General features: G+C 37.0%; 2 protein-coding genes, 1 long non-coding RNA gene and 1 pseudogene across 6 annotated transcripts in view; 1 reads left to right on the top strand and 3 right to left on the bottom strand.

Moving 5' to 3' along the window:
• The window catches only part of PHF14 (PHD finger protein 14), a 209,249-nt gene extending 204,942 nt beyond the window's left edge, over window positions 1-4,307 (bottom strand). For 3 of the 4 annotated variants that reach the window (XR_007460008.1, XM_049641549.1, XM_049641550.1), the window contains exons 1-2: window positions 3,856-4,307; window positions 3,253-3,363 (exon numbers count right to left, since the gene is read on the bottom strand). Coding sequence is in view for 3 of the 4 variants with exons in the window: in XM_049641549.1 (XP_049497506.1) it covers window positions 3,253-3,363; window position 3,856 (112 nt within the window). In the remaining variant the exon portion in view is untranslated. The remainder of the gene's footprint in view (window positions 1-3,252; window positions 3,364-3,855) is intronic. The other variant, XM_049641548.1, reaches the window with a different exon arrangement.
• A 2,396-nt stretch (window positions 4,308-6,703) lies between these two features.
• Window positions 6,704-7,527, bottom strand: LOC125930995 (40S ribosomal protein S3-like; annotated as a pseudogene).
• Window positions 7,528-22,784: 15,257 nt separating this feature from the next.
• On the bottom strand, window positions 22,785-31,871 carry LOC125929946 (uncharacterized). The gene is made up of 3 exons (XR_007460007.1): window positions 31,794-31,871; window positions 23,868-23,974; window positions 22,785-23,009 (listed from the first exon to the last, which is right to left on the bottom strand). It is a non-coding gene; the product is annotated as an uncharacterized LOC125929946 (long non-coding RNA).
• A 353-nt stretch (window positions 31,872-32,224) lies between these two features.
• Window positions 32,225-38,408, top strand: NDUFA4 (NDUFA4 mitochondrial complex associated). The gene is made up of 4 exons (XM_049641547.1): window positions 32,225-32,365; window positions 33,464-33,552; window positions 34,440-34,500; window positions 38,192-38,408. The coding sequence occupies exons 1-4, from the start codon at window positions 32,324-32,326 to the stop codon at window positions 38,246-38,248; spliced, it is 249 nt and encodes an 82-aa protein (XP_049497504.1). The 5' UTR covers window positions 32,225-32,323; the 3' UTR covers window positions 38,249-38,408.
• The last annotated feature ends 33,681 nt before the right edge of the window (window positions 38,409-72,089 follow it).

The following is a 72,089-nucleotide window of genomic DNA, read 5'->3' as shown; positions in this document are numbered from 1 at the left end:
TGTTTTATTTAGAAGGAATACAAGCACTCATCTTCAAAAACATTCCACTTATACATCAGATTACTAAATGTAATCTCTCCTAACCCCAATCCTAGGATCAAGTCTCAAATATAACCAGTCTAACTAGGTTAAATGATAAAACTACCAATAATCTAAAATGGTAATTTTATGTGGTTCAGTTTAACATGTCTACATATGGTTCTTCTGGTGGTTATCACCATAATTCTAATGTTTTAAAACTTATTAATTTTACAATTTATTTACTGACTGCCCTCAACCAAAAATGAGAAATTTAGCTCTAATGTGACTCTTGATCTTGGGGTCGTGAGTTTGAGCCCCATGTTGGATGTATAGATTACTTAAAAACAAAGTATTTAAAAAAAAGAAATTCAGCTCTAATTTCACATTAAAGAAAAAACAAAAGATGATCTATTTTCAGTTTGTACTTTTCTAAAGGACTTATGGCCATTAACATTACTTGCCAATCTTATTGGTAGGTCAGTTTTTGATCAATATTTACCTTTTTGTATTTTATCACTGAGAACTACATGAATAAAATTATGTTTACCTGCAAAGGTATTGAATATAATCTTTCAGAATTGTCTATATTCTCAAAGCCAAACAGAAATATGAAGTTTTTTAGCCAGAATTTCTGAATTCAAAATGAAGAGCAAAAGAAATTGATGCACAGAATCCCATTAATAAAAATGGAGGCCAACCAATCTAATCATTTTAATATTAAGTTCTAAGGGAGTCAGTAGTTCATTCACCAAGTCATTTCTAGACATTGCTTTTAAAAGCTTTGACCAGACAGATGGTAAGCTATTTCTCCACCTCAGTTTCATCTACTCATACATAGGATTGGGATCCCACAACTCTAACACGACTGAAAACCAACGAAGAATCTATGTCTTATTTCTTGTAAGAGTTCAACTACCTCAGGCAAAGAAAGGATACAAACAGGAAACACTAGTAATCTAGAGTAAGCCACCACCTCAGCTATGGGGGACACGAATGCACCTTAACCAAAAATGGAAAATAAGATTCAATTGCTATTAACCACTTTAAACAAAATCATTTTCTACTATAATCTCCTTTACAATAGCATAAGAACTGCACAGGGGCCAAAGAAGTAAATCACAAATAGAACAGACTAGGTATGATACAAGAGGGAACAGAATGTGTATATATTTTTAGTGTTTTTAAGAGATTTTTAAAAAAATTATCAGCCTAACAACTCATCCTCCCATTTTTCACACATAAGTGATAATTCCCATCAACTCTGATTAAGATTTACAAGATCAGGGGCGCCTGGGTGGCTCAGTCGGTTAGGCGGCCGACTTTGGTTCAGGTCATGATCTTGCGGTCTGTGAGTTCTAGCCCCGCGTCGGGCTCTGTGCTGACAGCTTAGAGCCTGGAGCCTGCTTCATATTCTGTGTTTCCCTCTCTCTGACCCTCCCCTGTTCATGCTCTGTCTCTCCCTGTCTCAAAAATAAATAAAAACGTTAAAAAAAAAAAAAAAAGATTTACAAGATCAGGAATCTATACTTAGCTTGATACCAAAAATTATCTTGAGAAAGTAGTTTGTATCATTAGATTGTTTTAACCTTTGTAAAGACAAGTGATAGTGATACCTGAAATGACTACATCTCAATAAAACAAAAAAACCTACCAAGTGAGGATTTATTGTCACAGAAACAATTATGGAACACTTAAAGATTTGGCTTTAGAGTTTTTTCATAATTGGTGTTCAAATAACTCATAACTTCTGAGACCCAACGGCTGTTGTCACAGTTAACAACCTTGACCAAAACTACACTCTAACCAAAAATATTCTTATCTACCAAGGTTCTCACCAAGAGAACATAAATAGTTTTGGATTTTACCTCCCGTCCCTTTTTTTCCCCTTCTTTGGAAGGACCAAACATCAGTGAATTGACTAAATGAGAAAGAAAGTAGCTGAGAAGCAAAGATTAAAAGGCAAGATAAACTTAATTTTTGATTGTTGGGAGTGACCTCAATTAGTCATAACATCCAGGTAGCTTCAGTTTAAAATCACATCTATTTACTTTTAGGATCAAAGCAGTGAAAAGATTATTAAATTTTGGAGTCAAAATATATCCATTATGGCCTAAGTGACCTCATGCAAGTTCTTTGAATTCAGGCCTGTTTTCTGTAAAATAGTATCTCCTTCATTAAGTTATTATAAAAGTTAAATGAGATTATGGAAATAAAATGTTCTCAGTAAATAACAATGCAAATTCTCCTTGCTGATGCTATTGAAAGTAATATCAGAAACACAACACAACCTAATTTCATCTCCTACCATCCCGAGCAGGAGAAAAAAGAAAAAGAAAAACCAGAGGAAAGGAGAGAGAAAGGACTAAGTATAGAAAGCTCTCCGGAAGAATATATTAAAAGTACTAAAGGAATGAAATTGAAAAGGCTTTAACTTCTCATTTTATTTAAATCTCCAATATAAGGGGACAGATTTAAAATAATTTTTATTGTTCATGTGTATTAGTATTTTTCACATAAAATAAACACAATTTGTATGCATTTCTCAGATTCCTGCAATTAAAACTATATACATGAAGCACAATAAACAGAAGATACCATGGAAAACCGTATTTTTCTGTTTTCCATTTAGTATGTGAATATATGACCTTTTTAAAAAGTTTACTGTTTTTAGAATCACAAAGTATAATGAGCAAACATGTATCTTTATACTTCAGAGTTGTTTGGAAGGCCCAATCCACAAGGTCCAACACCTACCACGAAGTACAACTTTTCACACTGGCTAATTTTATTCTGGTAAGGGAGCTAACAGACAAACAGCAAAACTCCCCTCAGAGGGTGTCAAGTGATTTGAAAAGAACCCTGCTCATGGGCTGTATATGGCTCACGATATACTCCCAGGGTATTTATTGATTTCGCAATACTTCTCGATTTTTTTCCCCTCTATCCAAAAAATAAGCATAAATACATTTTTGAGTAAAGAGTAGAGAAAATGCTTTCGAATCAATGGAATAAGTTTTTTTCTGCCTGCTAATTATCTGAGTATCAACATAAACAGAAGCAACGGCAGGTTCTAGTAAAAGAACCTTAGGGAAATCACATGGACAAAATAAATGAAGTTTATGTGCTTTAACTTTAAATTGGCACTTAAATCAAAACCGATTTTTAATAGGCTCTGAAAATAAGCCCAATTCCAGGAAGCTGAGAAAAGGGAAGAGAGAAGGAAACATTTACCTGAGGCATCTCCAACTTTAAAATCACTGTCATCTGAACTATCATAATCGAGAGCTTCTAGCAGAGAAGCTGCCAAAGGCTTCACCTGCCTCCTCTTGGAGCTGCGATCCACTGTTAAGAGAAAAGCATTACATCGTCATTAATAATCACACCAAGGACAGAAGACACCTGTGATGCTGAGGGAAGACACAGATGACCTCGTGCAGGGAATCTTTGTCTAATTCAGTTCTCAGCAAATGGTGTAAGAAGCCCGCGGTGGGTACGCGGGCTGGGGAGGGCTGGGCAGCAACACCTACAGCTCCAGCCTGGGGTACGGCCAAGGCGAACCCAGGCCGGCCAAAAGCGAAGCTGACCCTCTTGCACATTGTTATGTTTCTGCCACTTGTTCGTAATCCCTCACTTAGATATGGTAACAGTCAATACAAAGAAACCGCAAAGCCCAGGTAATAAAAGAAGCCTTGTTCATTCCCGTGTACGTGGAAGGTCCAAAAAAGGTCCAGTTTCCCGCAGGAATCTGCCACCCCCACCCTGCTCCCACAGGCCCTGACTTCTAGAAGGGCTGAAATGCACCTTTCTCCCGCCGGAGGCCTCCGACACACTTACTAAGGAATCCGTGAGGTGGTCGTTTGGAGGAGACCTAGGGAGAGGCTTCGAGAGCCCAGGCAGCGCCGAGGTCGGGACTGATACCGCGGCAACAAATCCGAAAGATGCTACTTAAAATCGGTGCAGCCACCGGACCCGGGCGCCTCTAGAGCGGCCCCGGTCCCCTCCCGCCCCCCACCCCGCCCCCTAGTCCTCGCCGAACCGGCCCCTGCAGCTCGCGCCCCTTCCCACGGCTCCCCTGTCAGAGGCGCCCTCAGGCCCCAGCAGCCCCGGGCAGTAAATTTCCTCCGTCAAAACTGTTAGAAAAAAAATAAAAGAAAAGAAAGAAAAACTTTATTAGCCTGCACCAGATGCAACAAAAGACCCAGAATTCGCAAAGTCCGAGGCCGTTTGCCTGAGACAATAGAGAAAGCAACGACCCGGATACAGCTCTCAAGAGAAGGAAGTGAAAATACACGGCAAAGCACGGCCCTAAAAGCAGCCACAGACGTGAACGCATGCGCCGAACTTGCCGCCGCTCTCCTTGCCTCTCTCTGTCTCTATCTCTCGCTCTCCCTCCCCAACCCCCCGCCCCGTGGGAGGAGGGGCCGAACAGAGCCGAGCAAGAACCGAGAGGAAACCGAGACGAGCCGAGTAGTGACGAGAGGGAGCCGAGAGCCCTCCCGGACCCTGCGCGGCTCTTCCCACACAAATCCCTGAGGTTTCACCCCCAGCCCAAATCCTTGGGAGGCAATTTTTGTTTCTGGCTTTTGTCGTGTAAGGAGTTAACTCAGAGTACACTGGACGTAAAAAGAGACGTTGCTAACTTAAGTTACTACTAAAGAAACGTAAATAATACCGAGAGCCACACTCTACCTACTGCTTCTGTAAATTGCATCGCTTTAAATATCTTGGAACTTGAGAAAATTTTATTTTCCCTAAGAGGGAAGTGAGGTGTGAGAATTGTATTAGACTTTGCTGCCTTGAAAATCACAAATGTAACAAGGGGGGAAAAGCATTGATTTAGTTATATTAATATTACAACGAGTGTACTGTGGACAGTTATTTTCACATAAATAGTTTAATTTTACTAAGAGAAAGAATACATCTAGCGGGAAATATTCCATTTCACAAGTATATCATGTATTACCTAGGGATGTGTGTCCATATGAACGTGACATAATGCCTTGCATCTGCCTAGGGAATTTATTTTTTGAGACGAATTTTTAAACCCATAAGAACAGCTCAACATGTACAAACGGATTTGGTATTTCTTCAACAGTTTCAAATGCCATATTACATACAGGTTAAATACTTTTTAAATGATACTAAAATGTTAGAATCTGAATAGTATTAATATTTTTCAATGGTTATATATCAAGGGCAGAGAAAGATTGGATGAAGTTAAATTCAGTTCATTAGTTTATTCCACACATAAACATGGAGTGGCAGTGTTTGTAACATGGGGAAGCAAATGTGTAGGAGTCAAATCATTAGTAGTGGAACTTACTCTTTAAAGAAACATGTTGAATTATTTTGTAAACTGGAATTGAATTTTATAATATTAAACTTGAAAAAAAAATTGTATTCACTATAAAGACGTGTAATTTATGGTATGATTACATAGGGGCTGGACCTTCTACAAGACAGTTGTCTTTTCTCTTCCAGAACTTAACTCGCTGTGTATGGTGAGAAAGGCTACCAGGGAAAAAGTACACATGCTAAAAGGAGAGAAAGCACTCAGGGAAGGCTTCCTGGAGTAAGTTATAGATCCAAACATAGCCTGAACTGGCCTGAGAAAGGGAGAAAAGGAGATGGAGGTGTTCCAGACCAAGGAAAAGTCATACGCAAATGTGAGGGCTAGGAAAGCATGGCTAGTTAAATTTACCAAAAGCTGGACTACTTCTAATACCCCAGGACATTCCACCATAACAGTAGTTGTACAAATTATATTGCAACCTCATCTTTCTGTGTTGTTCATCCCCGCTAAAAGTGTAAACTTGTCCAATCTCTAAGAATCTCTTGTGCCCTGCCCCAAACTACCACGGCTATGTGCCCCCTCAAATGTTTCCACAGTGCTTTACAAACTAAATTCGAAAATTTTAAAACCTACAAAGTAATCCCTCTTCCTTTTCAAGGATCATTTATGCACTTCCTTGTCTAAAATGGGAAATAACCCTGCAGCCCTCTCAGCTGGAGGCCACTCAACCTCCCACACTTCATGTTCTCCAGATCCAGAGGTAGCATTGTATCCTTCATATTCCCCATTGGCCTTCAGACCTGTTACTCCTCGAGTTAAAAGCCTAGGAACTTAATTATTTAACCAGCTCTACTCTGGGAACTTAATTTCCATTCTACTTCAAATATCAACCATACGGAGGTGCCTGGATGGCTCAGTCAGTTAAGTGTCTGACTCTAGGTTTCAGCTCAGGTCATGTCTCAAGGTTCATGATATTGAGCCCTGCATCGGGCTCTATGCTGACAGCTTGGAGCCTGCTTAGGACTCTCTCTCTCTCTCTCTCTCTCTCTCTCTCTCTCTCTCTTCCTCTCTCCCTCTCTCTCTGCCTCTCCCTCACTTGTAGTTGCATGCTCTCTAAATAAATAAATAAATAAATAAATAAATAAATGTTTATTTTATAATAAGTTACTTTATAAAAAAATAAGGATTGTTTTAACTCTGAAGTTAGAAAACCAAACATTCCACTCTCTAACAACCTCCTAGATTCATTGGGAGGAATTATGCCGAATTATCTAAGAAGGGAAAGACACTCCAAAAGCTAGCATTCAAGTTTCTATAAGAGGAATTCCAAGAAATAGATTGTCGTTTTTTTTTTTTTTTTCTTTTTCAAAGGTTTTATTAAAGGTCTTTACAGAGCAAAATCCAGATTCCAGATCCACCTGCCAAGGAAACCTTGTTATGCTGTGGGTACTGTCTGCAGCATGGCAGGCCTTTCTGGCCTCCCACCCTTTTGTTCTGAGACGCGGGTGGTAGGCAGTATCTCATCTTTGGGTTCTACAATGCTCACATGATCAGGCAGGGGCTCCTTAGGGCCAGCTTCTTAGGGCCAATCTCACCATCTGGGTCCCAAGGAATCATGAACTTCACTTTGATACCCAGTACACCCTGTCTGAGCAGCACATAGTACACAGCAGTGTCAATGTAGTAGTTAACAGGATCCCCACTGTGAATCATTAGGCCATCCACAAACATCATGGATTTAGCCCTATGTCCTTCAAGTGTCCCAGACACTACGACCTCACAGCCTTTGGCCCCAGTCTTCATGATGAACCACAGCACACCATAGCAGGCCCTCTGCACAGCAAGGCCTCCTAGTAATGTGTGAAGCAGAGACTGCCTGGACACTGGGACACAGATCTCTTGCGGCCACCTTTTCAGCATAAAGCTCTACACTGCCCTCAGGGAAATCAAACCTCTTCTGAACCAAGGGGTCAATTCCCAGATCCACCAGCACTTCTCACCAGAAACACTTTGAGTCCTGATGGCCAAGACAATGATTTCTGTCCTGGTTAATGTAACTCAGACCTCAACCCCAGAGTAGCCATGTTCAGCCAGCTCCTGAGTGAGAAACTCATTCAGTTCAGCTTTAAAGATGCCATCTGCCATAGACTTCCTCTTCTTGGAAATGTGCATCACCATCTTGCCACCGTGCACTGCTGATAGAAATAGATTTTCTGAATAAAAAAATATAAACACATTCATATTTAATAAACAATGCTTAATTGCTCTCTAAAAACAGGCTGTAATATATATTACCACCAGGAGTGCATAAGAATTCTTTCCAAACCCCTGACAATTGAGTATTAGCAATCTTTTTTTTTCACTTTTTATTTTAGTTTTTTTAAATGTTTTATTATTTATTTTTGAGAGAGAGAGAGAGAGAGAGAGAGAGAGGCAGAGCTTGAGGAGGGGAGGGGCAGAAAGAAAGGGAGACACAAGATCTGAAGCAGGCTCCAGGCTCTGAGCTGTCAGCACAGAGCCCAAGATGGGGCTCGAACTCACAAACTGTGAGATCATGACCTGAGCCAAAGTTGGACGCTTAACTGACTGAGCCACCCAGGCACCCCTAACTTTTTATTTTTAAGTAATTTTAGATTTATGAAAGAATGCAACAATAATACTGAGTTTGTGTATACTTCTCATCCTGTTTTCACTAATGTCAACATCTTGCATCACCATGTTATATATCTATAAAACTAAGAAATTAACATTAGTACAATGTTATTAATTAACTGCAAAATGTATTTGGATTTTACTAGCGTTACTACTAATGTCCTCTTTTGTTCCAAGATCCCACCCAGAGGACCATACTACTTTATTTTTTAAGTTTATTTATTTATTTGGGAGTGGGGAGCTTGAGCAGGGGAGGGGCAGAGAGAGAGAGAAAGAGACAGAGAAGTCCAAGCAAGCTTCATGCTGTCAGCACAGAGCCCAACTTGGGGCTACATCTCATGAACCATGAGATCATGACCTGAGCCAAAATCAAGAGTTGGATGCTTAACCAACTGAGCCACCCAGGTTCTCCCACATTGCACTTAAATTAGCAATCTTTTTAACCTGTGCAACCCATGTGATAAAAGAAAAAAAAAAAAAAAGACAAGGAAGAAAAGGAAAGAAACAGAGAAAGAAAAAAATTTAAATAGCAAATTGCTTTTTCGATTTGCATTTAATAAATGTGAAAGAAACTGTTACTTGTTTTCCAATACCTATTAACCTTTCTTCAAAAATAAAAGCCCCAAATTTTGACCAGACACAAGTTTTTCAAGAATAGATACTACATTACCTAACTTTCTCAAAGTTATATGTGGTTACATAATTAAGTTCTGCCAATGGGATGCTAGCAGAAAAGGTATGTGCAACTTCCAGGAAATTACATGAAATAAATTATTTCTTCTTTTCATGCCTTCTTTTTTTTCTTGCCTAATTTTAGGGCTGAATAGAACCTCCAGTACACTGTTGAATAAAGGTAGTGAGGGTGTGGGGCACCTGGGTGGTTCAGTCAGTTAAGCGTCTGACTTCAGCTCAGGTCATGATCTCACGGTTCATGGGTTTGAGCCCTGCATCGGGCTCTGTGCTGACAACTCAGAGCCTGGAGCCTACTTCAGATTCTGTGTCTCCCTCTGTCTCTACCCCTCCCCTGCTCAGGCTCTGTCTGTCTCTCTCTCTCTCAAAAATAAACATCAAAAAAAATTTTTTTTAATTAGTGAGAGTGCACTTCTGTGTCTTGTTCTTGATCTTAGGAAGAAAGCTTTTAGTCTTTCACTATTGAGTCTGATGTTAGCTGTGGGTTTTCATAGATGCCCTTTATCACATGGAAGAACTTCTTTTCTGTTACTAGTTTACTGATTGTTTTCATTTTGAAAGAGTTTTGAGTTTTTTTAATGCTTTCTCTGTATCTATTGAAACAATCATGTGTTTTTTATACTTTTGTAATTTTATCAGTATGGCATAGTACATTGATTGATTTTCATATGTGGAACCAACCTTACATTACTGGCATAAATTCCATTTAGTCATGGTGTATATGTTACTGGATTCAGTTTTGCTAGTATTTTGTTGAGTATTTTTGTATTATGTTCACAAGGGATATTGCTTTGCTATTATTTTTTTGTACATAAAGAATCTTTATTGTTTATGAGCTGCTATATTAACATCTATAATATTTTTCTCTATGTCTTAAAGGCACACATTGTAAATTACTGTTGGCCTTAACTCTAACAAATTTGAATCTTCACATGATATGCCATCTTGTTAAAATACCTGTGTTACATAATCCATCATGTTTTGCATTTTGTTCTATGTTCAATTTGAGATATTCATGCATTAGTATGCATATTATAAGAATAATTATTTCATAATAGTTACAATCACAGACAGCCTTAATGTAGCATTTTGTCAAAGCATATTCTTAATGTTCACAATGATCTTCAACTAATCAAGCTGAACATGACTGTATAAGTGCCATCAACAATAATTATATAAAGCAGATTTATATGTAAAAATGGTCCTTCAAACTACTCCTACAAAAGGTGGTGAAGTAAGCAGCAAAGTGTTATGTGACACTTGCTATATGAAAGAGGAACAAACAGGAAAACAAAAGACAGCAAACAGCAAATATGGAGACCTGAATTTCAGTCCAAGCTTTGCCACTGAATTTCTGTGTTACCTTTAAAAAGTCAACTTGATCTCTTTGAACTTCTAATTTTTTCTTTTTTTAATTATTTTTTTATTTTTTTAGTGTTTATTTTTGAGAGAGAGAGAGAGACACAGAGAGACAGAGAGCAAGGAAGGGAGGGGCAGAGAGAGAAAGGGAGGCACAGAGTCCGAAACAGGCTCCAGGCTCTGATCTGTCAGCACAGAGCCCAACGCAGGGCTCTTACTCACGAACAGTGAGATCATGACCTGGGCCAAAGTTGGATGCTTACCTGAATGAGCCACCCAGGAATGCCTCCGATTCTTTCTTTCTTTCTTTCTTTCTTTCTTTCTTTCTTTCTTTCTTCTTTCTTTTTGCTTTCTTTTTTTTTTCTTTCTTTCTTTCTTTCTTTCTTTCTTTCTTATTAATTTATTTGAGAGAGAGACAGAGCATGAGCAGGGGAGAGGAGTAGAGGGAGAGAGAGAATCTTAAGCAGGCTCCACACTCAGCATGGAGCCCAATGCAGGGGGCTTGATCCCATGACCCTAGGATCATGACCTGAGCTGAAATCAAGAGTTAGGCACTCAAACAACTAAGCCCGCCAGGCACCCCAAGCCTCTGATTCTTCATTTAGAATCTGGAGATGATAATAATAACTACTCTAGTTAAATGGTGTTGAGAAGCCGATGACAAAGGACTCTATTTCCAAAATTACTGCAAAAAAATGGTAAAAAAATAAAAATAAAAATCCAAGAACTAGGATGACATGTAATGCAAATAATGATGTAAAAGAAAAGGAAAATAAAAGTTGTAATTAAATATTAATAATTATTGACAATGAAATTGTGGAATTTAATACAAGTATTAAGCAAGAATAGGTAACCAGAAGAGTCATAACTCTAAAAGATTATAACCAAACCCAAGAGAATTGGTGGTAAAGAAATTGGTGTGTGGGGAGTGTAAAATAAGAAAAATGAAAACAAAAATTGAATTGTCTTATTTGGTTTGGAGGAGGTTATTGACCCTGATTGTTTTGTTAAGAAGCCAGGAAAATACAAAACTGTTTGTTATAAATCTAAGGATAATAGATCTGATTCACAAAAGGTAGTTGAACATGTGAATTGCCTTTGTACCCTCCCCAAATTTCACTGAAATCACAGAATAAACATAAAAATAGAAATAAGGCCATTAAACCATAGTATCATTGTAAACCCAGGAGGAGTGTCACAAACTTTTGAGGGTTATCAAGGGATTTTGACAGTTATGGGAAGGTAGGCTCTGATTGCCAACAAAATTCACCAAACTAAGGAGCTAATAATTTCGCCCAGGTGAAAGAAAGGAGTTACTGAAGTGAGATTTTCCTTAAAAGTGTCTGTATAACCCTCAGATGAGAGATAATGAGGCCTTTGAAGAGGGCTAAGACTTGGACAACCAGTTGGATAATTCACTAAAAGGAAAAAACCACACAACGATCCTGTTTCCAGAGAAGCTGAAAACAATGTTTCTCTCCAGAATAAAAGTTCAAGTTGAGTTCTATTAAGCAGGAAGTCTGACTCCAGAAATTTTCAGAATGGGTACCAGGTTTATAAGAGAAAGAAAGATAGTGAGTCCACTATCAACTGCCAAAAGAAATGGAAAAATTTAGCATTATAAACTACTAATAAACCATAAAGGACAGCCTACTCATTCACATGCACCTTCCCTGTACCACCAAACTTCTTCCCACCCACTATAATCATAAGAGCAAAGACATCTATAAACAGAACTTGTATCCATTATCTATTTTCCAGGTGAACAGGGCTTCTTATTTAGGCAAGGTATATAAATTCTGGCTACCAATACCATGCAATCTATGTATAGAGACATATGAGCAAACAAGATTAATTAAATATTAAAGTATTTAAGTATAAAAGTATTATACTTAAAAAAGTATAAGTATTAAAATATAAAATATTAATTAAATATTAAATCTAACAACATGAGAGGAACTTTTAAAAACCTTTAAAACAATTCTGTAATTCAGAAATATCAGGGCTCCTACATACATTATGAGATTTAGAAGGTAAGAGGGAGGCAGAGGCCATCTTCTGTTAGCTGTAGAAGCACCAAAACAAGCTCCATTCACATTCTGGCAGAATCTACTCACCAGCTTCAAAGGGATAAACTTACAGTGGAGCAGCAGTTCTGGAAAAAGGTTAGTGGCAATAATTGCACTCATTTTCTCACTTCTACATCACAGCTACAATTGTGTGACCTTCAAACTAAAAGTCTCATTGGATCCCTGACTTTCATTCTTCCAGGCTTTCAAATGATTTTGTATGCACCAAATTTCGTTTCAGAGTAACATACCTAGACTGGTTTCTATTTCCTCTACAAAAATCTTAAGATGTTCAGAAAAGAAAGAAATAAAACCTCAAAATAGGAATCTAAGGTTTATTATTTGATGTGGTGTGGGTCAAAAGACAGTGATAATTTTTTTTTAATGTGTATTTATTTATTTTGAGAGACAGAGAAAGCACATGCATATGACCGTGGGACGGGCAGAGTGAGAATGTGTGATAGCGAGAGACAGAATCCCAAGCCAACTCTGCACTGTCAGTGCAAAGCTCAATGTGGGGCTTGATCCCATGACCCTATCATGACCTGAGCCAAAATCAAGAGTGGACACTTAACTGAGTCACCCAGGCACCCCAACAGTGATGATTTTATTACCAGTGGAAAATAAGACATCAGTATTCCCAGGCATGCATGGTAAAAGAGTTACTTATATTACCACATGTAATCACATGGAATAAGGTGCCAGTTGAAGGCCAGCATTTGGTAAAAAGTATTTGTTATGATAGAATGCTAAGATGTAAATAAGAAATACTGAGCTGGGTTGTAGCCAGAAGAAGCCAGAAGCTAGCTGTCATTTATGATCCCAGAAAGCCCATGGATCATTTTATTTTGCCATAATTAATATTTTCAGAGATATTCAAGAGAAAGCAATATTGATGAAGAAAAGATTGTGCTTAAATTTCTGAACTTCAGGAGAATTCTTAATGTTCTCATAGAGAAAGGAGAGAATATAGACAAAGGAATAGGAATCAGATTCAAATCAGAATTCCCAACTGCAACTTTGAAGGTCTGGGAAATTCTAAGATCATTTTATGTTTTGTAAAAGGGTTCATTGATAATCATTCTTTTCAAACATACTGACCACAGGATTTTCTTTAAGAATTTAGGCAGCAAGGATCTACTATAGTATTACATGAATAAAAAACTTTCTACATATTTAATGAATACATAATAGTAAAAATATTTTAAGTTAATTTTCACAGATAGTATGTAGGCACAGTAAAAAAATTTTAAATGCACAAAAGAGTACCATGAAAATAAACTATCAGCTTATCTTTGTACCCTAGCCAGTCAGTCATCTTTCTAGATATAACAAGATTACCTTTTTTAAAAAAGGCACTTAGCTCAGGGCTGAGTTTTTATAACAGCTTTATTGAGATATAATTCACACCCCATAAAACTCACCCTTTCTGGTGTAAAATTCAGCAATTTTTAGCATATTCAAAAGTTGTACAACCATCCACCATTATATAATTCTAGAACATTTACATTACTCCACAAAGAAACCTCATACCCAATAGTAGTTACTCCTCATCTCCCCTATTCCTAGTCTCCACAATCACCAATTTACTTTATGTCTCCATGGATTTGCCTATTCTAGGTATTTCATATAAATGGAATAAAAAATGTGTTATCTCATGTGTCTGGATTATTTTATCAAGCAGTGTTTTCATGGTTCATTCACATAGTAACATAGCTTTTTTTTAAAACTCACATGACACCAGGAGTTAAGATGGCAGAGAAGTAAGGGAACCACAATTTCCCTCCTCCCTCAAACACAGCTGTATTGAGGTCAGAACACTTGGAACGCCCGGGAATGCAGGCTGCGGAGTGGCAGAAAAATCTCCACAGGTGGAAACAGACAGCTTGGCGGGACAGAGGTGCGTGTTCGTGAATTGGGAGAGATAAAACTGGTGGTTCTGGGCACGGATGGGAGGGGACCCCGTCTGTGGAGAGACAAGAGGGAGAGAAAGAGAAGCTGTGGAACTGTAGTATTTTATTTGGACAAGAGAAAAAACTCTTCAGACCATGGACTAGGGAACAAAAAATATGGAGAGAGCCAGTTTCTACTTTGCAAACAGCCTTAGGAGATAAAGATCGGAGTTTTCAGGGGTGTGCAATTTTCTGTGGACTGGAGTGGGCCATGTGCAGGTGCCCGCGGTGGGGAAGGGGACCCAGCACAGGTATGCTGTGGTGATCTCAGGGGCACCCTGGGAGAAAACAGTCCCCTCCCTTGAGTACTGTGGGAAGAGGGTATACTCCAAGGACAAAAGACTCTCTAAGCACCAGCCAGAGGCCCTTTGTCATCTGGGCAGAGTGGCAATACCCCAGAACCAGGTCATGGAGCAGAATCCTTTAAGACATCAGGTTTTGAATCCTAGCCCAGTGCCGAAGAGGCACGGGAGACTGGAACAGGGCAAGCTGCCTGCTGGCACTACACTGTGAGTGCTACCTGAACAGCATGGTTTGAGACACCAGGTCTGGGGAGGAGAGATTGAGGTGTCACCATTTTTCTCCCTGTCACAAACATGGTGGGATTTCAGGGAACAGGACAGCAGCCCTCAGTGGAGGTGGGACACACTTACACCAAACCATGCCCCTCCATGCCTGGTAACTGCTTATCTATGGAGTGAGACTGACACTGACTGAACCAAACAGCCTCTCAGACCAGCACAGCCTCTAGTTCCAGGCACCAACAGACAACTGCCCTGTGGTTTTGTATGGTTTCTTCAAGGAGCAAATCAAAGCACACCTGGTAGAAGGTCCAAAAAATCCACCACTGTGGGGAATAAGTTTAGGAATTCCCAAGCTTGCACCAATGGGTTAACAGGGCTAGAGCAGAAAGCAGCCACAGGGCTAAAGTGCCCCCAGCATAGAACAAAGCAAAGAGCATGAAACTGCTTCCACAGGACAAAAGCGTCTGAGAATAGGTAAACAGAACACAGAGCAGAAGTGCCCCCAGCAGAGCTGAAAGGTAAATAGTGAGAAAGACCTCCAAAGCAGGGTGAAATTGCCTGGAGCTAATTAAAAAAAAAAAAAAAAGTGCCTTGTTGACCCTGAGGCAGCATGCTCTATCCATCTTATCTAAGTTAAGGTAAACAGACACAGCACCTGGTGCCTGCTGTAAACAGCCATCTGCTCAGCACCAGAATTTTGTTTTGTATTGACCCAAACCCCTAACACCACATATCTTAGAAAACCCCTTTCTCTCACAAACATGAGTTCATGATCACCGTTTTATTGTCTCTTTCTGCACATCCATCATGTTTGAAAGCCTTCTGATCCTAATAAATACAGAGCAAGGACCCTTACTCAGGGCTCTTGTCTCCTCCTGGACATTAGCCTCTCTCGTATTCAATTCTGCATCTGCTCTCTTGTTGGACAAGACAGAACTCCAAACTCAAAGTCTGCAACACACCACTATGAGCAGTGGGATAGAACAGCTAAAGATGCAACAACAGAGTGCATGCAACACACTCCAAAAGTACTTCCTGAAGTGCCAAGCCTTGGACAGTGTATGATCTCTTTTTAATATAGTAGTACTCACAGGTGCAGGACACATAACAAGCTATTAAAACACATAAAGGACAGAAACCTAGCCAAAATGATGAAATGGAAGAATTCTCCTCAAAAAAAATTCCAGGAAGAAATGACAGCCAGAGAATTGCTCAAAAAAGATATAAGCAATATGTCTGAACAAGAATTTAGAATAATAGTCATAAGACAAAATCTGTGCTTGAAAAAAGCATAGAAGACAGCAGAGAACCTATTGCTGCAGAGAACAAGGACCTAAGAAACAGTCACGAATTCAGAAATGTTGTAAGTGAGGTGCAAAATAAACTAGATGCAGTGACAGCAAGGATAGAAGAAGCAGAGGAGACAATAGGTAAAATAGAAGATAAAATTATGGGAAATGATGAAGCAGAAAAAAAAGAGGGAAAAGAAATTACTAGACAATGAGGAGAGATTTAGAGACCAAAGTGATTCAATGAAACAAAATAATATCCATATCAAAGGAGTTCCAGAAGAAGAAGAAGAGGGAGAGAAAGCGGCAGAAAGTTTATCTGAACAAATTATAGCTGAGAACTTCCCTAACCTGGGGAAGGAAACAGATATCCAAGTCCAGGAGGCATAGAGAACTCCCTTCAAAATCAATAAAAACAAGTTGACACCATGACATATCATAGGGGAACTGGCAAAATACAAAGATAAAGAGAATTCTGAAAGCAACTAGGGACAAACAGGCCATAAACTACAAGGTTAGATACATAAGGGTAGTAGCAGACCTGTCCACTGAAATTTGGCAGGCCAGAAGAGAGTGGCAGGAAATATTCAATGTGCTGAATAGGAAAAATATGCAGCCAAGAATCCTTTATCCAGCAAGGCTGTCATTCAGAATAGAAGGAGAGATAAAGGCTATCCCAGACAAACAAAAACTAAAGGAGTTCATGACCACCAAACCATCCCTACAGAAGATCCTAAGAGGGACTCCGTGAGTGGAAAGCAGCAAAGACTACAAAGGACCAGAGACATCACCACAAGCATGAAACCTACAGATAACACAAGACACTAAATCCATATGTTTCAATAATCACTCTGAATGTAAACGGATTAAATGCCCCAATCAAAAGATATAGGGTATCAGAATGGACTGAAAAAAAAAAAAAAGATCCATCTATATTCTGCCTATGAGAGACTCATTTTATACCTGAGGACACCTGCAGATTGAAAGTGAGGGGATTGAGAACCATCTATCATGCTACTGGATGTCAAAAGAAAGCCAGGGTAGCCATACTTATATCAGACAAACTAGATTCCAGAACAAAACTGTAACAAGAGATGAAGAAGGGCATTATATCATAATTAAGGGGTCTATCCATCAAGAAGAGGTAATGATTGTAAATGTCTATGCCCCCAGTGGAAATACCCCAAAATATAAGTCAATTAATAACAAACATAAATAAATGTATAGATAATAGTACAGTGATTATAGGGGATTTAATACTTCATTTAAACAATGGATAGATAATCTAGGCAGAAAATCAATAAGGAAACAATGGCTCTGAATGACACATTGGACCAGATGGACTTAGCAGATATATTCAGAACTTTTCATCCAAAAGCAGCAGAATACACATTCTTCTTGAGTGCACATGGAACATTCTCCAAAATAGATCAAATACTGGGTCACAAAACAGCCCTCAACAAACATAAAAGGATTGTGGGATGAGCTAAATGGGCAAGGGTCATTAAGGAAGACACTCGTTGGGACGAGTAGTGGGAGTTATATGTAGGGGATGAATCACTGGATTCTAGACCTGAAATCATTATTGCACTATATGCTAACTAACTTGGATGTAAATTTAAAAAACACACAAATATAAAAGGATTGAGATCATACCATGCATATTTTCAGATCACAATGCTATGAAACTTGAAATCAACTACAAGAAAAAATTTGGAAAGCCCAAATACATAAAGGTTAAACAACATCTGTTAAAGAATGAATGGGCGAGCCAGGAAATTAAAGAAGAAATTAAAAAATATATGGAAACAAATGAAAATGAAAACACGACAATCCAAACCCCATAGGATGCTGCAAAGGCAGACATAAGAGGAAAATACATTGCTATCCGGGCCTATCTCAAGAAGCAAGAAAGGTGTCAAATACAGAACCTAACCTCATATTTAAAGGAACTAGAAAAGCAGTAGCAAAAAAAAAAAAAAAAAAAAAAAAAATGCCCAAAGCCAGCAGAAGAACAAAAATAATAAAGATTAGAGCATAAAGATTGTTTATTTAAACAATATAGAATCCAAAACAAAAACAAAAACAAAACAAAACAAAAACCCAGTAGAACAGATCAATGAATCTAAGAGCTAATTTTTTTGAAAAAGAATAAACAAAATTGATAACCCCCTAGCCAGGCTTCTCAAAAAAAAAAAAAAAAAAAAAAAAGAGAGAGAGAGAGAGAGAGAGAGAGGACCCAGATAGATAAAATAATGAATGAAAGATCAGAGATCATAACCAACACCACCAAAATAAAACAATTATTAGAGAATACTATGAAAAGTTTTATGCCAACAAACTGAACAATCTGGAAGAAATGGACATATTCCTAGACACCCACACACTACTAAACCTCAAAAGGGAAAAAATAGAAAATTTGAACAGATAACCAGCGAAGAACTTGAATCAGTTATCAAAAATCTCCCAAAAAATAAGAGTCCTAGGCCAGATGGCTTCCCAGGGGAATTCTACCAGACATTTAAAACAGAGTTAATACCTATTCTTCTCAAACTATTCCAAAAAATAGAAACAGAAGGAAAGTTTCCAGACTCATTCTATGAAGCCAGCATTACCTTGATTCCCAAACCAAAGACCCCACTAAAAAGGAGAATTACAGGCCAATATCCCTGATGAACATGGCTGCAAAAATTCTCAACAAGATACTAGCAAATCAAATGCAACAGTATATTAAAAGAATTATTCACCATGATCAAGTGGGATTCATTCCTGGGCTGCGGAGCTGGCTCAATATTCGCAAATCAATCGTGATATATCACATAATAGAAGAAAGGATAGGAACCATATGATTCTGTCACTGCTGACAAAATACAGCATCCTTTCTTGATAAAAACCCTCAAGAAAGTTGGGATAGAAGGAACACACCTTAACATCATAAAAGCCATATATGAAAGACCCATCCCTAATGTCATCCTCAATGGGAAAAAAACTGAGAGCTTTCCCCCTGAGATCAGGAACACGACAGGGATGTCCACTCTCACCACTGTTGTTTAACAGTGTTGGAAGTCTTAGGCCCCAGAAATCAGACAACAAAATGAAATAAAAGGCATCCAAATTTGCAAAGAAGTCAAATTTTCACTTTTTGCTGACATGATATTCCACACGAAAAACCTGAACGACTCCACCAAAGACTGCTAGAACTGATAACATGAATTCAGCAAAGTTGCAGGATATAAAATCAATGTACAGAAACTGGTTGCATTTTCCACAAAGACATGGAAAAAAATTCCATGCTCATAGATCGGAAGAACAAATATTGTTAAAATATTGATACTACACAAAGAAATCTATGCATTCAATGCAATCCCAATCAAAATAGCACCAGCATTCCTCACAGAGCTAGAACAAACAATCCTAAAATATGTATGGAGCCACAAAAGACCCCGAATAGCCAAAGTAATGTTGAAAAAGAAAACCAAAGCTGGAGGCATCACAATTCCGGACCTTAGCCTGTACTACAAAGCTGTAGTCATCAAGACACTACGGTATTGACATAAAAACAGACACTCAGATCAATGCAATAGAATAGAGAACCCAGAAATGGACCCACAAATATATGGCCAACTAATCTTCAACAAAGCAGCAAAGAGTATCCAATGGAATAAAGACATCTCTTCAGCAAATGGGATTGGGAAAACTGGACAGCAATATTCAGAAGAATGAACCCAGACCACTTTCTTACATCACACATAAAATAAACTCAAAATGGATGAAAGACCTAAGTGTGAGATAGGAAGCCATCAAAACTCTAGAGGAGAAAAAAGCAACCTCTTTGACTTTGGCCTCAGCAACTTCTTACCTGACATATCTCTGAAGGCAAGGGAAACAAAAGCAAAAATGAACTATTGAGACCCCATCAAGATAAAAAGCTTCTGCACAGCAAAGGAAACAATCAACAAAACTAAAAGGGAACCAACAGAATGGGAGAAGATATTTGCAAATGACATATCATATAAAAGGTTAATATCAACAATCTATAAAGAATTTACCAAACTCAACACCCAAAAACCAAATAATCCAGTGAAGAAATGAGCAGAAGACATGAATAGACAGTTTTCCAAAAAAGACATCCAGATGGCAAACAGACACATGAAAAGATGCTGAAAGGGGCGCCTGGGTGGCTCAGTTGGTCGAGCGTCTGACTTCAGCTCAGGTCATGATCTCACAGTTGATGGGTTCGAGCCCTGCGTCGGGCTCTGTGCTGACAGCTCAGAGCCTGGAGCCTGCTTCAGATTCTGTGTCTTCCTCTCTCTCTGCCTCTCCTCTGCTCATTCTCTGTCTCTCAAAAATAAATAAAAATGTTTAAGAAAAGAAAAAGAAAAGATGCTGAACATCACTCATCACCAGGGAAATACAAGTCAAAACCACAATGAGATACCACCTTACACCTGTCAGAATGGCAAAAAATTAACAACTCAGGAAACAAAAGATATTGGTGAGGATGCAGAAGAATTGGGAACCCTCTTGTACTGTTGGTTGGAATGCGAATTGCCACTCTGGAAAACAGTATGGAAGTTCCTCAAAAAATTAAAAATAGAACTACCCTATGACCCAGCAAGTGCACTACTAGGTATTTATCCAAAGGATACAGGAGTGCTGTTTCAAAGGGGCACACACACCCCAATGTTTATAGCAGCACTATCAACAATAGCCAAATTATGGAAAGAGCCCTGATGTCCATCAACTGATGAAAGGATAAAGAATATGTAGTACATATATGCCTTGGAATACTACTTGGCAATGACAAAGAATTCAAATCTTGCCATTTGCAACAACATGGATAGAACAAGAGGGTATTATGCTAAGTGAAATAAGTCAGAGAAAGACAGATATCATATGTTTTCACTCATATATGGGATTTGAGAAACTTAACAGAAGACCATAGAGGAAGGGAAGGAAAAATAAGTTACAAACAGAGAGGGAGGCAAACCATAAAAGACTTTTAAATACAGTGAACAAACTGAGGCATGATGGGGGTGGGGGTTTGGGGCCATGGGGAAAATGAGTGATGGGCATTGAGGAGGTATGAGCACTGGGTATTATATGCAAGTGATGAATCACTGGGTTCTACTCCTGAAGCCAAGACTATATTCCATGTTAGCTAACTTGACAATAAATTATTAAAAAAAAAAACTAACATGATACTATGAAATGTTATCAGTATTTGTTTTGTATGAAGATAAAATTGAGAGGTGAGTACTTCAATATTTGCTATAATAGCTATTTATTAGACATATCTGTTAGACAAGCTAATGTATTTAATTATTTTTCAGTGCATATGAATGGCAGTCTTAGGAGCTGTGTTTCACAAGGGGCAAGTCCCAAGAAAGCAGAGCAGATGGGCAAAGACAGCATCAGTGAAGCAACATCATAAAATGTACAATACTGGATGTTAGAGAGACAAATAAGGTTAGTTAGAGACAGGTTTCATGTCATCAACTCAAAAGGTGGAGAAGCTTTCAAACAAACAAAAATGCATAAATACCTTCTGTTCTTTTTTAATCCATCAGATCTTTAAGTAACAAATCATAAGAAAATTCCCTAACATGTTGTTTTTAAATCTATACAATTCATTTAAAAAAATTAATGGAAAATATAACAGAGAAAAGTGAAAAATAAATAAAGATCAAAGGATCATCAAGAAGCAACGCCTTTCTAAACACCATGCCAAGACCAAAGAAGTCTCTCTTGAGCCCCCTCAATTCATACTGCCTACTTCCTATAAAGTTAGTCATTATCCTGAGTCTAATACTGTTTTTATATTTTACATAAATGGACTTACACAGTATGTTTTGTTTTATTTCTGGTTTCTTTGACTAATATTTTTTTTGTGTGTGTGAGAATCATGTTGTGTCTATTTGTAGTTCATTTGCAGTGTGGAAGCACATGCTTGAATGTACTACATTTACTTATTCATTTGCCCTTGAAAAATATTTTTGCTCTTTCCAGTTCAAGGTTATTCTAAATAATTATTCTATATGCATTCTTGTTTATGTCTCTTGGTGCACATAAGCACACATCACTGTTGGGTTATCTCAGAGTGAAATTACTGTATCACATAGTATTCAAATATTCAACTTTAGTACAAAAAGGCAAGCAGATTTTCAAAATGTAGCACCAATTTATACTCTCATCAGCAATGTATTTAGGTCTGGTTTTCTTTTCTTCTATAATGGTACTTAAAGAGAGTCTTGACTCTTTAGTTTGATACCTTATATAAGATTTGAAACAGTCTTTGTTATTATACCTCCAATTTTTTCCCCCTAATCTCCTAGTCATCTCTAGGACTTCGATTTCATGGATCTTGGATGCTCTCTATGGAGTATATGTCTTGCACTATCTCCATTTTGCTTAACAGTTCTTTTTTATTCTTTTCGTCTTGTGTTTTACTATAAGTATCTAGGGCAAACAAGGCTGTACCTTCAACACTTTACTTGGCAATCTCCTCAGCTAAATATCCAAATTCATCATTGACAAGTTCTACTTTATATCCAACAAGGACCATCTTTCCTCCAATGTCCAATAACATGTTCCTCATTTCTCTGTTACCAGAAACACCTTTAATATACATATTTCTACCAATATTCTGTTTGTATTCTCTAAGATGACAGAAGCCTTCTCTACCATGCTCCTCACTTCCATTTGAACCCTCATCAGAATTGCCTTTGATGTCCATATTTCTGTCAACTGTGTCTTCAAGGCAATCTAGGATTTTTCTATCATGCACTTCAAAATTCTTTTAGCCTCTACCCATACCCAATTCCAAAGGCATTTCTTCTTTTTTTAGGTATTTGTTACAGAGGCAACTCACTTCTGGTACCAAAATCTGTCTTAGTTTTCAAAGTTTACCATAAAAAATAATTAAAATTAGTGGCTTAAAACAGTAGGAATTTATTTTCTCACTGTTCTGGGGGTCAGAAATCTGAAATCACGAGGTTGACAGGGGCACACTTCCTCCAAAAACTCTAGGAGAGATTCTTTCCCTGCCTCTCCCAGTTCCTAGTGGCTCCTGGTGTTCCTGGGCTTGCAGTAGCATAACTCCAATCTCTGTCTCTGTCTTCACATGGACTTCTTTGTGTGTCTGTGTCTTACCTTCTTTTCTTAAAAAAAAAATTAGTCATTGGATTTAGGGCCTATCCTAATCAAGTCTGACCTTAACTAATTACATCTGCAATGACCCTAAGTCCAAATAAGTTCATATTCTGAGGTTTCAGGTGTTCATGAATTTTCAGTGGACTTTATTCAATGCTCCACACTAATGTCTTTGAAAAGAAAAAAGATAGTCTGGATTGTCTGAATAACCTAGTCTGCCAATCTTGGAAGTGAAAGTCTATGAACAGTTTCTAAATTAAGTAATTTTAACTCATAATATTTCACTAGAGCCCCACATTTTGAGAGATCTTATAGTTCTTGGATAAAACTGTTGTAATTAGACTGGCTGGGATTAAAGAAAACATGGATGGACTATTCTTATTAAGTTTTATTATGAGGTTAATGCTTGATTTGAAATGTGAATTTGGAAGGTTCCTTTTCCAAAGTTATGGTTCAAATTTAATAGCACAGAAATTATCTACACCTTGAAGGTTTGCTAGCTATTATGGACTGAATGTTTGTATGCTCCCCCCAGTTTATATGTTGAAGCCCTACCCTCCAATGTGATAGTATTTGGAGATGGGGGCTTTGAGAGGTAATTAGGTTTAGATGAGATCATGAGGGTGGAGCCCCAATGACAGGATTAGTGTCCTTATAAGAAAAAGAGAGGCCAGAGCTTGCTCACTCTCTCTGCCAAGTGAGGATGGCCTCCATCTGCAAGCCGGGAAAAGCATTCTCACTACGGACCAAATCTGTTGGCACCTTAATTTTGGACTGGTGAATGCTTTTATATTTATAGATGTTATTAAAGACCAACAAAAGTAGTTTGCTTTCTGTAGATGAGTAACACACCTTGACTGTCTTACCTTATGGGTACATCAACTCTGCAGCCCTATTACAGGTACTTGATCATCTCTTTATTCCACAGAAATTTATGTTGGGCAATTACATGGATGGTATCATGCTGATTGGGCTGAGTAAGGAAGAAGTAACTAGTTAGGATATAGGTAAGATAATTATATGCCAGATATGTTGGGAAGTGAATCTGACCAAAAATCAGGTTTCTGCCACCTTAGTAAAATTTCTAGGGTTCCAGTGGTCTGGGTCTGGGACATGTCAAAATAGCCTTTTTTTAATGTTTATTTTATTATTTTTTTTAACGTTTATTTATTTTTGAGACAGAGATAGAGCATGAACGGAGGAGGGGCAGAGAGAGAGGGAGATACAGAATCTGAAGCAGGCTCCAGACCCTGAGCTGTCAGCACAGAGCCCAATGCGGGGCTTGAACTCACAAACATGAGGTCATGACCTGAGCCGAAGTTGGATGCTTAACCGACTGAGCCACCCAGGTGCCCTGAGATAGCTCTTTCAAAGAGAAGAACAGATTACTGCATTTGGTTCCTTTTATCACAAAGATGATTTCTACTATGTGTGCCTCTTTGGATCCTGGAGTCAACATTTACCTCATCTGTGTGCTACTCTGATCCATTTACTGAGGAACTTGAAAAGTTGCTAGTTTTGGGCAGGGTCCTGCAACAGGTCTGGGCTGCCTCACGAATTGTTCTTCAACTAAGGTGGATAACTTAGTAGATCTGTTGGTGCTTGAAGCCAATTACCATGCTACCTCAGTTACCCATCATGAACTGGGTCTTATCTGATCAACAAAGCTATCAGATTGAATACGCACAGTAGCATTTCATCATCAAATGGAAACCACCACCAGATGGATTTGAGCAGGTCCTGAATATGTAAATTGCATATCCATGTTCTATACTCCCCTCTCAACCTGAACCTATGGTATGTAGTATTCCCTATGACCAATTAACTAAGGCTTACTTGAGCCTAGTTTACAGATGGCTCTGTATAAAATGCTATCAACATTCCAAAGTAGTGAGTTGTTAACACTTTAGTCCCACTCTGAATTGATCTTAAAGCACAGTGGTGAAAGATAATACAGCATGGTTTTCTTACTATTTTCCCTAGTTATCTACTAGTAAAATTATGACTTACCTGCAATTTACCTGCAACAAGTTACTCTGAAACTGTGGTTTTACTGATCTAGAAGTCATGATTTCAAGGGAAGAAAGCTCTATTACTCTAGTAGCTTGGGTGGTTGATTTTGATTAGCAAGGGTTAATTGGGATAAGTCAGCTCAATGAGAGCAAGGAGGAGTATGTCTGGAATGCATGAGATTTCCCTAGGGCATTGCCTTACTATTCCTTTTCTTGTCAAATTCCTCCTTCAGTTTCCATATTCTTGAACTAGGTTTATATCTAATCCTGTGACAAAGGGCTCTAGAAACAGGGTCCCTATGTCCTCATGGGTTCCACCCATCCCCACAGGTTCTAATGTATCTTTGCTTCTACACTTCATGTTCTTCCTCTCCTGCCTCCCCTGTTGATTTTGAGAGGCCTGAGAAAATTAAAACTTAAAAGCTTAAGTTACGGGAAACTGAAACCTAACCAAGCTTAACCAGCTTGTTCCGCTTCTGTACAATTGCTTGGCACGCCCATGTATTCCTGATCAATCATAGTTGCCTGGCACTGATCAACCATTGTTACTTGGCACATCCGTGTATTTCTGATCAACCATTGTAACTTGGCACATCCGTGTATTCCTGATCAATCATAGTTGCCTGGCACATCCGTGTATTTCTGATCAACCATTGTTACTTGGCATATCCGTGTATTTCTGATCAACCATTGTTACTTGGCACATCCGTGTATTTCTGATCAATCATTATTGCTTGGCACATTCGTGTATTCCTGATTTCCCCATGACTTGTTTGTACCTGTCTATAAAAGGGGTGTGAAAACCTCTCTCAGGACCTCTCGGCGTCACCGGCAACGAGGGCGCAGAGGTCCAGGTTCGAACCTGTAATAAATGACCCTTGCTGCTTAGCTTTGACTCTGGACTCTGGTGGTTCGTTTTTGGGGGTCTCTTAGACTCTGGGCGTTTCAATTTCAGACTACAGTAAGACACTGTATGATGTCTTATTGCTTATAATAAATTCCTTATTATATATGTATATTTCCTAGAAGTTCTGTTTCTCTGGCTAAACCCTGACTGACTTGATCTAACTTTTCTGTCCTGACTCCTCTCTCCTGACCTGGTCCTGATTTTGTTCACATTCTCTAGGGTTTTAGCATTGACCCTTTTTTCTTGTTACACTTTCCTTCATACACATTATTCATGGACAAGCTCATCAGTTCCTAATAACTCACTTATATCTCCTTTCCTTTTGAAGTTTACCTTTAGACCAAACCGCTCTCTTGAGCTGAAGAGAGATGTTTCTGCCAGCCTTCAGAGTATCTCTAGTTGGATATTTCATAGGCATCCTAAACTTAACATTTCCAAAGATGAATGTATATTCTTGATCTTGGTTAGGACACTATATACCCAGTAACCTAAGTCATCTATCAGTGTCTATTATAGCACATATCATAGAGATTTGTAATAATTATACCCCTAGCTCCACTAGACTTGAAGATGCTGAAGGACAGCAGCGTTCTTCTTATCCTAACCACTCAGCATGAGGAACAATACATACTGGGCACTTAATACATGTTTAATAAATGAATAAATCGTGGGGCCCCTGGGTGGCTCAGTGGGTTAAGCATTGACTGTTTATTTTGTCTCAGGTCACGATGTCACAGTTCATGGGTTTGAGACCTGCGTGGGGCTTTGTGCTGACTGTGCAGAGCCTGCTTGGGATTCTTTCTCTCCCTCTCTCTCTGCACCTCCCCTGCTTGTGCATGCGCATGCTCTCTCTCTCAAGATAAATAAACATTGGAAAAAATGAATGAATAAATGGATTCATAGAGAAGATAGAAATTTCAGAGAGATAATAAATAAAAACACAGAAGAATACAACATAGCTATTCTAAATAATTTCTAGTGTGAAGATCTAGGTGTATGGTATAATTTTCCAAAAATTTTAAATATGCAGTTTTCCTAAAATATTATTTAACCATAAGGTTTCAGTAAAAATACATACCAGTTTTAAACTGTTCGAGTTTCTTTACTTTTTAGTATTCATTGAATTTTGTACATAAAGTTCTTCAGGTATTTAATTTAAACTAATGACAGTATGTGAAGCTATGAGATTCATAACAGTGGAAGTAAACTTTCATAAACCAAAATGTTTTCATTTTTCTAATAGAAATTTTATAATTAAATACAGCTTATGCTAAGTAACCATAATACTAGTGGAAGAACATATTTATTTTTAGATTAAGGATAGCTACAAAATCTTCATTACCAAGAGAAGGTATAATTTGTATTTGCGTTATCAGAAAAACAACCACAGTTGTCAACTTATCTGGTAGAAAAATAATTAAATGCCTAAATGCAAGCAGAGTAAAAAAATATAAGATTCTGCCTTCAATTTGCATTAATATAATCATATTCCACGGCTCACTTACCAAATTATTCCTCTCTAAAGAAGCTATTTCTTTACTGTCACACATTAATAACAACACACAATCACTATACTTTCCAGAATTTTCTAGGCTCGAATTTTCAGAGAAACTAGGCAAGAAAAATAACTTTTTGGAGGGTGCTATTGATATACTGCTTAGACTTTTTTAGAGCTATTCACAGTATAACTTACATTTAATTTAGACAACTAGTATTTATACTTTTTTGTATTTTAAAATTATTCACAAAACTAAATCAAACAAAGTCAGAGTCTTTAATCTACAGGTGATGGTTCTTTTAGCATTATTTAGACTACTTTTATTTGATTCCAACCAACTCTATCACCAGTGCCCATAGTCACAATTATTTTTAGTCATACCTCCTTCTTCTTCTAGACTTAATTTCAGTCACCTTGATCCTGTCAGGCTTTAGTGAGAGAGCTACACCCTTATCTCTTTGTCCAGACCTTCAAATTGTTCAGTTGAGAGGATATACTGAGACACTTTAATTTATTGAGATGTTTTAATAAGGGTGTGATGGCTATACTCCTGATTGGGTCATTATCTTGAGATTTTAATTGATCTTTTTGGCTAAACATTAGTCTCTTATACAGGTAGAGATAATATCAGCTATATCCTCTACCTCTACAAGTCTCTAGATTTCTAGATGCTCCATTCCTTGTCACTGCAGCTTGCAAACCCACCGATTATTTTCTGAGCCCATCTCTTTATTGTACTTGCTTGTAAACTGTTGCCAATAGTACCTGGCACATGTGGCTAACATATCCTTTGCCTGCCATTTCACTGAAATCGGAGTTTATGAGGGTCATTAACTGCCTTCCAATTGAGAACAATTTCATCAAATGTTCTAGCACTGTATAACTTAAATTGCCATACTTCCAGTCTCTGGTAACAGTTACCTTGTTACCTGTTGCTGTCACCCGAATCCAATGCCACATATTTTAGGATTTTTATTATATTACTATATATAGTATAGTATATACTATATATATATATATATATATACTCACTTTCAGTGCCACCTCATTTCAGTGCCACCTCATTTTCAGCGCCAAATTCTTTATTAGAGTAGGTTAAATCAGGCTGCAGTAAAAAAACTACTCTCAAATCTAGTGACTTGCAGCCATAAAGTCTTATTTCTTATTCTCAATATATGTTCATTTTATGTCGGCAATGTCTCTGCTCCAAGTAATTTTCACTTGATCTTAGCCAAAAGGCCGAGAAGTGATCTGCTCCAAGTAATTTTCACCCTAACACCTGAGCTTCTATCTAGAACACTGTAGATCTTGTGGCAGAGAGAAAAGAAAGAACATGGCAGATTTCGGCTCTTAAAGCTTCTGCTTGTGCATGACACAGCTTACATGTTATGCATTCCATTTGCTAATAAAGGAAGTCATCCTATCAAGCGTGACACTGAGGCAAGTGAGTGATACCTCTTCCAGGGAGAGGCAACAGGTATTTGTATAGAATAAAATCTACCACACATACCAAAACTACTTCTAAAGCTAAAATGTATTTTTATAATATGTATCCTCCACTATGGATTCTTTTCCTTGATTGTCTCTTCTATTCTTCCAATCCCTGATTAAAATATAGGCCACAGACTCTTTCCTCTAACTTTAATACGCATAATTCAAACTTTTATACTTTGACATTCTGGTTAATATTTAATGAAATTTATATTTTGCAACCTTGCTTTGTTAAAATTTCCAAAGGCATCACTTGTCTACCTATATTTTTGTTACCTCTAAAACTGGATTAATGACAAAAAAGTGAGTCACAAGATTTTACTTTCTTATTAACAGTGGTATTCATGTATACCTATTTACTTATTATCACTTATCATTAAAAATAAAATATTGCAAGAAGAAATTTTCCTCCTTCCAATTCTTTGCTGAAAGCCCACCTACACTTATTGCTGTTAGGTTTCTGTGTTTACTTTTAAATATTTTCCATGATTTTTGTGCCGATTTTTAAAAATATAGCCACATTCCTCACCACAGTCTATAAAGTCAATGTAAGAGTCCTTTACAACCTCTCTCATCTCATTTTCTTTTCTCCTTTTATATGGATCAGCCACATTGGCCTTGGGTTTTGTTTTGTTTTTTAATCTCAAAACCATTGCCTTTGACAATTGGAACATTCTTCACCCATATCATCACCAGGTTACCTCCTTATTTAAGTTTCAGCTCAGATTTTACCTCTTCAGAGGGACCTCCCTTGTCTTTTCTCACTAAAGTAACATTCTTTCCTCCAGTCCTGCATGTCTTTCTCCCTTATCTTATATTTTAAAATATAAGTAAAATACTATAATATATATTTAAGTATAAATATACTTTTTATATAATTTAATATTTATATTATATATATATTTAAGTAGGCTCCATGCAACATGGGGTTTGAATTCATACTTAATATGAATTCATACTTAATATTATATATACTTAATATCTTATATAATTTAGTATTTATATAATAAATAAATATATATAAGTAGGCTCCATGTAACATGGGGCTTGAATTAACACTTAATATGAATTCATACTTAGTATTATACACTTAATGTTTTATATAACATAAATATATATATTTATATAATATAATATATAATATATAAATATATATTATATATTATTTAATATATATATTTATTATTATATTTATTTATATATTTATTATTTATTTATATATTTATTAGTATATTTATTTATTTATTATATATATTATTATTTATTATATTTATATAATATATATATACTTAAGTAGGCTCCATGCAACGTGGGGCTTGAATTCATGACCCTAGGATCAAGACCTGAGCTGGGATCGAGAGTTAGATGCTCAACCAACTGAACCATGTAAGTGCCCCTCTTATTACTATATTTTATTGGTTTATCACTATCTAAAATTATCTTAATTGTTTATGGTTTTTCTTTCCAACTTCCATGTAATCTCCTTTAGGACAAAACAATGTTCTCATTCAGTGCTTTCTCCCAGATTAGAAAACTGCCTGGTGCTGAGTAGGTACTTATTATAAGATTTACTGAATGAAGGGACGAAACAGCAGTCTTCCTAAACTTCCTAACCTATCATCTTAATCACAATTTATCTTTTTACTGGTCCACCTTGTTGGCCTTATTTCCTCTACCCAACATTGCATGTTGGAATTCCTCAGCTCCATGTCCTTTGTCCCCTTTGTTACCTGCTACTTCGCTCCCTAAGCAATCTCATTCAGTCATATGGTGTCATTTCCCATGAATAAACTGAGCCCTAAATATATTTGTGTAGTCTAGATCACTTTTCTGCCCTACAGAAATCTACTTGTATTTTACATAAATACTTATCCATCATTCTCTATTGTTTCTCAATAACTCTATTGACACTATTGTTTCTCAATAACTGGCATCAACATCCAAACAGCTGGTCAAAACTGAACTTCTGAAATTATCCTGAGCTGCTTCTCCCCATTTCCCCATATTCAACCAATCACCAAGTTCTGTTGGTGCTACCTCTTAAATATCTCTAGAATCCTTTCTTCATCATATTTCCCACACCGGTCAAAGCTACTATTATCTCACAAGGACTACTACAGTGGCCCTGGACCAGTCCCTCCCCTTTCATGCTATCTCCTCTAATCCATTCTTCATAGACAAAGCAATCATTGAAAACTAAAGCAACTTTTTTTTTTTTTTTTTTTTTTTTTGCATAACTTTCTAATGGTCTCAGCATAAAACCCTTAATGTACTGGTGCAGCAGATCTGATTCCCACCTTGCTCTCCCTCTTCAAGTTCCTACCACGCCACACCTCCTACACTTCCTCAGAGTATTTCAAGTATCAGGCTGTCACACTTATCACTATTTTGTACAGCGGCATTATCCGTTTTCACGTGTTTGGTTCTCTTTAAGCCTGACGTTGCTTTTTCAGAGAAGCCCTTTCCTAGTCTTTCTTCCCAGTCCCAAACACTTGTGATTTGATTCTTTAAACTACGCAGGAGATTGGAAAGGGTTCACACTGTCCCCAGAGACCCCTGACTTTCAGATGTAAAAAAACCCAAAAACCAAAAACCAAAAAGGAACACACACAACAGATAAATGAAAATTGTGTTAGAGTACTGGAAAAACTATGTGTAGGAACACGACCACTGAAAACATTTTAAAAATTAATTTCGAGTCTAGGGAGAATGTACAGTGGCATGGCACCTAACATTAAATCGAGGGCCAGGACCTGGGGATCTAGAGATTACGTTGACAGGACTATTGCCATCTTTAAGCCATTTACTAGCTCTAAACTTCTGCCCGTAAGCGACAATCTAAGACAGGAAGCAGCTGCAGCCTTTTTAAACCGCAGTCGCTGACCTTAGCAGCAAGAGACTCGACCTGCCCTCCCAGCGCCTGACACCCAGCAGCCACAAGCGCCGCTCAGCTCCCTCAGCGCCCGTCAGGACCCGCAGGCGCGCGCCAAGCACGCGCGCCCCAAGGGCCTCAACGCGCGGACCCAAGAAGACCCCGCCCACCCCATGTCTCAACGAGTGTTTTCCCGAGAAAGTGCCTGTTTAGTCAATCAAAGTGTTCTAGTTTCGACGCAAAATTTTACCAGCTAGAAGCATATATACGACAGGAACGAGACTGTTGCGCTTGGGACTGGAACGCTAAGGGTCTTTCCAGGTCAGTGCGGATGCTTGAGGTGCTGGATCAAAGCAGGCACTGTTAAGGACAGCTGCATCCGGGCGCTCTTGCCGCAAGCTGTCCTCCGAGCCAGGGGTCCTTAGGTAGGAGGTTCTGGGTGACTTTGGACGTCCGTTCATGCTTGGTGTGGGGACTGCTTAGTGCCGGGCCTTGCAGTTTTGATTTTTTCTTCTCCCGGAGTCGAGGCCACTGCTGCAGCCATGTTACGCCAGATCTTCGGTCAGGCCAAGAAGCATCCGAGCGTAAGTTCGTGACCCGTTTTGCAGTGTTTTTACTTGTCCATCCTGTGTCCAGCTGCGACTGCCTCAGTTACCTGGGGACTTCCTCATTCACAATCATTAACCGTTCTTCGGGGCTGGACCTTGGCTCACTTGTGATATTCTCCTAGTTGTCCCAAGCCCTTGAGTTCTGACCTTCCACGCCATGCATTGAGGGGTTTGGGCTGGCAGGCGGAAGGTGAGGGATACCTTGGAGGAAAATAAGCCAGTGAATGTGGAACAGTCGGGTGGTTGCACCTTCTTGTAAGTTGGTCCTACCCCGGGGTAGTGGTGCGTCGTGTGGGTTAGAGATCAGCAGGTCAGGATTCCTGTTTGTTATGCTGTCTCTTAAAGACCCTTTACGGCACTGCACCACCAGGCCTTGTAGCAAATACAAATGTCTGTAGTCTTGGACTTCTCAGTTTGCTTGACGTCTTGAGATTTGGGGGGAGCTTGGTAGCGCAGAGGTGAATCAGAGTTGTTCTTTTTTGTGTAATTTTTCCGCAGCACATCAACGTGCTTTGGTCCTAAAACCCAGTTTCTCAGTCTTTATTTTAAACCCATTACCTAACTACAAATTAAGTATGGTGGTAATATGTCTTCAGAGATTTATGCCTGTAACCGATGTTTGTCATAGGTATGTTTATATTTGGTCTATTTATTTCACAGAACTTATGTTTTTCATAACCCCTATATCAAGGCAGGCCAAGAAGTTGTTTTACAAGCCTCGAGATAAAGGAAGCTGGGAAATTGAATGAGAACGTGTATAAATATTAAGAGAGGTGGAGAAGACTTGACATATGTTCCTGGAAATTTAAAAATTTGAATCTAATTTTTTTCCACATTAAACCAGAACCCTCTTCACGTCTTTTGGAAATTACCTTTCTTTCTTTTGAACACAGTTAAAAGAAATCGTACTTCAATTTAAGGTCTACCTTTATTAAGATTTTAAAACAAGGTAGAAAAATACCAGTTTGAGACCTGAGAATCATTGTGTAGGAATTAACTCTAGCCTTTCTTTTATCAGTATCTAGGTATTTGAAGCTGGCCATTAATTCTCGCCTATTTTGTGTTTGGTTCTAGTTGATCCCCCTCTTCATATTTATTGGAGCGGGAGGTACTGGAGCAGCACTATATGTCTTGCGCCTGGCATTGTTCAATCCAGATGTCAGGTAAGTGCTTAAAAACGTTTAGTGGAACTTTGATGGTTTATTAAGCTGGTTTGGGAGCCACAGTCTTTAGGGAGGCAAAATCAAGTAGTAGAAAGAGTCTGTTTTATAGGCTTCTATAGGAAGTTCAAATCCTGTTGTCATTTTCTTTTCCTGGGTCATAAAATTGTCTAAATGTCTTTGAATCTCATTTTTGCCATCCGTAAACTGCTAATTATTTGGAAAATTCTTGTGAGAATTGAGATAACTATTTTTATAAAATACTTAATCAGAGTTGCTGATGCATGTAAATGTTTTTTGTCTGCTTTTCCTCAATAAGGAATGTTTCCTTTTGAAGTTAAAGAACCAACATGCAACAAAAAGATTGATGTATTGTTATTCTGTACTTTTCTATATATCACTTCTTTAGGGAAAGCCAAATGAATTTTCTTTACAGTTTTTAATGTTTTTATTTATTTTTGAGAGAGAATGAGCAGAAGAGGGAGCAGAGAGAGAGAGAGGCAGAATGAGAAGCGGTTCCAGGCTCTGAGCTGTCAGCACAAAGCTGGATGCCGTGCTTGAACCTACAAACCACGAGATCATGACCTGAGCTGAAGTCAGCGCTTAACAGACTGAGCCACCTAGGCATCCCAAAAACCAAGTTTAAAGTTTCCTGTGAGAGGGATAGGGACAAATACACTGCCCAGGAGGCTCTCTGTTCAACTCTTTTTTCTAATTAACTACATGGGATTGCTAAATAGAGTCTATCTCTGTTTCAACTCTACTGAAAACCACATCATACTCAATCTAATAGAAAATGAGATCTATTCAAAATATTAGCTCCTTAGGAAATAGAAAACTATTTTAAATAGTGTTTTATTACTATAGTAGTTAATAATTGTTTCTTTTAGTTGGGATAGGAAGAATAACCCAGAACCCTGGAACAAATTGGGTCCCAACGATCAATACAAGGTAAGCTATAAAATTGTTTCAGAATTGCTAGGAAGTATATTTTAATACGTTTTCTCATGTAGTAGTGTTTTTCTTTTGAAATTGGATATACATGTAAAATTCCATTATAATGAACTTTGAGGAAGTGCTAGATTGTTTTGTGAAATTAAAATGGCATGTTTCCCTAGCAGATATTTTTTTCTAAGGATTTTTTTATTCACAGACCTTAGACTCTGGATGTGAAGTTAAGATAATGTTTTCATTCTACTGATTTTATGGGTAAAAGAGGTGATAGAGCTATCACATACCATTTTCTTAGATCTTGAATAGTCTAGTGCAGTGTTTTCAAACTTCAATGTACATGGGCCTCAACTGGAGAGGTGGTTAAAACACATACTCAGCTCCACGCCCAGAGATTCTTACTTAGTTGGTCTGTTGTGGACACTAAGAATTTGCATTTCTAACAAGGTTTCAGGTGATGGTGATGCTGCTGGTCCATGGACCACATTTTGAGTAGCACTATTCCAGTGGATGGTTTGGTTGGCTGTTTTTTCTTGTTGGTATGGTTGAAATATTTCAGGTGAGGGTAATTAGGAAAAAATGAAATTGGTTGAAACTTAAATTTTACCATGAATCTTCTAACTAAACTTTTAACATCTTTCCGAAAAGTAATTTCTGGAACTACTCTTTCACAGAATGAGTTCATTGACTGAGACTTTATTTATTCTGTTGAGATATTGGCATATAAAATTATGTAAGCTTAAAGTATACAAGGTGTTGGTTTGATAAATTTTATATTGCAATATGATTACTATAGTAGCATTAGCTACTACTTTTATCATGTCACATAATTACTATTGTGTGTGTGTGTGTGTGTGTGTGTGTGTAGAACAATTAAGACCTAGTCTCTTAGCAGCTTTGAAGTTTATAATGCAATATTGTTGACTATAATTCCTGCGTTGTGTATTCGATCTCTAGGATTTATTTACTAGTTGCAAGTTTGTACTCTTAAACAACCTCTCCCAATTCCCCCATCCCTGGCTCCTGGTAACCACCATTCTACTACTTTTACATGTGTAGCTTTTTTAGATTCCACACGTAAATGATATATCATGCCTTATTTATCTTTCCCTGGTGACTTATCTTACTTAGTATAATGCTCTTAAGGTCCATCTGTGTTGCCACAAATCTGAGACCATTTATTCTCTAAATATAAGTAAGCTTCCTTATGTGTCAAAATTTTGCGTACAAAGACTAACTCTGGAAATGTTAAAACCAAGGGCAGCTTTATTAGGGTATAATTCAAATTCCATACAACTTAACTATTTAAAGTGTATAATTCACCACATGCACTTTCCTTGGTCCTTCTACCAAATTGTGTATTAGAGGCTCTGGGTAGGTTTAGTTCAAAAAGCTCTTCAAGTGATTATGATAATGAAGGCAAATTACCAGTGCCCTGGAACATGATAACACATGTCAGTATAAGGACATGTGAGTTGGAAATGGAATGTTGCTGCAACAAAAATCTAATTTGTTTGGCATGAATGGGCTGAGTAGCCATGACACTTATTTCAAGTCTGGAAAGATGAATCATTATGTAATGGCAAAATATTTGATAAAGTATAACCTGCTGTAACTTGGAAGGTAGACTGTGTCTAAAGAAGTTTGTTATAGAAAAAGATTTTGGAAAATAGGATGTTAGTAGACTGGTTGTATTTGCCAAGAGATGAACTTGTAGAAGAATTGGGCAATTTGCAAGCAGAAATAAAAGGGAACAAAGTCCAGAAAATAAGCCCAGAGTGAATGAAGCCTGCTACTGCTTCTAAATGCAAACAGTGAAGTAAACTAGATTATTTTCTTTATCATTCACTACTCACCTAAGAAAATTGGGGTTTGGGTTTTTTTGTGGGGTTTTTTTTTTTTTGCCTATTAACATCAGGTTTAGCCTCATGACTGGAAAATCATCAGTGAGGGGACATGATATCTCCCATCTCTGAACCAGTGTGTGGTTCCCCCATTGTTCTTTGTCATCTGACCTGAGACCAAAATGGACATGTAAGAGTTATTCATTCAGCCCAGAATTGCAATGAAGAGAACATGAAGCAGTCAGCTTACAGATGGCATATAATGCGAGTGAAACGTAAACCTTTGTTGTTGTAAACCACTAAGTTTTGGGGGTTATTTGTTGCTCCTTTGCAAATCTAGCCAAATGTAGACAAACAAGAGGACTAAAATAGGATTTAATCATTAAAGACCCAGCAACACTTCTCACTTGATTAAATGCCCCAAGCCATGATCAGAATATGTTGTGCCTTCCCAGTTATTGTTCCAGAGACCTTCAAGGAGAAAAGGAATGGGGACATGGAAGCTGAAAACTAAAACAGTTTTGAAAATTAACTCGTTACTTCAACAGAGAATTTTGATGCTGACACATGGAAGCAAAAAGAAGCAAATACGTCAGAAGCCTGCTAGTTTTGAGAAAATTGGCAAAGATATTATGACCTTTCCACGTAGCATGAGTATAGGGGTTTGATCCTGCTTCTCATTCACTGGGGAGTCCTATAACTTGATCTTCAATTGCGTCTTTCGTAAAGTAAGAACGAGTAAGGCCGTGATAGTTAAAATAAACATAAAGCATTGTGCCCGGTGTCTGGCATCCATTAGAAGAACCCAATCAGTGTTTATTTTCTTTATGTATAGCTTGTAGTTCTTTTATAGTTTTCTTTCTAATTTTGTCAACAATGTTAAGGATAGCACACAATTTGTTTCTTTTAAAAAAATCTCCTTTAGATTCAGTTGCTTCATAAGCATACTGTCAGAACAAAGATATTATTGCCCTGGGTTATTTGCACTTAGCTGTCTATACAACTTTGTGTATATCTCAAGGATAAGCTTTACAACCTGAGAGTGTTTCTTTTTTAAAAAACTTAAGTAAAATAAGAATTTTTCAGTTAGAGATCAAGAAGTTAGGGTATGTTTGGAAAAATAAAGAAAAGGGTTTGAAGAAATAATAGATACAAATTTATGAGCTGTTTAAAAACCCTGAAGAAACTTGATGATTCTGCACTTTTAGTTCTTTTGGAGTTAAATAATGTGGTCTCCAAGTAATTATAACACAACCTCGTCAGTGTTCTCTAGCACAGGAATGAGTAAACCCAAGATTATAGCCTTATTTGAGCTTATGTTTATATCCTAATGTTTTCTCAGTAGACACTCTGGAGATGTTTAAAATACAAATCATTTAAAAAAAAAGTTATTGGAGAGGCAGTTTTTTTCTAAAGCAATCATAGATTTTATTTCTAAAATTAATTTCAGTTGAATATAAGGAAATTTTTGGAAATTACAGGCTTCCAAATATGTATTATTTAAGTACAATATGGTTTTGAAACAAAAATACAGGATTATTTAAGAACTTTCGTGCCAGAAGTGGTCAGATGGTCAGATTTTGGTGCAATCTGGCTTAAGAAATTAAGGGAACATACTAACACTGTTCTTTTGAGGTAGATCGAATATTTTTACCTTACCAAAATCCTTAAAGGACTGGAATTTCAGTGTCTTTCTTTGGATGACTTTTATATTGTTAAATATCTGTAATAAAAATTCATGTCTGTAATTGTTGTTACTATAGAAAGCTGAATAAAAATAATTCTAAAACTTCTGTACCATCTGTGTATTTGATAGATTATCTAAAATATCTTTTTTCTTTTCCAAGTTCTACTCAGTGAATGTAGATTACAGCAAACTGAAGAAAGAAGGTCCAGACTTCTAAATGAAATGTTTCACTATAAAGCTGCTTAGAATGAAGGTCTTCCAGAAGCCATCCGCACAATTTTCCACTTATCCAGGAAATATTTCCCCTCCGAATGCACGAAGTCATGTTGATGTATTGTGTTGGGGTTTACACTGACTAATAAATATCTGAAACTTGATATGTGTCACTTTTTAATACTGAAAATCTGCTTTCAACTTTATAACTAGGGTATAGGAAATAAACTTAGAATTTAAGGAATTTCTTGAGTTTCCATCTGTTTATAATTTGAAAAGAAGACCTTAAACTGTTCAAACACTTTTTACTTTTTGTATAGGCCCTTGGTAACTTCACTAGAGTATATTTAACAACTGAAAGTGGATATTATGCAAAGGTAGATTGGGAAGAGTATTCAAGTGTCTTTGGCATTGGCAAAGTGGAAATATCTGGATTTATGTTACTGACAGATGTCTAAGTATGTGCAGTTGTTAATGATTTTTACCATGGCAGTCTTTATGGTGAAGATTTTCAAGTTTATCAGAAATTGTACTTGGGTCTGAGCTAGTGGCCATTTTGTTTTTGCTGTGCTAGCGGAATCACACAACAGACTGCCTTGTCAGTTCCTTATCTTCATGAGATCACCAAACAAAGTTGCATTTAAATACTGATGTCTTGTGTTAGCATTTATGTATATTTGATGAGTTGCAGTTTTCAGAATTCGCAAATGCTTCCGGTAGACCCTTGAAAAAAAAGGGAGCCAAACAAAATTATTGAATTTCACTTCTTTGAAGTTTATTAACTCAGCCTGATCAGGTTTTACCCTTATCACTTCAGTAAAAATGCTTCTTTTAAGGTTATCCGATGACCTCCATGTTTCTAAATTCAAAAGTCAATTATTAGTAATCACTTTGACCTAACATTTGATAGCTGACATAACTCTTCCTTGAAACATTCTCATCCTGTAGTCTCTAGAACAATATACTTTGTTTTCCTCTATGTCATTGGCTTCTCTACTCGGTTTCTTAGTGGTACACTTTCATCTTTGTGACCTTTAATATGGGAATGCTCCAAAGGAAAAACACTTAGGACCTTTTCCCTATCTGTAATCTTCATCCAGTCTCATTTTCAAATACAATGCTGTGGATGTCCAAGGTAATTTTTCAGCCCAGATGTTTTTCCATGTGTATGTTTGTGTATGTATGTGTATGTGTATGTATATGTATATACACATACACGTATTCTATGTGGATATACCTATATATTCACTCAACTTCTCCATGTGGATGTCTAATAGGCATTTTAAATTTAACATGTCAGTTCTGAATTTGTGAACCTCTCAGACTCCACATCTACAATCTTCAGCATAACTCTTTAATCATATCAGTTTATAGGAACACCATTCTCATAGTTGAGGCCAGAATCCTTGGAGTCTTAACTTTTTTGAATACCCTAATATATCATTAAGTCATGTTTGTTCTACCTTCAAAATATACCTAGAATTTCACTGTTTTCAATAATTCCTCCCCTATCACCCTGATCCTAAGCCGTTGTCAGCTACTTTCAATTACTAAAATAACATCTCAACTAGTTTCCCTCTCTAGTTCTCAACACAGCAGCCTAAGTGATCTTTAATATGTAAGTCAGAATATGACAATCCTTTGCTCAAAGCCCACCAACATTTTCCCATTTTATTCAAACGCTAGATATTTCAATCTGACTCCTCTTTCTGTTGTTCTCTACATTACTCACACACCTCCACCAAATGGATTTCTTTGATCTTCATATCATGCATATACTTGGCACAGGGATCTGACCTCCTCTGGTTTAGAATTATCTTCCCCAAATATTGGCAAGGCTTGCTGTCTCACTTTTTCTAGTCTTTCTCTAGTGCTACAATGAAGCCTTCTCTGTCCAAAATTTGCACCCTGCTTCCACCCTCATCACTTTGTATCTCTTCCTATATTTATGACCATCTAAATATGTAATTGGCTTACTTATTTTGTTTGAAATCTCTCCCCTCACTAAAATTTAAGCTCCATCAGGACAAGTGTTTTTGTCCATTTTGTTATATCCATAACACCTTATGGTGGCACTTAGCACATAGTTGGTGTTCGATAAATACTTGGTAAATGGATACATAAAGGGTCAGTTGATTAAGCATCCAGAACAGAGTGTCTAGTCTTAAGTGGACACAAGTGACTCAATGGAGGCAGAGAATCAGAATTCTCTGATGGCAAAACACCTTTTAACAAAAGCGCTCTGAACTGTGCTCCCTCATCACCCCCAGTTTATAATTTTTTTTTCCCCAGTTGATAATTTTTAATAGGTTTTTAAAATTTCCAACTGGAGCATTATGCTTGTACTAAAACAGCATCTCCTATTCTGGAATCTGAAGGTTATTTTCTTTCACAACACTGCATTCAAGATATCAAGATGAAGAAAGGAAAAGAAGTACAGGCACAAATAAAACCAAATAGATCCTTTTTTTATTAAAAAAAAAAAAAAAGTCCTTGAGTCCCCGATACCATAGTCATCATTACCAAAACTATCCATTTTTTCTTTCTAATTATAAAAGCACAGTTAAAATAATTCACAGAAAATATATATCTAAGGCTTTTTTTTTCATGGTGTAGAGAATACGTTAGATGCTATTTGTAACTGCTTTCTCAAAAATGCTCAAGTGTGGCATTCAGAATCCCATTTTGACAAATAACAGTTACTGTTCAGTAAAACCATATACACTAAATTGAAGTTTAAATTTCAACTCAAATAATGGAAAACATTTATTATATATATAAATTATATGTACATTTACTACACTTCAACATTTCCCATTGTAAGTTTGTCCCTTTCCTCTGGGGTGGTTGGTAGAATTCATTTTTGGAGGCAATCTCTACTTCCCTTGGTTGTGCAAAAGGTAATGAAAAAAACAAGAGAGGGTTATAAGAGGGCATTTTATAACAGAACGAAACTAATAACAGTAATAGACATTTTTCAGCTAGGCACCACACTAAGCTCCTTACATGTATTCATTTATTACTAGTTACAACATTGTATGGCAGACTTATTACTCCTCCCCCACCCTTTTTTTTTTTTTTTTTTTTTTTTTTTTGACAAAGTAGGAAACGAAAGCATAAAAATATGCCCAAGGTCAAACATGATTAGGAAGTGATGGAGCCAGGATTTGAATCCACAGAATTTGATTTCAGAATTCATTCTCAGAACCCTCTAGAACTGTGTCATAGGGTTGTCTTCAGATTTAAATAAGATATTATATGGAAGAGGCATAGTATATTTCCTAGCAGAATAAACATTACTTATTAGTTATTGTAATTATAAACCCTGGAGTTTATTTCTTCCTTTCCTTCCATCAGAAACTTTAATGCGAAACTTCTTAAAAGCCATGTTATATAAAACTTAAAGAAAAATACTATTTAGTAAAAGCTTATCCAGTTACTACCAATCTGATCAGATGATCCTGTATTGTAAATATCTTTGATTTCAACATCTGAACAAGGTGGACTACCTTTTGTACCAGAGCTTTAAGACTTAAGAAATGGTGTGATTTATGTCTTTCACTAAGTTTGCTAAAGCAGTGCCTACCCACATAGCGTGCCATGATAATGTTCCACCCTCTCTGGTTTGCATTATGACTCAGTGAATTAAAATCTTGATATGCAGGTCATCTCTTCTAGGTTGAAAATGATACTGAGTTACTTCATGCCCGATACTGAAAGGATTCTTTGATGATATATGAATGGCAAATAGCATCTGGAAAAAATCCTTAAGCCTTGCTGTTGTGTGTGTGTGTGTGTGTGTGTGTGTGTGTGTGTGTTTAAATCTTAAAAGGCAACAGCTTATGTACTTTATAATATTGTTTTCCTGTTTGTTCCTAACCAGAAAGGAGCTAATACTGCATAAGATTTTTAGACTCCATATTAATTCATACTAAGTGAAGATACTTTGCAAACTTAATTTGTTTTAAACTGTTCAAAGAGTAACTTATCCTTCCCATTTATCTAGTGTATTTAAACTTCTTAAGTTACAAAGCAACTTTGTTAGATTTCTGTAAATTGCTTTAATCCTGTAATTCTTATAAGGATTTTGTCTGATGTTCCCTCATGATTACTTGTAGCAATGGTGTGCTGGTAAGTGCCTAACAATCAGCTCTCTGGGACAAAGAATCCTGATTTTTAGCAATTTTTGCTGGTTCCTGTTACTGGCAGATTAATGCCTTTCCCCTCAAAGTAATCCACGTCCTAATGCCTGGAACCTAAGGATGTGTTAAATTACATGGCAAAGGAAAAGTAAGTTTGCAAATGAAATTGATATTGCTAATCAACTGACTTTAAAATAGGGATGTTTATCTTGGATTATCCAGGACTCTGTATAATCAGAAGAGTCCTTAAAAGTAGAAGAGGGAGGCTGAAGAAGAAAGTCACAGGGAAGTGTGACTACAAAATAACAATCAAAGAAATGCAATGTTCCTGGCTTTACAAACGGAAAAAGGGGCCATAAGCCCAGGAATGTAGGAGGCCGCTAGAATCTGAAAAATCTGAGGATACGGATTTTCTTAGAGCATCCAGAAAGAAATTCAGCCCAATGAGACCTATGACAGACTTCTAACCTACATAACTAAAATATTAAATTTGTGTTGTTTTAAACCATTGAATCCATGGTAATTTGTTGTAACAATAATAGAAAAATAATACACCCACCATGGCAGGGTTCAAGGTACCATGTTGGTGTTACTGATCACAGGTTGGGAAAAGATGAGAACATTCAGCTCTTAGGAACCAATGTGAACTGGTTCCCACACACCACTGAATGGATTCAAATAGAAGTTTTGTTCATTTTCTTCTTATATTTTATGGTAGAATAATAAACTAGAAAAAAGTGACTAATAGAAATACTATCATTAAGCCATTTCCTAGTACTTACTTTTTCTCTGGCTTTTTGGCAGCTGGAAGGTAGCTGCAATGTAGGAAGTGAGCAATTGGGGAGGGGAAAGGATATGGGACAGGATCATCATACTGAATAACTCCTGAGATGGCCTTTTCATGTGGACTATGGTACAAATGACATCCCATGGAGTTGAGCAAAATTAAGTCTCTAAAATGGTTTTAGATTTTTACACAAATATGAAAACTGCTATTCTTTGATCAAGTGGTTTTTTTTTTTTTATTTTTGAGGAGATACTAAGGTTTTTTTTATTTTTTTAATTAAAAATTTTGAATCATGTAGGAAAAAGTATGGGATTTGGAGTAATATATAACTTGAGTTTAGTTCCTGTCTAGCCAAAAGACCAAAAAGAAATGCAAGAGAGCAAAACACTGTAACAGAAATGAAGAATGCCTTTGATGGTCTCTATATAGACTGGATATGGTTGAGAAAAAAAATCTCTGAGCAAAGGAATATATCAATAGAATCCTTAAAAACTGAAAAACAAGACTGGAAAAAATTAACAACATCCAAGGACTGTGGGACGACTATCAAAGGTGTAACATACATATAATGGAAACATAAGAAGGAGAAGGAAAGGGACAAAGGAATATCTTAAACAATAATGATTGACAGTTTGCTAAAATTAAGGTCAGAAAGCAGACCACAGATCCAAGAAACTTGAGAACACCAAGCAGATAAATTCCAAAACAGAACAAAATAACAAAAAAAACCAACTTATTATTTTCAAACTATAGAAAATCATATTTAAAGAAAAAAATCCTGAAAGAGAAACAAATAAATATGTTAAAAAAGGAGAGTAGAGGGATTCACATAGAATGCTCAGTGAAAACCACAAAAGGCAAAAAAAGAGTAAGAGACAAAAATGGGAACAAAGAACAAAGGCAGCAAAGAGAGAACAGTGGCAAATATGTAATACATTATTCCAATTATATCAATAATCACCTTGAATGACAATGATCTGTATGTACAAATTAAAGAGATTGTTGGAGTGGATCAAAAAACAAGATCTGGCTATATGTTGTCTATAGAAGGACATATAGATTAAAAGTAAATGGATGGATAAAAGCACACCATGCTAACACTAATCAAAAGAGAACAGGAGTAGCTATAATAACTTCAGAAAGAGTAGATATCAAAGCAAAGAAGGTTATCAGGGATAAAGAGGAGTGTTACATAATGATAAAGGGGTCAAATCTACAAGAAGACATAATAATCCTTCATGTGTATGCACCTAACAATAGAGTGTCAAACTATATGAGGCAAAAAGTGATAGAACTTCAAGGAGATACAGATGAATCATCGTAGTTGGAGACTTCAACACCCCTCTGTCAGATATGGACAGGTCCAGCAAGCAGAAAATCAGTAAGGATATAGTTGAACTCAATAACAGTATCAATCAATGGAATATAATTGACATCTGCATAATACTTCATCCAGCAACAGCAGAATACACATATTTTTCAAGCTTACACAGAACATGCAACAAGACAGACCACATTTTATAACATAAAACACACCTTAACAAATTTAAAAGGATAGAAATCATGTACTGTCTGCACCAAGACCACAATGAAACTAGAAATTAGTAACAGAAAATTAGAAAATACCCAAATAAATGGAGACTAAACAATACACTTTTTCTTCTATTTTTTAAAGTTTATTTACTTATTTTGAGAGAGAAAGAACATAAGTGAGGGAGGGAGAGAATCCCAAGCAAGCCCCACACTGCCAGCCCAGAGTCCAACATGGGGCTTGATCTCAATTGTGAGATCATGATTTGAGCCAAGATCATAAGCTGGTCACTTAACTGATTGAGCCACCCAATTGCCCCTAAACAATACACTTCTAAATAACATATGGGTGAAAGAAGAAATCTCAACAAAATTTAAAAATATTTTCAACTAATGAAACTGAAAATACAGTGAATCAACATTTTTGGGATGTCGTGAAAGCAGTATTAAGGGAAATTTATACCACTGAATGAACATACTAGAAAAGAAGAAATATTTTAGTAATCTAAATGTCCACCTTAGGAAATTAGAAAAAGAAGAGAAAATTAAATCCTAAGTAAGCAGTAGTAAAAAGAATAATAAGAATTTGAACAGAAGTCAGTGATAATGAAAACAGGAAATCAATGAAACCAAAAGCTGTTTCTTTGAAAAGATCAATAAAATTGAGAAACCTCTAGCCAAGGCAGCTGAAAAAAAAAAAAAAAAAGAGAGAGAGAGAGAAGACACAAATTAGTAACATCAGAAATGAAAGAGGGACCATTACGACATATCTCAGAGACTTTAAAAGGATATAAAAGAATACTATAAGCAATCCATGAATTTGATAATTTAGATGAAATAGACCAGTTACTTGAGCAATGCAGTTTGTCAAAACTCATATGGGAAGAAATAGACAATCCTAATAGGCCTATATCAATAAAAGAAATTGAGTCAATGATGAAAAACCATCAAAAGCAGAAAGCACCAGACCTAAATGTTTAATGGTGGTGGATTTCACCATTTAGGGAAGAATTATACCAATTCTCCACACTGTCTTTCAGAGGATAGAAACAGAGGGAATAGTTCCTGACTCCTGTGAGACCAGAATTACCCTAATAGCAAAACCAGAAAAAAGACATTACAAGATAACTACAGAGCAATATTTCTCATGAACTTAGGTATAAAAATCTTCAAAAAATATTAGCAAAATGAATGCAACAATGCATAAAATAATTATACCAAGTGGGATTTATCCCAAGTATGCAAGTCTGGAGCAACATTTGAAAATCAGTTAATGTAATCCACACAATCACATCAAGAGGCTAGTAAAGAAAAATTGCAGGGGTGCCTGGGTAGGTCAGTTGGTTAAGTTGTCCAACTGTGGCTCAGGTCAAGCATGATCTCAAGGTTTGTGGGTTCAAACCCCACATCAGGCACTGTGCTGACAGCTCAGAGTCTGGAGCTTGTTTCATATTCTGTGTATCCTTCTCTCTCTGCCCCTCCCCTGCTCACGCTCTGTTTTTCTCTCAAAACTAAATAAACGTTAAACAAAAAAAAGAAAAATTGCATAACTCTATCAATAGAGGCAGAAAAAGTATTTGACAAAACCCCTTGGTAAAAACTTCATGATAAACTCTAAGTATCTAGGCTACAGGGAAATTCCCTCAACTTGATAAAATTTGTTGTAAAAAACCTGTAGCTAACATCACACTTAACAATGAGAAAACTTTCCTGTTAAGATCAGGAACAAGGCAAGGATGGCTTCTTACCACTCATTTTCAACATCACTCTGGAAGTCCTAGCTAAAGCAGTAAGACAGGGTGCCTGGGTGGTTCATTCAATTAAGTGTCCAACTCGGTTTCACCTCAGGTCATGATCTCACTATCTGTGAGTTCAAGCCCCACTTTGGGCTCTGTGCCATTGCTGCAGAGCCTGCTTGAGAGTCTCTGTCTCCTCTCTCTTTCTGCCCCTCCGTTGCTTGCATGCTGTCTCTCTTTTAAAATAAGTAAATAAACTTTAAACCAATAAGATGATAAAAGGAAAGTAACTTATAACAATTGGGAAGGAAGAAATAAATATATTGTCTTTGTTCACAGATGACATGATCACTTATGTAGGAAATCTGAAAGAATCTACCAAAAAAGTCTGGAACTGATAAATGACTATAGCAAGGTTGTAGGATACAAGGTTAATATACAAAGGTCAATCATTTGGGGTACCTGGTTTACTCAGTCAAAAAAGCATATGACTCTTAATTTTGGGCTTACAAATTTGAGTCCCACACTGGGTGCAGAGATTACTAAAAAAAGTAAGTAAACATAAAGCATTAAAAAAGTCAATAAGTTTCCTGTATACCAGCAATAAACAAATGGAATTCAAAATTAAAAACACAATACCATTTACATCAACATCCAAAACAAGAGAAATGGTTAGATATAAATCTGAAAAAATATATATAAGATTTATATGAGAAAATCTATAAATACTGATGAAAGAAATAAAATAAGTAAATGACGAGATGTTCCATATTCATGGATAGGAAAACAATAATTTCAAGATGCCAGTTGTTCCCAACTTGATCTATAGATTCAATATAGATCCAATTCCTGGTAGGTTATTTTGTCTATATCAACAAAAGGATTCTAAATTTTATATGGAGAAGCAAAAGATTCAGAATGGCCAACACGATATTGAAGGAGAACAAAGTTGGAAGACTGACAATACCCAACTTCAAGAGTTACTACAAAGCTACAGTAATCAAGGCAATGTTGGTACTGGCAAAATAATAGGCAAATAGATTAATGGAACAGTATAGAGAGCCCAGAAAAAATGGTTCAACTTTGGAAAACAGTTTGGTGGGTTTCTTACAAAACTAAACATGATCTTTGGTATTTACCCAAAGGAGTTGAAAATGTGTGCCCTACACAAAAACTGAACATGAATCTTTATAGCAGCTTTATTCATAATTGCCAAAATTTGGAAGCAACCAAAATGTCGTTTAGTAGGCGAATAGATAAATAAACTATTACATCTAGGCAGTTGAATATTATTCAGCACTAGAAAGAAATGATATATCAAACCATGAAAAGACAGGAAGAGCCTTAAATACGTATTACTAAATGAAAGACGCCAACATGAAAAGGCTATATATACACTCTATGATTCTGACTGTGTGACATTCTGGAAAAAGCAAAACTATGGAGACAGTTAAAAGTTCAGTGGTTGCCAGGGGTTGGTCATGGTGGTTGTGGAGAGGAAGGGATGGATAAGTGGGGCACGGAGGATTTTTAAGGCCCTGAAAATACTCTGACTGATACTATACTGATAGATACTTGTCATTATACGTTTTTCCAATTCCATAGAATGAACAACACCAGGAATGAACCATAATGTAAACTATGGACTTTGGATGGTTGGGATGAGTCAGTGTAGGTTTATCAGTGTTACAAATTGTGACGCTCTGGTCAGGGATGTTGATAGTGGAGGAGTTTATGCATGTGTAAGGACAGTGGGTATTTGGGAAATCTCTGTAACTTCCCTTTAATTTTGCTGTGAACCTAAAGCTACTCTTTAAAAAAAAAGGGAGAGAGAGAGAAAGAGAGAGAGAAGAAAAGAAGGTTAAAAAAAAAAATCCAGAATGTGACTTTCGGCCTAGATTCTTATCCTCCTTGGACCTCTCATAATACATGGCCATGAATTTAATATTTATGATGGCTACCCAAACTATGTATAAATCTACTTCCCCATTTCACACATTGTGAATGCAACACTGAGATTTTCTGTATATTTTTTGAGATTTTCTGTAAATTTTCTGAGATTTTCTGTTCCATGGGAACAGCATCTGTGCTTGTTTTGCTCATCATTATATTCCCAAGGCCTGACTGTGTCCCTACTTAATAGGCCCACAAGTATTCATTGCTTGGGTATATAGAACATAATGTGATTGCAGAGGCTTTTGATTTATAGACATTTTCTCAGTGACTGTATAACTTAATTTGTAGACAGTAGTTGAATTTTGAATGAATGTTTAGAAGCAAAAGCTCAAGTGCTTATAGGTTATTAAAATGAAAATAAAATACATTAAAGTGTGTGTGTGTGTTTTTTTATATAAGCCTGAAGGGATCACATATAAAACAGCAATGAAATAGTGGTTGAGAAAACCCTAATTACTGACAGTTGTTTACTATGTAGACACCTTATATGACATTTCTAGATGGAAGGTATTAATTTGAATTACTCTAGAAAAATCATGTATGTAGGCATTTGTAGTTTATCATTATAATATAGTGATATGCTCCCCCCCTTTTACTAGAATCCCACAGTGCCTAACAGTCATGAATAAATTATAGACTTGTTTTTCATATTGAAGCAAAATGACTATGAACATTAAATGTCCTCTTCTTTTAGTTTCTGTACTCCAGGCAAATAAAACAAAAGACCTAGTGTATAATGAGAGTAAAGTACTCCATGGAGGAACAGAACTAGATGCTTGTTATTAATTTTCAGGTCCATAAACAAACAAAAAGGTCATATTACTGGTCAATATTTGTACAAAAATAATTTTAATTTTAGTTTTGAACTTGAATTTAAAATAAGTGTAATTTTTTAATTCAAGTAAGTGTTGGCAGAAGAAATGAGTATGGTATTTGCTGGCATATAAACATGTAGACTTGATTATAGATCGTAAACAATTGCAAGAAATACAGTGCTATTTATTTATTAGAATGCAGTGAGAATTAGTTCAGTGGAAAGAAAACAGAAAGACATTTTAGCTAATTTATATTGCTTCTTAAGAGCACAAACCTAATGAAATATTGTGTTAGGAAAGAAATGCTTAGAAAGCAAAGCACATGGAGAAACATTGAATAATCAGACTGCGAGGGATAAAAAATAAAGCTTCAGGAATTAAGGGATTAATTTTGCTTTTGCTTCTGTAATGGATAGTGAGGGGAGACCAGGGAGCTCATGTTTGAATGTGCAAGGCTATTTGCTTGGGTTATCTTACTTATTATCCTCCCATCAATCCTACTGGGTGCATTATTTTATTTATTTTCATATAGGAGAAATGAAGTTCAGAGGGATTGGTTGAATAAGTGATTTTAGAGTCATACTACTAGCTTATAAGAACAGGTATTTGAATCCAAATCTACAAAGCTCCAAGATCTATTTTCTTTCTACTATCCCATACTTCTTCTCTGGTAAATTATTCCTACTTGTCCAACTATGCCTGTCAGGACAGCATGTGAAAAGTGTCAGTAATTTTGAGTACTAAAGCCATTTGCAAAATGATCTTGCTTTACAAAACTACAAACCTGGTGGGAGTGGCTTAATCTTGCCTTTACTATAACTTGCTCTTTTCGTTGCCTTTGGGCTATTTGTATTCCTGTTTACACAGATGAAGAAATGAGTATTGCAATTATTAAGTAAATTACCTATGGTTACATAGACACAAATTGCTGAAATGGGATTTGAACCCAAGCAGGGTAACTCCAGAGTGCACATGCTTAACCACTGTGCTAAAATGTTGGGCTTCATGGAGAAGAAAATATAATCCTTCCTCCCTGCTTTAAGTTTCAGTATCTTCTGGTGATTTATACTGTTTATGGAAAAATGGCTGGGGATAAAGGGATGCGTGGGAGGGGAGTGCAGAGGGAAGGGAACTCAAATGCAGTTAATTACTCTGGCGATTATTTTATGGTTTATACCTGCTCTTGGTGTATGTTGGGGGAGGCAGGAAAAAAAGATATATTTAGACAGTGATAAATAGGGATATAAGGTATAAGGTTTATAGCATAAGGTGTGTAAGCTAAGAGTAAGAGATAAGACTGAAAATGTGTGTTGAGGACAGATCAAGAAAGGAAGAAAAGATTGAATTTTGTATGGTAGTTGAGAAGCACTTGATAGACACAATCATTATGATAGAGATTACCTTTAAGAGATTAATCTGGTATATTTTGTATATGGTGAGTTGGAGAGACAAGACCCTTTTTTTGATGTTTATTTATTTGTGTGTGTGTGTGTGTGTGTGTGTGTGTGTGTGTGTGTGTGTGTGAGCCGGGCCGGGGGGGGGGGGGGGGGGCGCAGAGAGAGAGGGAGACAGAATCCTAAGCAGCCTCCAGGCTCTGAGCTGTCAGCACAGAGCCGCAAGTGGGGCTCAAACTCGTGAACCACGAGATCATGACCTGAGCAGAAGTTAGATGCTTAACTGACTTGGCCACCCAGGCACCCTGAGAAGACCTTCAAATTAGAATGTCCATCTGAAAGGCTGTTTGAAAAATAATATATGCTACATGTATTCATTAAGGAAATATTGTTAGAACAGTTAAATCTCCCTGTCTTAGCTGGGCTACATTAACAAAATGCTATAGACTGGGTGGCTTAAACAATAGAAATTTATTTTCTCACAGTTTTAAAGGCTGATAGTCCAAGATTAAGGTACCTACATGGCTCAGTTTCTGGTGAGAACACTCTTCTTAGTTTGTAGCCTTCTCTCTATGTCATCACATAATGGAGAGAGAGTGAGAGTGAAAGAGAGAGAGAGTGCAAACTCTCAGGTGTCTATTTTTTATGAGGACATTAATGCCATCATGAGGGTCTTACCCTCATGACTTCATCTATCCCTACTTATCTCCCAAAAGCCCCATTTCAAATGCCATTACATTGGTATTTGGGGCTTCAACATTTGAGGGAACATAAGCATTCAGTCCACAACACTCCAAATCTTCATGGCTTAACACAATAGGATTTAGTGAAGTCCAACACAGGCATTCCTTGGCAGGAAGGTTTCAATATGGTTCATATTCTGGAATCTTCCTCTGTGTGATTCTACCCTTTTATAGCACCTTGGAGTCCTCTGCATTTATTTGGCAGATGGGTAAAGAGAATAGAAGATCATACATGGGAAGTTTTATACAACATGCTTGCAAGTGGTTCATATCACCGCAGTCACACTCCTTATACAATAACTCCTTCATATATCAATAGCTAACTGTAAGGGAGACAGACTGGAGAATGTACTTCAGCTGCATCAGTCAAAATAGGTTAGGTTTTGCTATTGTAAAAAGCAACACCCAAAACTTCATTAACTTCAGTACCAAAAATTTATTCTTCACTCAGACCATTTTCAAAACAGGTCAATGAGGGAACTCTGCTTTTCAAAATCACTCTGCACCCTAAGCTACTGAGGACCTTATTTCCTAGGCTACTCTTTTGATCACTAAGAATTTGGCTCATTTGCTTCTCTCAAGTAAAGTGGCTACCTCCTGATTTGTATCTAGATATGGAACTAACCTCAAAGTTGAGATTGATTCCTGGGTGATACATAATAGTTTCTACTTCAGGGAATAATGTGTAGTAATTTCTAAATTAAGTCAAGATATTGCTCCTCTTGATTCAGAGACTTGAGAACTATAAGACAAACTATATATCCCACATATTCAATATATAGTGGTAGAATAGGCACAAGATAATCACAATAAACATTCCCATTCAGAAAGAGGAAGAATGGGCCAAAGGTCTCTGGCCTATTAGAATTCTGAAATCCCTGTATGTTATAAGGATCCCCAACCCTAAGGATAAACAATATCTTTGATTGGGTCAGTTCTATTTTCTAGGAGGTGCCCCCCAGTCCATTGTTCTCTGTGGCTCTCAGGCCTTGCTTTTTGAAGATTCTTCCTTTCCATTATTCCTCTCAGTTTCACCTTAAGTGAGCATTGTAGAGTATGTCCTCCTTGGAGGCTAAGTCGCTTTTACTCAACCTGCTTTCTGTCCAAGGGAGTTTGGAAGCCAAGGGTCATTCTAAGTCTTCAATTGTCAAAGATATTTCTAGTATAATCTTGTGATTTTTTAAAAAGTTTTTTTTATTTATTTTGAGAGAGAGAGAGAGCATGAGCAGGGAAGGGGCAGAGAGAAAGGGAGAGAAAGAATCCCAAGCAGGCTCCATGCTGTCTCACGAATTGTGAGATCATGACCTGAGCCAAAATCAAGAGACAGACACTTCACTAACTGTCTGAGCCACCCAGATACCCCATAGACATGATTTTTTTGAAAGAAAAAAGTTCTTGTACTTAATAGGCATTTAATATGATTCATTACTTTTATGTGCCAGTGACACATCCATAGTTCTTTTCTAGACATACGTGGTTTTACTAACTTTTATTTCTCATCCCCATCTGCTCTATTATTAATATCACTCTCATCATTTTCCCCTGGTATCTCAGCTTAATTGGGGTACCTTGGTCTTATCAGACTTCAGTGGCAGAACACACCATTGGTTTATTTTCCCTGGGCCATTTTGACCAAAAAAACACATAATGAGAATTTATTCACAAACCTTAGGTTTATTCTCTGTTAGAAGGCTGTTTTACTTGGTCTTTCTTGCTCAGAGGTCTACTCTGCTTTATCTTTAACTATTTGGCCTCGAGGAGTTACCTCTTCCAACCCTACAAGTCACCAACATTCAGGTATTCTTTCTAAACCTTACATTCCTGCTTGTTACTAGCCAATTCATTTCATGACCTCATTTTCTTATAATATCTCATGGAAGGTAGACAACACCAATTAAAACATGCTACTAAACTTCTCTTTCTAACCTTTTCCCTTATGGCCACAAGTTCATTAGGTGTATAATCTTCCATTTAAGTTATTCCAGTTGTCAGGTCTATCAAATGCTTTGGCATGGCGTAGTATTGACAAATCATATTTTCACCTTCTGAAAAGAGTTTCCTGTTGTCTAAACACATTTGTTAGGTTTTGTTGTTATGGCAGCACCTGACTGGTAAGTACTAATTTCCGCATTTTTTCAGGATAGGGCAGATATAGAATAAAGAACTCCCAAATCTCAGAAACTTACTAAGCTAAAATTTATTTTTCTTTCATTCTACATTCCTGATGTGGGTTGGATGAGAGGTTCTGTTCATAAAGGACATTATGGAATCAAGGCTAGTTAGAGGTTTCATCTAAAAACCACTTTCTTACAAAAGCATAGGGTGACCAAGCCATTCTAGTTTGTCAAGATCTTTCCTAGATATAGCACTGAAAACCCTGTTTCCCATGAATGCTCGTTAGTCCCAGTCAAACCAGGCCTAAGACTATTTCAATCTTCAATCTCGAAGTCCTATGTCCCAGGAACCCACTCAGTTTTGGGCAAATTGGGATGATTGATCCCCCCGTGTAATCCCTGAAGCAGTGGGAAGGAAATGTTACTCTTAAGGCATAAGCCCAGTAATGACTCCTGTTAGTTCTCCTTCCTCCCATTGGCCAATGCAAGCCAGATGTTATTGCCTAAAATCAAAGTGGGCCAAGGAGAACAACCTATCCTGTGTATGTAAAGCAGAAATACTTAGTGAACAGAACAAAGAACTATCGCACTAGCTTTGTGCTTAAAAAGAAGACAAAATAGTTTGATAAGCAGCTGGTTAGACTGCAGACTATAAAACAAATTGTGGTGGCTTAAGACACTAAAATTTATGAAAACTGCACAAATAAAAGCAATATAAAATGGCAAAAGCAAGCATTTATTTTATTTAAAAAATTTAATGTTTTTTTTTTTAATTTTATTTTTGAAAGAGAGAGAGACACAGACACACAGAGCATGGGCAGGGGAGGGGCAGAAAGAGAGGGAGACACAGGATCCAAAGCAAGCCCCAGGCTCTGAGTTGTCAGCACAGAGCCTGGTGCAGGGCTCGAACTCACAAACTGTGAGATCATGATCTGAGCTTAAGTTGGAGCTCAACCAACTGAGCCACCCAGGTGTCCCATTATTTTATTTTATTTTAGTGTTTATTTCTTTTTGAGAGAGCGAGTGTGTGATTTGGGGAAGGGCAGAGAGAGAGGGAGACAGAGGTTCCAAAGCAGTCTCTATGCTGACAGCAGAGGGCCCAAAGCTGGGCTCAAACCCACGAACCTTGAGAGCATGACCTGAGCCAAAGTCAGACCCTTAATCTACTCTGCCACCCAGGCGCCCCGAAAACAGGTATTTAGAAAGCGGTCCAGAAAATCAGATCTGAAGGATAACAGGATCTGCTTTGGAACTATAAATCTGAACCTGGTTTTAGTTAGTATATGTACACGTACATATGATGGTGAAGATAATACATGTCGAATTTTATGATCAGTTACACTCTGAGGGTAAAATTTTGGAGAATATACAGGCAATGAATGCAGATCAGCCACTTGTAGAAATTTCTGTTTCTGAGCTCAGCAGATGTGAAAATGAACTTTAAGGATTTCCAAGTCTCTTAGTTACTAAAGCATAGGTTCAGAATAGTAGACAATCATTTATTCATGTATTAATTTATTCAGCAAATATTTATTGAGACAAACACAGAGACAGGGACTAAGAATACAGACATATAACTCCCTTCCTCTTATTGGGGGAGATAGATAAATATGTTAGTTATAGATTGTGATAAGTACTTTGAGGAAATGAACAAGATGATTAGATGGAGAATAAAAAGAAAAGGCAAAGAAGAGGTAGGAAGCATTTTGAATCAAGTTGTAAGGGAACTTCTCTGTGAGCATATCATATAATAGAAACCTGAAGCATAGGCATGAGATGGCCAAGGGACAAGCTGTTGGAATAGCTTTACAGTCACAAGTGTTAACAAGTGCAAAGGCATTGAGCCTTGAAAGAAGAGCCACATGAAACATACATAGGTAGAGTGTAGTCATTGGAAAACTGGTACAAAAAGATGTGAGAAAGGAGGTGGGAACCAGGCTAGAGTAAGGGAACTGGATTTTATTCTGATAATAGAAAGATTTTTATTTAGTAAGTGATGTAATCTGTTTTTGTTTGTTTCTTTGTTTTACAAAGAACAGTCTGATTGCTGTTTAGAGAATGGATGGAAGAGGTCAAGAGTAAAGGCAAGGAGACTAATTAGGAGCCACTTTTAACAATCTTGATAAGTTAAAATTACCTTTGGATTAGGGTGGTGGCAGTGGGGATGGAGAGAAGAGGATGGATTTTAGATCTAATGTGGAACCAGCAGCAATAGGACTTGATGGATGTAAGATGAGAAAGAGAAGGATTAAGAATGATTCTTTAGTTTTTGGCTTGAGCAACTTAATGAGTGGATGTACCCTTTACCAACCTATGGATAACTTAGGAAGAAACAAGTTCTATGGGAAAAATCAAGATTTCTGCTTGGACCAGCAGTTTGATACATGTGTTGGATATCCAAGTGGGTGTATCCCGTAAGCACTTGGATATGTGGGTCTGGAGACCTGGAGAGAAGGCATTTATGAGACATTAGCATATCAATGGTATTTAAAGGTAATGTAGTGGTTAAGAATGCATAGGGAATAGCAGATAGATACAGAAAAGAAAAAGGTCCTGGACAGATCTGGAAGAATTCCAACATTTAGAGATTTTGTAGAGAGGGAGGAGCAGAAAAGGAGACTGAGATGATGCAGCTCAGAGAGACATGGTGTAGTGTAATGGACACCAAATGAGGAGACTGTTTCAAGAAGGATGGTGCTGATGGTGAATTGTACTATTGCTGAAAAGTTCAATAAGAAAAGGACAGAAAATAGTCACCACATTTGGCAACATGCAGATGTCACATGAGCAATCTCTATGGAATAAGGTGAAGAATGAGTGGAAAATGAAGAAATGGAGACAGTGAGTATAGATAACGATCTCCAGGCATACACTAATCATATTAAATATAAACAGCTGTATCATAATTAAGTGACAACTTAATATACTAAATGGAAAATTTACCAGTTCATAATTCTATTACTTATCTGTAGATGGAAATTAATTTATAGATAGTGAGCATAGAACCCTACAAAAGGGAGACCAAAGTCCAGTAATCAAGTGGTGAATTCAACAGGCTCAAACGGAGAGTGACAATGAACCTAGAGAGAGGAACTGTTTTCATTATCACAGAGCTGACTTGGTTAAGAGCAAGGAGAATTCTTCAGATTTCATCATTGTCTGAACAAAAATTTCCTCAAGACTTTTTCTTTTCACGTTGCTTTCTTACCTACCAGACAATCTTCTCACTAATAATTCATTGTCCCCAAATAACTTGGTACTAGAGAGAAGGGAAAGAGAAACAGAGAGGAGCTTTGATGGAAGTATACAGATGAAGGGATTTATTTTGGAGATAAGAGGTTTTTCTTTTTTCCTAAGAGTCAAGTAGAGAAGAAAGTATGTAATCAGACGCAGCAAAGTATGTAGTAAGTAGCCAAGTTATTTCTCTACAGTGGTGTACTAGTCAGCTCAGGCTGCCCTAAGAGAGTACTACAGACTGGGTGGTTTAAACAGAGACATTTATTTTTTACAGTTCTGGAGGTTGGAAACCCACGATCAAGGTGCTGGCAAATTCAGTTTCTGGTAAGAACTCTTTTCCCGCCTTGCTGATGGCTACCTTCTTCCTCACATGACTTTCCTTCTGTGTGTGTGATGTCTCTTCCTCTTCTTATAAGGGCATAAGTCCTGTTTGATTAGGACTACACCCTTATGATCTCATTTAACCTTAATTACCTCCCTAAAGGCCCAATCTCCAAATATGGTTGCTTTGGGGGTTCAAGTTTCAACATACGAGTTTTGTGGGAGGACATGATTCAGTCCATGACAGTTAGCTTTACTCTTCTGAAAAAAAGAGGGCGAATTCCCTTTGACATTTATAAGCAATGTATACTCATTTATTATAGTTTGAATATGTTCTCAAGCAAGACGTGGCAGGCTGGGAGTGGGACTTTGTATAAATACCAGGAATTAAACAGAATTGCGAAATGGAGTAGTAGACATAAACAAGAGTGTTTGGGAGGGTGGGGGCAGAGATGAAGAACAGACAATATTGTTTTTGTTTTTGTTTTGTTATTCTCAAGTTAGTTAACATACATAGTCTTGGCTTCATGAGTGGAATCCAGTGATTCATCACTTACATATAACACCAGTTCTCATCCCAACAAGTGCCCTCCTTAATGCCCACCACCCGTTTTTCCCACCCCCATCAATTCTGTTTTTTCTCTATATTTAAGAGTCTCTTTTGGTTTACCTCTCTTTCTGTTTTTATCTTAAGAACAAACTGTTGCTAATGAGGGCTTCCTCAAAATGGGTGGCCATTGGATTTAAACTAATACTTTCCTAACTTTCTCCAAGTCCTGGCAGGAAAATGATATGCAAACAACAATTTTTGTGGCATTTGGAGTTATTTATATGGGTCTTAGTAGAAAAGTTATGTATTGCTTATTTTATTTTTTAGTAGTATATAGTTTAATAAGAATAATGAATAGCAACTAATATGGAAGATACTATTATTGAATTTGTATATAATTCTAAATAAAATCTTTTAAAAATTTTAATGAAAAACCTGAGTTTTCTGAGCATATCATTTTTAATATCAGGATGTTTTCTGCCTTAGAATGGCCATATGCAATTACTGATCAAAATTATTATGTTATGATCTGTTTAAATTCTTAATAGTTATTATTGATGAGAAACATTATTCACATAAGTGTATTAAAAATTAAAACAAATTCTTTAGAATAATTTAATTTTATAGGAATTGCAATCAGTATTTTAAATGTGTAAATGTTAAATGTAGTACTTTTTTGAGATAGTGAAGCAAGATTTCAGATCCAAACTTTTTCAGACTAAGTGTTCATTTTATTTGTTTTTAAGTATTTATTATTATTATTATTATTATTATTATTGTTATTTTGAGAGAGAGACAACATGAGGGGCAGAGAGAGAGGGAGACATAGAATCCTAAACAGGTTCCAGGCTTGGAGCTGTAAGCACAGAGCCCAACCAAAGCTCGAACCCATGAACTGCGGGATCATGACTTGAGCTGCAATCAGATACTTAACTGATTGAGCCATCCAGGTGTCCCCAGACTAAGTGTTCAAATGTATATGCATTATTAGGGGAATCATCCTGTAGCTAACTTGGTGGCCACCGAAAGGGCAGTTTAACCAAGAGTATTACTTATACTGATGGATTTGGGGATATAGTCTCCAACTGTGACTGTTGGATCTGCTGCCTGACTTTACCCCAATATTCTGGAGAATGGGCTGTACTACTTTGATGCCTGAAACACAAACTCCTCCAACAGCTTCCTGGTTCATTTGTGGGGAATGGGCAGTGGCTGACTGCTGAACCAGATTTTGAGGTTGTCTAGGTGATAGAAAACATCCGTGTTCATGCTCATCATTGTATGATAGAATAAGACACACCAAAGGATACTCAAACATTTTTTTTGAGGGCAGCACTTGGGCTGCCCCCTGAGAAGCCCCAGAGGAGTTTGCTTTATGCCAGAGGCTACCAGGTGGGGCTATGGTTGATCCAGGCAAAACTGTGCCTCTCTAAGTGTGAAGAGAGTTATCACTTCAGGGAGCTCTGCTCAAGTTTTGCAAAGAAGCAAGTAAAATCAGAAGAGGGATAATAGTCTCAAGGAACTAAGGGAAATTATAATAAGGAAAAAAGAGAAGGTTCATTTATACAGAACTTAAATTCTAAAAACTATTTTTTCTGAAAGCTCTTTGTATCCTTTTTTCCTCTTTTTTGTCTAACATATAAAAAACCCTAAATGCCATATTTATTTAGACCAATGGATCATCCAGCTCTATCTATGTATGTATACTGGAACCAAGAAATATTTTATGGGAGAATATAATTCTCTTCCAGGAAGTAATAAAACCACATTTGCTAACTTTCCTTTTTTTAATGTTTACTTATTTTGAGAGAGAGAGAGAGAGAAGAGAATGAGTGGGGGGAGGGGCAGAGAGAGGGAAAGAAAGAATTCCAAGCAGTGTAGAACCCCACACGGGGCTCAAGCTCATGAACTGTGAGATCATGACCTGAACCAAAATCAAGAGTCAGACGCTTAACTGACTGAGCCACCCAGACACCCCAAATTTACTAATTTTTATTAACACTCTGTTGTTAATAAGTCATCTGTACATTTGTGTCAATCTTCTTGAATATACTGTAACATTTTTCCAGTAATAGAATTTTTTAAAATAGCTTTATTGTGATAGGTTTCATACACCATACAACTCACCCCTTTAAAGTGTACAACTCAAGGTTTTTCGTGTGTTTACATACATGTACAACATCACCACACTCAATTTTAGAACATTTTCATCACCTCAAAAAGATTTTAGGGGACAAACTCTGTTTCTCACCATTAATTATGATGTTAGCTGTGGCCTTTATTGGTCATATGTAGCCTTTATTATGTTGAGGTATGTTCCCTTTAAACCTACTTTGTTTAGGGTTTTTATCATGAATGAATGTTGCACTTGGTACTTTGTCAAATGCTTTTTCTGCATCTATTGAAATGATAAGATGATTTTTATCTTTTCTCTTATTGAGGTGATCTGTCTCATTCATTGATTTGTGAATATTGAACCACTCTTGCATCCCAGGAATAAATTCCATTTGGTTATCATAAATAACTTGTTTAATGTATTGTTGGATTCAGTTTGGTAATATTTTGTTGAGAATTTTTGTATCTATACTCATCAGAGATTTTGGCCTGCAGTTCTCTCTCTCTCTCTCTCTCTCTCTCTCTCTCTTTCTCTCTCTTTTGCAGTGTCTTAATGTGGTTTTGTTATCAGGGTAATAATGTTGGCCTCATAGAATGAATTTGGAAGTTTTACTTCCTCTTCTATCTTTTGGAATAGTTTGAGAAGTATAGGTGTTAACTTTTCTTTAAATATTTGGTAGAATTAATTTGTGAAGCCGTCTGGTCCTCAACTTTTGTTTGTTGAGAGTTTTTTGATTACTGATTCAGTTTCATTGCCAGTATTCTCTTTGTGCAAATTTCCAATTTCTTCCTGATTTAGTTTTGGGAGATTATAAATTTCTAAGAATGTATCCATTTCTTCTAGGTTGTCTAATTTGTTGGCAGATGATTTTTCATAATATTCTTTTATAATTCTGTTATATTTCTGTGGTCCTAGTTGTTATTTCTTCTCTTTCATTTTTGACTTTGTTTATTTGAATTCTCTGTCTCTCTCGCGCGCTTTTACAAAATATTTTGGATGAGTCTGGCTAAAGATTTATCATTTTTGTTGATCTTTTCAAAGTGCCAGCTCTTGGTTTCACTGATGTGTTCCTTTTTTTTTTTTTTAATTTCTATTTCATTTATTTCTATTCTTTCTTATTTCCTTCCTTTTACTGGTTTGGGGTTTTGTTTTTCTTTTCCCAGCTTCTCTAGCTGTAATATTTAGGTTGTTTATTTGAGACTTTTCTTGCTTCTTGAAGTAGGCTTGTATAGCTATAAACTTCCCTCTTAGAACAGCTTTTGCTGTATCCCAAGTATTTTGGACCATTGTGTTTTCATTTTCATTTGTCTCCATGTATTTTTTGGTTTCCTCTTTGATATCTTAGTTGACCCATTCATAGTTTAGTAGCACGTCATTTAACCTCCATGTATTTGTGTTTTTTTCCCACAAATGTCAGACCAGGCATTTTCCAGAGATGCAGTAGCACCAAACTGCAGGAAAACGCAAGGGTGGGGACATGTGTTGCCAGCAAATTTCATGCTGGCTGGGGGGAACCTCCAGCTGCCAGGGAACCAAGGCAAGCCAGGTCAGAGGGGATAGATCAGCAGAAGCATGTGAGGGCAGGATGGCAGTGTAAGCAAAGTTTGCACAAGTCTGCTGTGGGAGAGGACCTGGGACTGGGGCCTGCCTAGAGGGGGTGGTGGTGTGTCTACAGGAGAAAGCAGCGGAACAAGTATTGACAGCAGGTGACCATCTAGGCTGGGGATGGGGGAGGGAAATGCATTTGCCAGCTCCTTTGTTTCTAGAGAAGTCTCCCGATGATCCCTGATCCTCCAACATGCACTCTTAGATTAGTATACATATCTCACTCCTGTATACTCTAGGCATTTTTCAAATTGCTGCTTCTATGTTGTATCTCCATGGGGCTGTTTGTTTTGCTGTCTCTTCAAGGGTGGGGACTCACTTTCCTCTCATCCTTCCAGGAGCCTGCTGACTTTTAAAATTCTATGTTTTAAGCCCCAGTGATTGTAAGAATTCATGAAATTTGATCCTTCTGGATTTCAAAACCAAATGTTATGGTGTTTTGTCTTCCCCACGTATGCTCCCTGGTTTGAGATTTTGTTCTTTTCTCTCTCTGCACCTGCAGTGTCTCTCCCTTCTGTGGACAGTTTTGTGGGTCCATTTAGCTCCTGACTGCATCTCTCCTTTTCCTACCCTCCTTAATGTGGCCTCTTGTCTACATTTAGCTGTGGAGAGTTTGTTCTTCCACCTTTCAGGTTGATTTCTGGGTTATTTATACCATTGTGGCTGTTATCTAGTTGTATCTGTGGGATGAAGTGACTTAGGGTCCTCCCACATCACCATCAACCCTGAAAAACCTGATCCTTACTAAATTTATTACTACAGTGTAATCAAGTCTATATTATAGAAAATTGGTACCAGAAGTAGGGGCTGTCATAATACATAAGTTTAAAATATGTGACGTTGTCTTGGGAATTTGAAGATAATCTTCAAAAAAATGGTTAATGGAGGGGTGCCTGGGTGGTCAGTCAGTTGAAGGTCCAGTTTTGGCTCAGGTCATGATCTCATGGCTCATGAGTTTAAGCCCCGCATTGGAATCTCTGCTGTCAGCATAGAACCCACATCAGATCCTCTATCCCCACCCCCTCTCTCCTCCTCCCCTACTCTCTCTCTCTCTCTATCTCAAAAATAAATGGATATTCAAAAAATGGTTATTGGAGATTGGGAGGATAGAAAAAAAAAAACATACTGCTATGGTAAAACTCTTGGGGAAAATGTTGTATGAAATGACTTAGAAGGAAAATCATGAGCCAAATGAATTTGTTATTCTTAGGGAAGAGGTTTTAAGGAAAGCATTATAAACATAAGTGAGCTTCTTTTGATTGCATTTGACAAGGGATTACAAGACAGAAACAATCAGAAAAGAATTGTTCTGCTTATAAGAAGGGATTAAAGGGAATGGAATGAGACTATAAATTCAGAAATTTGTAGGACTGGACAAAGAGACTGCCTCACAATCCCAATTAATAAATAAAAAAAATGACAAGACTATTAAAATTCAGTTATATATTAAGGATTAAACTTTAATGTCTGCTGATGATATTCACTGCTAAAACTTATGAATGGTTTAAGGAAGCATTTAGTAAATACTCTAAATTGAGCAAAAAATTCTTAGCAAAAGATTAAAGTGGTTAACCTCTTGATAGTTTCATAGAATACATAATTGTATTGAAGGTGGGTGTGGCATAGTGGGAAGAAAGCAAAACAAATGAAACAAATAGCAAATTAAAGAAGTGTGTCTAGAAATGAATTATGGCTGTGGCTATTGGCACATCGGAATGACTAGAATCAAACAGATAAAACATTTGTTGTGTTCGTAAGAAAGTGGTACTGATAAACCATTATCCTGGAGTACATAAAGTTTATGACTATTTGAGGCTTTACATATCTCATCTATTGGCAGGAGAAAGCTCTTCAAACTTAATGAAAGGTCTATATCTTGAAGTCCACTTTTTATGTGGCCAAAGAAACTAAAGGGGGAGAGGAATATCCTAGAGGATGGTCCAGGGATCCTGAAGAAAAATGAGAAAGGTGTTACTTTCAGTAACCGAAATAAATGTTTAATCAAAAAACATTTCTCCAGGCGCCTGGGTGGCTCAATCGGTTAAGCAACTGACTTTGGCTCAAGTCATGATCTCGTGGTTCCTGGGTTTGAGCCCTGCATCGGGGTCTGTGCTGACAGCTCAGAGCCTGGAACCTGCTTCAGATTCTGTGTCTCCCTCTTTCTGTTCCTCCCCTGCTAGTTCTCTGTCTTTGTCTGTCTCTCAAAAATAAATAAACATTAAAAAAATTAAAAAAAAAATCATTTCTCACCTCATTTAAGGGGTCCTCACAATTCTGCCCTGCATATTTCAAAATTGCTAAGGACCAATGTTTTCTACCAATGTTTCAATGTTTTCTGGTGTCTCCCAGTTTTTTTTTTTTTTTTTTCACTTTGTGAATGTATTTATTTTGATTATCCTATTCTACTTCACTGTTGTATACTTCACATTGTGGGAATGATAACTTGCATTTTTAGTTCATAGGACTCTGGATCAAGAAAAACTATGTCCTGGTCACTGGACATATTACATTAATCACTGATGCAGAGATTTTTGTATATTACTCAGAGATCCTGAACTTTGAGCTTGATGGCATAACTTGAATTGACTCCATTGGGAGGTGATGAGTATATTTTGCCTGTGGAAGAACAATGAACAGGATATTTGGTGTGATGTTGGGAATATTATATTGGTTATTATTGCTGGTAACCAAATTTTTCTAGTTCTTTCCTTCTTTTGGGTATATGGTAGGACTGTTTTTCCTGTACTTTGAAGCTTGGTAGGACTGTGTGTCTTGCTTTGACCAATACAATGTGAGCAGTAATGCCATTTCTGGGTAAAATTTTAGAGCTTTTATGTGACTTGCTGCTCTCCTTTCTTTTTGGCTTAGAACACAGGGATAGAGCCTTTTATGCTTGGGGCCCTGGGTGATGACAACCAGAGCTGACACCCTTCCCCCCCACCAACCCTGTCACCACCAGTGGACCTGTGATGATATCTTGACGTGTATATATGTATATATCTTGACCTACATCTTTACTATGTGTATATGTTCTAATCTTTATTACAAGCTTAACTGATCCTCCAAAAAGGTCTAGACTCTAGTGGATAATTAATGCATGATTGAAATAACATTGCATTGAACGTGTGGGCTGTAACTGCTGAGGTATTTATTGACCATCCTTACATGATCGATTAATGTAAGCTGTCTCGACATTAGTTGGACTAGACATAAGCCAGAGACCTGAAACCTAATACCTATCCTGAGAATTGGAAATACTTTGCTACTCAACTTTAACATTAAGTGAATCAAGAGCAACTGGTACTAGCTCTAAAAAAGCAGATTCAATATGAGATGAGACTGAGGATATGTTATAAAACAATGTTAACTGAAAAAGAGAACGAGTATCCTATGCAACACTGGCTTTTTTAAAAAAAATTATTTTAACATTTAATGAGATTTGAATACAGATGTATAAAGATCACATAATTAATTTACATTGTTAAGTCCTTTAGCACTTTATTGAACTAATATTCATATTTAATGCTTTGTATATAATAAAAATTCCACTATACTTATTATGTAAATTAGTCCCAAAATAATTTGGTTGTTACCTTCAGCTATAAGCATATATGACAAATTCAAGCTGATTTGGGAAATTATTTAATCAGTGAGAGACAAAAATGTGTGTAAATGAAAATGAAATGTCATATTGTACAAAGCAGTTTGAAGCTGAAGTAATATAATTTCTACATAAAATTTGAGCTTCCCACAAATATTAACAATGCAAAGCCAAAGCTGCATCTTTACATTTATATCTCTTTATGATAACATTTTTCAAGGATATGTTAATGTGAGTTACAGAAAATGAGACTCCACTTGTAAAACTTTTCCAGAATGGAACTGAAGAGAAAAACCCTACATGTTTGTACATTTTACTTCAGTTAGGTTTATTGCATATTTATAATTTATATATGAAGTTTGTGTTTCAATTACATTTGCCACAAAAAACTAATATTTATGTGTTTATCACCATGTGCAGACCTTGTGCTAAGTGCTATCTATCTACTATCTATCTACCTATCTATTCATTCATATTTTTATGCTATTATATTCCTTTCTCCCACAATATTCTCATATTAACGTAAGTACATTCTGGAGAACTGTGTGACTAATAAAGTACAAAAAAAAGGAAAAACTTACTTCAGATGGATTCTACTCTTTCAAATGGAAATTTCATATGATTTTTTTTCTCAGTATACATTTAAATATCTCAACAGATGATTTAACAAGATATCTTGACTTAATTTTTCCCTGAGAACATTGAAAACTTTGATGAAATTGTTGAAGATAAAAGAGATTGTCTATTCAAACACAGAACCTTTTTTTTTTTTTTTTTAAATCTGATTTGGCAAAGAGATAACTTGAGTTGACTTAGAAGCAGTTTCTTTTTTATGGAAAAACTGCTGTGGTCCATTTCATTATATAAAACTACCAATGAAATTGAAGGAGTTTGGTTGTCTGTGCTTCTAATGGATGAAACCATCTCTTGTGGTAAACCAGTGTTTGTCTAGGGAGTGGGTAGATCTGCATTTCCTCATTTCTATGTGTCATTTCCTTTGGAGAAGAGATTCTTTTTCTATAGATATCATGGAAGGGAACTGGCTTGCTTCAGCAGCAGATCACTGGCAATCTATACCTGAAGACAGGAATAGTCACTTCATTGGACAAATATTTGTTGAGCATCATGTATGGATCAAACACTGTGGTAGGTGCTAGAATACAGAAGTAAAACTAATACAAAAGTCTCTGTGTCTTAATTCTAGCAGAGGAAGGCAGATAATAAATAATTAAAATATATTGTCTATCAGAAGTTGATAAGTGTCCTGGAAAAAAATAAAGTGAAGAGGGGAATGGGAAATGTGTTGGCTGGATTTACAATTATATTTATTTAGAAATAACTTCAAACTTAACAGGAAAAAAATGCAAGAATAGTGCAAGAAACTTCTTTTTTCAAGAACCATTTTAGAGTAAGCTGCTATCATTCCTGACTACTTTACAATAAACAAGAACTGTCTCCTACATCATCATAATATACCCATCAAAATCAGGAAATTAGCACTGATTGTTCACTGCTCATGCAGCTTCATTAGTTGTCCCAATAATCTTTATACAAAAAGACCATATTCAGAATGACATATTGCATTTAGTTGTGTCTTTTCAGTGTCCTAAATAAAAAATAGTCCTTCATTGATGGGGGAAAATCCTTTCACCATGTATGTGCGTGTGTGTGCGTGCACACGCACGCATGTGTGTGTGTGTCATTCAAAATAATTATGTTGTACACTTTAAATGTCTTACAATCTTATTTGTCAATTATACCTCAGTAAAGCCAGGAAAAAAACCTCCAGTTTTTAAAATATTTCTTTGACTTTCAACCTTGACAATTTTAAAGAATTAGTTGCTAAACATTTTGTAGAATGTTCTAGTATATGGGTTTGTCTGATGATTCCTCATGGTTAAATGCCAATTATACATTTTTGGTAAGAATGCCACATAAGTCAAATTGTGCTTTTATTGCATACAATCAAGTGAGAAGTTATTTCAATTTGTCTCATAATTGTTAATGTTAACTTTTATCATTTCATTAAGAAGACGTCTGTCCAGCATCTCCACTGCAAAGTTATTCTTTTTCGTAATTAAAAAGCATTTTATGGTGAAATATTCTGAGAGTATGTAAACATCTCATTGCATATTGACTTTCATTCACTAGTTTTAGCATCTGTTGATGTTTCTTGGTTGATTATTACCATCATGGTCCATGACTTTCACTACATTTATTAGTCCTCATTCTACTATAGAGAAAATCTTTCTCTTTGAATTTATTTATTATTTGGAAAATTTAGATCAGGATAAACTCATGGATTTTATTTTATTCAGCAGGTTATATAATTTTTAGCATTATTATTTGATACTCAAATTTTCCCAGCTTTGTCCAGTGGAGGCCCTTTTAAGCTGACACCTGTGCCATTTTGACAAAGCCCCATCTTTGAGTCCTTCCTTTCTGTTTGGCATAAAAAGATGCATCAGGCCTATCTTGTAATTTCTCTACCTAGCCTTGGAATCAGCTACTTTGGAGGATCCCTGGATCTCTTAAGTGGAGAATGACATTGGATATTTGGAAACCAAGATCTGAATGCTAGATATATTTTTTGTTAATGGGGTATGGCTGCTCCCAGATCTTTTTAGTGCTCAGAGTTGGGTTTATATGTATGAAACCCATACATATACATATATGTATGTGTACATATACATATACTTATACATGCACCTACATATTTATTTCTATATCTATGTATTCTGAAAGCATGGATTAACACTAACCTCCAGCTCTAATCCAATGAATCCACAGGGTTCATTCTAGTTTTCTCCCTTTCCATATTTGTAATTCCCTTCTCCCCAAGTGAGAAATGTAGCTGCCATAACCTTTAATATTAAGTATTAGATGAATATTTTCTGAATAGAACAAATCTCCTGTTGCTGCTATCAGCCCCCTTCTTCCACAGGGCTAAACTCTTCAGGTCTCCACCACTTTATCCTGTTGAGGTTTCAACATCCTGCTCCAAGTTTCCTCTCTCAGTGTTCCCTGCACAAATGGACTCATGCAACTCATGGACTGCTGCATGATGCACAGATCTGCTGCCTCCACCAGCCCAACTCTGCATAGGTGACTACGTTTCTGGGCTTTGGGAAAAAAATTACTTAGGAAGGCAGGAAGAATACAGGGTTGTAATTTTCAATAGAGTGGTAAGGAAACATATTGCTAAGATTAGATGTGAGACAAGGTCTGAAGTTGGTGAGGGAGTGGATCATGTGGATATTTGGAGAAGAGTATTCTAGGCAGAGGGATTAATTTGTTCAGGGGTCCAGAAACACAAAGGTGTCCTGTGAGTTAAAAGCAGGGAGGCCGCCATCATTGGAGCTCAGCGAACAAGGGAGAAAGAGTAGGGAGGTCAGAGAGATGGCAATAAGACAGACTCTATAAGGCCTTGTAGACCATTGTACAGTCTTGGCTTTTTCTCTAATTGAGCTAGGTGCTATAGAAGGATGCTGAGCAGTGAAGTGATGTAATCTGACTTTTGCTTTAAAGGATGATCCTAGTTCCTGTGTTAAGAATAGACTGTGTGTGTGTGTGTGTGTGTGTGTGTGTGTGTGTGTGGTGGTTGGGGATGGGGAAGAGGGAAGTTGAAAGCAAGCAGAACAACTAAAATACCATTGAGATCTTTAGAAGAAAAATTAGACTAAGTGTGGTAACTGTGGAGGTGGTGAGAAGTGATTGGATTCTGGATATATTTTGAAGGTGGAGTTGATGGGATTTGCTGACCAGATAGACAGAGAGTTTAAGAATAAAAGGTGGATAGGTAACAAATACTTAGAAAATACTGAAATGTAAACTCAAGGAGGTCAGGAATTTATTTTTGTTTTTGTTTTCTTTTCTTTCTTTTTGGTCAGTTTAGTTCACTGTTGTGTCCCCAATTCCTGGAACAATGCTTGGCACATAACAGATATTGAACAAGTGGTTGTTTAATTGTTGAAGAAAAAAATAAAAAGTAAAGAGGAAACCTAGTTTAGGAGTGCCTGGGTGGCTCGGTTGGTGACCATCTGACTCTTGATTTCAGCTCAGGTCATGATCCCAGGGATGTGGGATCGAGCCCCACGTTGGGCTCTCTGCTGACAACATGGAAACTGCTTGGGATTCTCCCTCTCCCTCTCTTTCTGCCCTTATCCCACTCAGACTCTCTTTCTCTATCAAGAGAGATAAATTATCCTCAAGAGACAGATAATTAAAAATAAATTAATAAAAACTAAAAAAGAGAGGAAACCTAGTCTTGGTGCTTCTTCAGGAATTCACATCTTCTTTAATGGTGTGTTTAGAAATTACCACAGAAAAATTTTGGGAAAATAAAATGTTTTCTTTTACTGAAAATACTTTCTTAAAGTGAATATTAGGAAAATTGACAGGTCCTTATATGTTCAATTGAACTCACGAACCGTGAGATCATGACCTGAGCTGAAGTTGGGCGCTTAACCGACTGAGCCACTCATGTGCCCCTGAATAGGATATTTTTAAAAGAATAAAATAAGAGGGGCGCCTGGGTGGCTTGGTCGGTTAAGCGTCCGACTTTGGCTCAGGTCATGATCTCACGGTCCCTGAGTTTGAGCCCCACATCAGGCTCTGTGCTGACAGCTCAGAGCCTGGAGCCTGTTTCAGATTCTGTGTCTCCCTCTCTCTCTGCCCCTCCCCTGTTCATGCTCTGTCTCTCTCTCTCTCAAAAATAAACGTTAAAAAAAAGAATAAAATAAGGGCAGATGTGATTATTCTTATAGCAGACTCTCTCTCTTTCCCTCTTTTTGAATTAGACAAAGTAGCATATTTGCAACAAGTACACTCAAAAATGTACACAACCTGAGACCTTTCTCATCTATTCCACACTGATAGTGTAAACTGGTACAAACTTTCTAGAATGATATTGAGAATGCATATAGGAAATCTTGCACATGTTTGCGAGGGTTGACACCATGATTCCCACACTGTATCTCACTCAGTGTTGTTATGTACATGGATTGACCTGTTTCACCAGCCTGGTTACACAGAAAGTCACGTTTAGTTGAAAAACTCATATAATTCACGTACATTCCTCAAGACTCCGCATGCTCAAAGCAGTAGAACATCTGGTGGCTCACTTTTGAAGTCGCCTCCACATAAATTGTTGAAAAATTTAGTGGGCTTAATTTGCCAAAAAAGATTGTCTTCCCTAGGGAATCTTGAGGCAGAGAAACAGCAGGAGAATGTGACTAACCATATGATTTTGTCTTGACACTGTAACATCTTTTCCATGCATGCTAATATCATCCATGTCCTTGACTACGATGATGCCACTGTCATCACTGCGATGACCAGCACACCACAGTAGTTCTTTTCAGAGATCCTGATATCTCAGTCTTACAGTCAGGCATGAGTGACTCACAGTTTGCACACATAGGTGCAGCTTTTATGATTATAAAATTTTACACATGTATATGGGATAATACAAAAAACAACTGCCAACTAACATTTCAGATCATTTCTTTTTTAAAATTTAAAAATTTTTAATTTAAATCCAAGTTAGTTAACATATAGTGTAAAAATGATTTCAAGAGTAGAATTTAGTGATTCATCACTTACATATAACGCCCAGTGCTCATCCCAACAAGTGCCCCCTTTAATGCCCATCACCCATTTAGCCCATCCTCCTACCCACCTCCCCTTCAGCAACCCTGAGTTTGTTCTCTGTATTTAGGAGTCTCTTATGGTTTGCCTCCCTCTCTCTTTTTATCTTATTTTTCCTTCCCTTCTACATTTCTTTTCTTTCTTTCTCTGCTATTGAGATCTTAGTATAATTCTTCTTCTTTTCTTAATATTTAGCTATTATATTTAATATATTATTTTCCCATAGTTTTGGAGTTTTTTTAAAAGATAATTTTTAATAGTCACAAAATATACCATTGTAAGAGTTACCAAAACTGATTTAAGTAATCCCTGATTGTTGGACATTTAGGTTGTTTTGTCACTTCTTCCTTTTGAAGTGTTCCTATGCCAGAATTTAAGTTGAACAGATGAGGGGACTAAAGATTTGGACACTTGACAGGCATGAGTTTGGCAGATAAATTGAGGTATAAAAGAATCTATTGCATGCATAGTTATTATCATTAGTTTCATTATAGCCCTAGCTTTATTTTACTTTATTTTTTATAGCCCTAAATTTAAAACCAGGGTCTGACTTAGGCCTGAGTGTGGGGGGATCACAGAACAATGGAACCAGTTACATGTCATGATTCTTTTTCTTTTTTAGGCCATATTTACATGATATTTAAATAACCCATCAAGTAATCCAATTCAGTAAAAATGTGGCTTTATTGTTTCATGTCCTGCCATGCTACTAATGGCTGCTAGAGGGCAGCAGAAGCCAGGAACTAACAAGAAAAGCACTAGCTTGAAAAGACTGAAGAGGCCTTGCCTGGGCCTGGGGAACCATCTGTTCAGGGTTGAGACAGAAGATTGGGTTCAACGAGTCTGCAATAAAGGTTTTTTTTAGTAACTTAAGACGCTAACAAAATAAAGGAATGGCAAGACTGCTAAAAGGGTTAGGTGCTTAAGAGGCATTTAACCTTAAAGCTTTTGGAGGAGTGAAACTAACAAATGAAGACTGGGAAAAATCACCCAGTTTAAGCCAAAAGCCATGGGTTACCAGGCTATCCATTTGAAAGAGAGGGTAGAGTTAAAACTGTGTCAAATTTGAAATGCACATATTAGGAAAACAAGATGTCTGTACAAGAACTGAGGGTGTCAGATGTCCTTGACATGACATTATCTGAGCAAATCCTCCATTTGAAGAGGACACATACCAAGGCCACAATTGTGTTAGGGCATACCAACCTAGGAGATTTGGAAACCATAGGAAGAGGGAATATTTTAGCAAAACTGTTTCTGACTTCTGGTAGTAGAAAAAACACTGGGCAGGAGTACTCAGAGCTGGATTTAAGGTCCACCACAAACTAGTTGTATGTCAGTGAGGATGTCATTTAGTTTTCTTGGGCTTCTGGTTTCTCATGGAGAAATTGGGGGGTTGGAATGGATGAATTGCAAGATACATAAAATATCTGAAATCCTAGGACTGGATTGATTGATGATTAATTTAATCAAAACCATCACCCAGTTACACTGTGTAGATAGAGTAAGAAAACAGTCCAACCCATCAGTCCTTTTTTGGTCTCTACAA

The sequence above is a fragment of the Panthera uncia genome, chromosome A2, assembly GCF_023721935.1.
Source record: "Panthera uncia isolate 11264 chromosome A2, Puncia_PCG_1.0, whole genome shotgun sequence".
Lineage (NCBI taxonomy): Eukaryota > Metazoa > Chordata > Mammalia > Carnivora > Felidae > Panthera > Panthera uncia.
This window is presented reverse-complemented; position numbering and strand designations above follow the sequence as displayed.

Excerpts from the sequence above, each read along its gene's own strand:
- NDUFA4 (XM_049641547.1), top strand. The coding sequence starts at position 32,324 with ATGTTACGCCAGATCTTCGGTCAGGCCAAGAAGCATCCGAGC. Across the intron at positions 32,366-33,463 it reads AGGCCAAGAAGCATCCGAGC|TTGATCCCCCTCTTCATATT; the intron begins GTAAGTTCGTGA and ends GTTTGGTTCTAG. Across the intron at positions 34,501-38,191 it reads GTCCCAACGATCAATACAAG|TTCTACTCAGTGAATGTAGA; the intron begins GTAAGCTATAAA and ends TTCTTTTCCAAG.